This window comes from Andrographis paniculata, unplaced genomic scaffold (assembly GCF_009805555.1).
Source record: "Andrographis paniculata isolate CXL003 unplaced genomic scaffold, ASM980555v1 Contig71END, whole genome shotgun sequence".
NCBI classification, from domain to species: Eukaryota; Viridiplantae; Streptophyta; class Magnoliopsida; order Lamiales; family Acanthaceae; genus Andrographis; species Andrographis paniculata.
Genome location: NW_026137608.1, coordinates 3,323,004 through 3,395,092, shown reverse-complemented (window position 1 = coordinate 3,395,092; position 72,089 = coordinate 3,323,004). Strand labels below are relative to the sequence as shown.

Sequence of the window (72,089 nt, the reverse complement as noted above, 5' to 3'; positions counted from 1 at the left end):
CAAACATGTAGAATAAATTGTTTTCTCCATATACACAAGGGTTTGGGTATAGCTTGGAAAAATGTAAAACAACAATTCAACAAGAATTATTTACTATGGTTAGAATGCAATTATAACAGTTTACTATACTTTATATTAAGCACATTTCAATAAATATTATCTTTATATTTCTATTTGTTACCGATTATTTCAAAGAATAGTAGTAAATTTAAATTTTCATCAAATCTATGAAATGTTTTTTTGCAGATTAGGATTATATTTAAATTAGAGTAATGTTTAAATTCTATTAAAATTTTAGATATCTTAAAATAATACAAAAACTTAAAAGTGTATTCAATGGTTTTACTTTCAATCTGCTAAAATACTTTAGATCGCGGATAGTCCAATCGGAAATTAATGTCCAAATGAATGAATATGTCTTATAAAGAAAATACGTATCAAAACTAAAAATATCTACACATATGAATGAATACGTGACTAACCCGTAGGTATGACTTGACCAAATAACTAAACTTATCGTTATTAGTTTCGAATTTAATAAATAAATTTTATGCACTAATATTTTCAATAAATTTTACATATTTATGGTTTCCACTATATATTATGTTAAAAACTAGTGCAATCTTTGCATTGGAATTTATTATTTATTTCTAATTTTTCTTTGGAGTCTATTTAAATAAATTAATATTTTTATTATTTTAACTTGAGTTTGCAGGTTATATTTGGTTAGAGTCAGTTTGGGTACTTTTCAGTTTCTTCCTGGTTTGAAGGCGCACTAGGTTGCCATCAATTATCAGGTTGTAATCGTTGTTCTATTTTTCATTCAGCATAACAAATTCATAGTTTTTACTGTGTAAAAGTTTTGTGCTTCGACTGCACTATTTGTTTCATGGTATCAGAGCTAGGTTATTGTTTTTAATCAAGATGAAGGTGGCTCCATGGAAAAACTTGGTGCACATAATTTCCAATATTATGTATGGAAGCGCATTTACAAGGGAAAGATTTGTGGGAGCTTGTTTCGGGAAATGAGACAGAAATTCCTGCAGACATTCCACAAAATGCTGAGCCACAACGGAAATGGAAGATTAAATGTGGGAAAGCTCTATTTATATTATGGACATCAATCAATAAAGAGTATATTGAGCATGTCCGTGATTTGAAGTCACCACGGGAGTTGTGGGAGACGCTTGAGTCGCTGTTTAATAGGAAAAATACAGCGCGTTTACAATTTCTGGAGAATGAGCTTAATGCTACAAGTGAAGGCAATCTTTCCATTAAAGAGTATTTTTCAAAAGTCAGGTCATTGTGTTCTGAAATTTCAGAACTTGATACTGATGAGCCGCTTACGTCGTTATTTTATTCAAGGCTTGCAAAAAGAGTTCATGCCTTTTGTATCTTCCATACAAGGATGGGGAACTCAACCCTCAATTATCGAGTTGGAAAACCTTTTGTCCAGGAAGCTTTGGCAAAACAGATGGCGGGAATTAATATTTCTTCACAGTTAGGGAGTATGCTTTATGTCAAGGATCAAAGGTCACGAGGCTCATCAAAGTCTTCTCCAAGTTACAGACGACCATCAAAATCAGATGAGTAGAGTAAAAAAAATCATAAAGGCTGCTTTAGATGGGGCATTTCAAACGAGATTGTCGAGTGAAAGTTTCATGTGATCGATGTGGAAAGCCACGGCACGTTAAGGCAAATTTTCGTGTAAAAATTGGTAGAGGCAGCAGCGAATGTTGCACATGAGACCAATGAATCTCAACAACCAAAATGGGAGAATTGTTTATCTATCGAAGTAATTGAACACCATGCCTGCAGATGATGGTATTGATTATAGACATGAGTGGATTGTTGATTCTGGTTGTTTCCATCATGCGACAGGAAATAATGATCTCATTTTTTATGTACGTCCACATAAAGGGAAGAAATTCATTGTTACAGCAGATAATTCATTACATTCTGTGATGACAGAAGGCAACTTCAAAGAATGTGATTGAGGATGGAAGCATTTTACTGGAAAATGTTTATCATATTCCTGGTCTGAGAAAGAATCTTGCTTCAGTAGGTATTTTCTCTTTGGTCCACATGTTGTTCAGATTTTTTCCAATGTCAGAAGTATTGATGCCGATGTTCAGTTTACTGGAAAAAGGAAAGAATCACTATATGTTTTATCTCCTGGCGATGTATATGTTCAGAGGACTAGTAAAGCTGAAAATCCTGGACTTTGGCATGCTCGTTTGAGTCATGTTGGGTTTCAATTATTACACCAGATTTCTTCAAAGCAGCTTCTTGAAGGGGTGCCAGTTTTTAAGAAAGTTTGTGATGAGATTTCTCCGGGCTGTTAATTTGGAAAATCTCATCGGTTGCCTTTTCCACAGTCTTCTAATAGAGCATCTGATCCATTGAAATTAGTGCATGCAGATATCATGGACCAACCAACACCACTAGTTATTCTGGTTTTCGATATGTGATGGTAATCGTTGATTATTTTTCTCGATACAGCTGGGTTTATTTTTTAAAATTATCTGAAGCCTTCCTCTAAATTTGTTCAATTCAAGGATGTAGTGGAGAACAAGTTTGAGAGGTCCATTATATGTTTGCGAACGGATAATGGAATAGAATTTTTAGTAGCTGATTTCATGAATTACTGCAAGGAACATGGGATTCAACGACAAATGACTTGTCCAGACACCCCACAGTAGAATGGTGTGGTGGAGCGCAAGATAGCTCACTTGACATCTATTTCTTTGTTATGGATACATGCAAATAATCTTTCCAACGATTTTATGGGCTGCTGCTTTTAACACAGCTTGTCACGTTGCAAATCGGTTACCTCCATGGCCGGGAAAAGATTCATCTCCTTTTGAGTTGTTATACTCTTACAAACCTGATGTAAGTTATTTTTTAGTGTTTGGGTCCATTTGCTATGTTCACGTAGTAAAGCAAAAACGAACAAAACTTGATCCGAAAGCTAGATGTTGTATCTTTGTGGGTTATGATACGCATCGAAAAGGGTGGAGATGTATGGATCCTGAAACCCACAAAGTTATTGCCTCATGTGATGTTGTATCTGATGAGATCTCGCTTCATGACAATGTTGTCAGCAATAGCACTATGGATCTTAAGTTTACTCCAGACATTACTCTCAATGAAGATAACGAGTCCTCTCCAAGTTTAGAGGTTCATGAGGATAACATATCTGATGAAAATATTTCCCAGAGGATAAATGATGGCATTGAATCAGCCTCACGCAGATCTACCAGACAGAGAAAGTAGCCAGCCCATTTTTCAGATTATGAAGTTCAATTAAATCATTTTTCTGTGATATCTTGTTTTCTTAGTTCTCATCAGTATGGCGATGAGCCTTCAACTTATGATGCTGCAAAAGAAATTCCTCAATGGGAAAAAGCAATGCAATCGGAATATTCAGCCTTGATAAAGAACAACACTTGGGAGCTTGTTCCTGAGCCACGAGATGTTGCTGTAATCACCTGCAAGCGGGTCTACAAATTAAAGAAGCTGTCTGATGGTACAGTGGACAGGTTTAAAGCTCACCTTGTTGCTCGTGGTTTTTCTCAAAAGTACAATGAAGATTATCAAGAGACATTCAGTCCTGTTTCTCGGATGGTTACTGTTCGGACCATATTGTTATTAGCTGCTCATAAAGGCTGGAAAATGTGGCAATTAGATGTAAAAAATGCATTTATTTATGGTGAGCTTGATCGAGACATCTATATGCAGCAGCCCCCAGGCTTTATCTCCAAAGAATTTCCAAACTATGTTTGTCGACTTAAGAAGGCGTTGTACGGTTTGAAGCAAGCACCACGTGCCTGGTTTGGTAAGATTGCTTAATATCTTGTATTTTGTCAATTTATTCCATCTGATGCTAATCCAAGTTTATTCATCAAGAAAACGCCTACCATGTGCATTATACTTCTTTTGTACGTAGATGATATGATTATCACCGAAGATAATGAGGCTGAAATTAGCTCCCTTCAAGAAGCATTATCTGTTCGATTTGAGATGAAAAGTTTCGATGAAGCTAAATTTTTTCTTGGCTTGGAAACTCATAAGTCTGATGGATACTTTTTATCTGAAAAAGGCTATGCAACCAACTTACTGTAGCGTTTTCGCATGGATGAGTCAAAATTTACGACAACTTCTATGGACCCTTGCGTTAAGTTGGTGAAAAATGAATGGAAGCTACTTCCATATGCAACTTTTTTTCGTCAGATGGTTGGTAGTTTATTTTATTTAACTATCACTAGGCCAGATATTGCATATTCAGTTGGAGTTATCTCTCAGTTTATGGATCAACCTTGTGAAAGTCATTTGACAGCAAGTCGAAAGATTTTACGCTATGTGAAAGGTACCCTGCATTATGGTTTAATGTACAAGAGGTCTGTGTCTTTTTCTTTAAGAAGTTTTGTTGATGCAAATTGGGCTGGTGATGTCACTGATCGTCGTTCCACAACGGGTTATTGTTTTACTACTGGTTCTGCTTCAATCTCTTGGTGTAGCAAAAAGCAAAATGCAGTAGCTCTTTCTAGTTGTGAAGCAGAGTATATGACAGCCACCATGGCCACTCAAGAATGTGTGTGGCTGAAGAGACTCATCGAAGAAAATGGCTTCTCTAGTAACGATTGTGTTTCTGTCTTTTGTGATAATGAAAGTTCCATCAAGCTCGCTGAAAATCCAGTGTTTCATGTTCGTACAAAACACATTGAAGTTCATTATCATTTTGTTCGAGAGAAGGTATTAAATGGTGTTTTCGAACTCAAGAAAGTTTCAAGTGACAAGCAGATAGCTGATATATTTACCAAAGTCCTACCTACGACAAAATTTGAAGAATTCCGTGAAGCTCTTGGAGTTATTGATAGCAAGTTTGCACTAAGGCGGAGTGTTAAAAACTAGTGCAATCTTTGCATTGGAATTTATTATTTTTTCCTATTTTTTTCTTTGGAGTCTATTTAAATAAATTAATATTTTTATTATTTTAACTTTAGTTTGCAGGTTACATTTCGTTAGAGTCAGCTTGGGTACTTTTCAATTTTTTCCTGGTTTGATGGCGCACTAGGTTGCCATCAGTTATCAGCTTGTAATCATTGTTGTATTTTTCATTCAGCATAAGCAATTCATAGTTTTTACTGCGTAAAAGTTTTGTGCTTCGACTGCCCTATTTGTTTCATATTACACAATATAATTTATATTTACTTACTTTTGTTTCTTCTTTTGTCATATCAAATAAAGTAAAGCAATATTCCCTAATGGTTGTAGTCTCTACTCATTTTTTAAGATGGGATGGATACTTTTCAAGTTCAACCATAGAGCGAAGCCGCTTGCCCGTCGGCGAGACATAACACCTGCAAGAAGATTGGTTAATTATAAGAAAGTATCCCCACTTTATTGTAACAATGATCGCAGGTAAATGTTAAAGAATCGGATTCTTACACATCTACAAACTTGGTTCCTCCTTCAGCTCTAATTCTTATGAGCCGTTGCATGTTGAGAATTAAACTTCATTTAAGAAATAAAATCACCAACCTTTATTGTTTCCAATGATAGTTGGTGGGGGTTGGTGGAAGAGTAGGTGGCCTACCAATTACGCATTGAACAAAGTCTATTATGTGATTTTCTATGTTGGTAGGTAGAATTAATATTGGTATTTGTAGGTAGAGTTCATGTCCTATAAATAGTTGTAATTTGCAAATCATTTTCATCAATGAAGTGTCTTATCTTCTAGTTACTTCTCCTCTCTACCAAAAAAATCTTCTTGTGTTTTTTTTTCTCTTAGTGTTTTTCCTTCTTATTCCAACAAAGTGGTATCAGAGCCATATCGGGTTTGTGAGTAGTATGGCAACAAATTCAAATGGCCTCTCCTTCCAATTCCCTCAACTCACCAAACACAACTTTGAAAATTAGGCACTTCGTATGAAAGCCATACTTGGTGTACATAGTGTTTGGGAGAGTGTTGAAAATGGCTACATAGTTCCGGAGAACGAAGGAGCTCTCAATCAAAATGAGAGGAATGAATTAGAGAAGCTACGCAAGAAAGATCAATGTGCTCTTACAATCATCCATCAAGGTTTAGATGATGATATGTTCGAGAAGATTGCAAATGAGATCACCTTAAAAGGAGCTTGGGAGAAGTTTCAAAGATCCGTCATAGGAGTTGAAAAAGTAAAGAAGGTTCGACTCCAAACCCGAAGGAGAGAATTTGAAACACTTTTGATGAAAGAAGGTGAATCGATTCAAGACTACTTTACAAGAGTCTTGGCCGTGACGAATCAAATGAAACGGCTTGGAGAAGCCGTGCCGGATGTTCGAGTGATAAAGAAGATACTTCGCTCACTCACGAAGAAATTTTGGCATGTGGTGGTTGCAATAGAAGAATCGAAGGACTTGGAGACCATGACCATTGATGAGTTGAATGGTTCCTTACGAGCATATGAACAAAGGATGAGTAATGATGATGATGATCATGTGGAGCATGTTTTACAAACAAAATTGAGTTTGGAAGAAAGAACAAGTAGAGGCCGAGGCCGAGGACGTGGAAAATATCAATGGCATGTGCGAAATGATGGTCAAGAAGAGCAAGCACAAAAGACTCAACCTAACTACAAAGGTCGAGGACAAGGAAGAGGAAGAGGAGAAGGACGTCACACCAAAACCGGCAAATCTCATATTGAATGTTATTCTTGTCATAAGTGTGGTCGTTACACTTCGTAGTGTTGGTCAAAGAATAAAAGTGAGGTAGCAAATCTCATTGAAGAGAAGGAAGATTCGATGGAAGAATCTTTATTCTTGGCAACGAAAGATGAATCAAAGGTGGAGACAAGTGTGTGGTATCTCGATAATGGAGCGAGCAACCACATGACCGGGAACAAAAACAAATTTGTGGAGCTTGACACAAGTCACAATGTTGCGGTGAGTTTTGGATATAATACGAAAGTTGACATCAAAGGAAAAGGAACGGTGATTTTCAAGACTAAGAGTGGAGGCCACAAAATACTTTGTGATGTGTATTACGTTCCAAAATTGACTAGCAACATTCTTAGCATTGGTCAACTTTTGGAAAGAGGATACAAGATTCAAATGGAGGATCGCATACTTTGGCTTCGAGATCATGATTATAATCTTGTGGCAAAGGTGGCCATGACAAATAATCGTATGTTTTTATTGAACTTGAAGAATGATGATGCCATGTGCTTGAAGTTTTGTGCCGAGGATCCATCATGGATATGGCATATGCGGCTCGATCATTTGAACTTTGCTGGCTTGAAGGAGATGAGCAAAAAGAAGATAGTGAAAGGTCTTCCTATTATTGATCATCCGGATCAACTATGTGAAGCATGCCTACTCGGAAAGCATTGAAGAAAGAGCTTTCCAAAGCATTCGGATTCAAGAGCCACCAAGCTTCTACAATTGGTCCATTCCAACATTTGTGGCCCGATAAAGCCTCAATCATTGGGAAAAAGCTCGTATTTTATTCTATTTATTGATGATTGTAGTAGAAAGACATGGGTTTACTTTTTGAAGCAAAAAAGTGAGGTATTTAATATTTTTAAGAAACTCAAAGCATCAGAGTGATCATGAAATCAAAGCCTTGAGGACCGATCAAGGAGGTGAATTTTTGTCAAAAGAATTCACAACGTTTTGTGAGGTCCATGGCATCCGGCGACCTATGACGGCACCAAGAAATTCTCAAAAAAATTGAGTTGCTGAGAGAAATAATCGGACCATTCTCAATATGGCGAGGTCAATGTTAAAATCCAAATATATGCCAAGATATTTTTGGGGAGAAGCTATGGCATGTGCCGTATATTTTTCGAATCGAAGTCCAACCAAGAGTTTGAAGAATGCAACATCACAAGAAGTGTGGAGTGGAGTGAAGCCAAGCATGGCTCACTTGAACGTATTTGGATCCATTGCCTATGAACATGTTCACAAGCAAGAAACATCCAAACTCGATGATCGTAACAAGAAGTTAGTCTTTCTTGGCTATGATGAAAACTCAAAGGCGTATAGATTGTTTGGCCCACAAAATGAAAGGCTTGTGGTGAGCCGCGATGTGGAGTTTGATGAGCTTGGATTGTGGGATTGGAGTTCAAAAGAGAAAGGATCGTATGACTTTCTCCCATACTTTGAAGATGAAGAAGGTGCGAATATTAAGGGGGAGATCACTGCACCAACTACACCACCTTCATCACCTTCGGAGGCATCAACATCAATTGAGAGAACTGAAAGATACCGGAGTGTGGATGAACTCTACGATGTAACCAATAGCTTGGATGATTACAATTTATTGTATTTGTTGATGATTGTGGAGCCTATGTCTTTCCAATAAGCTAGAAAAGACAAGAAGTGGATTAAAGCCATGGATGAAGAGATTCGAGCCATTGAAAAAAATGACACATGGGAACTAGTACCACAACTTCTTAATCATCAAATCATTGGTGTTCAAGTGGGTGTATAAGGCAAAAAAGAATGAAAAGGGAGAAGTTGAGAGGTACGAAGCCCGGTTGGTAGCGAAAGGCTATAAGAAAAAGCATGGAGTTTATTATGAGGAAGTGTTTGCTCCGGTGGCCAGATTGGAGACAATTCGGCTACTAATCTCGCACTCGGCGCAAAATCATTGGAAGATACATCAATTGGATATTAAGTCCGCTTTTCTCAATGGATATCTTAAGGAGGATGTGTATATTGAACAACCACTCGGTTATGTTGTTCAAGATCATGAAGATAAAGTTTTGAAGTTGAAGAGGGCACTCTATGGGCTCAAGCAAGCCCCTCGAGCATGAAATAGTCATCTTGACAAATATTTGCAAGATGATGGATTTTCAAGATGCCAAATTGAGTATGCACTCTATGGAAAAGTGGAAGATGGATACGTACTATTTTTTTGTGTCTACATGGATGATCTTATCTTCATCGGAAGCAATTCGATGATGGTTGAAGATTTCAAGAAGTCCATGGCTCAAGAATTGAAATAAGTGACATGGGACTAATGTCGTATTATTTGGGAATTCAAGTAAATCAAACGGAGGAAGGGATTTTCATCTCCCAAGAAAGCTACGCAAAAGAAGTACTAAAGAAGTTCAATATGCTTGGAAGCAAACCGGTGAACATGCCTATGGAGCATGGAGCAAAGTTGTCCAAAACTAAGGATAATGAAGAATGTGTTGATTCCACCACATTCAAAAGTCTTGTTGGAAGTCTATGGTACTTGACTTGCACTAAAACAGATATTTTATTTTTGGTCAGAATTGTGAGTTGTTACATGGAAGTTCCTAGCCAAGGACATTGGATGGCAGAAAAAATGATACTTCGATATATCAAAGGTTCCCTTCGTTTTGGCTTGTTTTATTCACCTTCCAATACTTCCAAGTTGATGGGATATTGTGATAGCGATTATGGTGGAGATATTGACGATTGAAAAAGCACTACGGGATTTGTATTTTTCATGGGAAAAAAATGCAATCACTTGGTGCTCAAAGAAACAACCGATTGTTTCGCTCTCCACTTATGAATCGGAATATGTTGCTGCAACATCGTGTACCTTTCATGCTATTTGGCTTCGAAGATTGCTGAAAGAACTTCACTGCGAACAAATTGAGGCTACGAAGATCATGGTAGACAACAATTCGGCTATTGCTTTGGACACGAATCCTGTCCACCACGATCAAAGTAAATATATTGACACTCGCTTTCATTTCATTCGGGAAAGCATTGAGAAGAATGAGGTAGAGCTTCTATATGTAGAGTCGAAGAATCAAGTTGCGGATATATTTACGAAGCCATTGAAGTTTGAAGACTTTCAAAAGATGCGAGAGGCTCTTGGAGTAATAAATCAAGTTTAAGGAGGTGTGTTGAGAATTAAAATTGATTTAAGAAATAAAATCACCAACCTTTATTGTTTCCAATGATAGTTGGTGGGGGTTGGTGGAAGAGTAGGTGGCCTACCAACTACGCATTGAACAAAGTCTATTTTGTGATTTTCTATGTTGGTAGGTAGAATTAATATTGGTATTGGTAGGTGGAGTTCATGTCCTATAAATATTTGTAATTTGCAAATCATTTTCATCAATCAAGTGTCTTCTCTTCTAGTTACCTCTCCTCTCCACAAAAGAAATCTTCTTGTGTTTTTGTTTTCTCTTAGTGTTCTTTCTTCTTATTCCAACATTGCCATCCTGTAGGTGTTTTTGCAATACCGGACCTGTCAATCGCCCAAAGTCGACTGCCATCTTGATTTATGTTGGCAGGACCCTCGCATGACATCTCAGGCTTCCACTCTCGACCATCTTCACAAACGAACGGCCGTTCCATGATGTTCTCCTGAATTTCTTCATACTTCTCCTTTGTTGGGATAAGTCTTCATTTGGCTCATCAACCGGATTCCAGTAAACATCACTCAACTTTGCTCTGTTCAACTTCCAAGTAATTTTAAGTGATGGTTTCTGATTTCCTCTATCCATACGTTCCGTCAGTTCCTACAGTATGACCACCCAGTGAACTATACAAAGATATGCTCGTAGACTCCCGGAAACTTACACAATAGTGCACACGACTACTGAGGGTAATGAGCTTCGTTTACAAAGAATTTCAAACAAATCAAACTCCATTGTCATAAGTAAATGGAACATAAGCAACCGCGCATAGTTCCATGGCATGTACAAAAAGATCCCTATCAATACAGGGAAAATTCGGATTAGTTCTGGTAATTATGGTGATCCAAACAACATTTATATGTTGACCAATCGGCACGAGTAAGATGTCCAAAAGTGTTTCGAATGTTAGTTTTATAATTTTAAAGATATTTTTCATAACACATCAGCATGAACGGTCTGGGTCTTGAAATATTCATCCTGATGACTTAAAAAATAGTACCTATAAGTCATAAGCGAAAGATGTTGGATACACATCACCGACATATATATTTAGAAACGTTTCACAAAAAGCATTTTATAATAATAGAAGAGTAATAAAAATGTCAAATGGAAAGCAATTAATAACAGTTAATTGTATCAATAAGTTAAATCTACTGAGAAGCAACCAATGCGCCACAAATACTTAAACGCATATAAAAGAAAAATGGAAGCCACGGTAAAATCAGGATAGGTGCACAAATTGTGTAGTCTTTTAGATGCGACATTACATTTCTCAATTGAAAACTTTGTGCAGTGATCATCTAATTAAATGACCATTATGACTACTTAGCCCTTACTGAAAAGACAATATTGAATTTGAGAGACATTTTTTACGATCGAAAAATCATGTCTTTCATATATGAATGCATAATTAATTTATAATATCCAAAAATATAGAGTGATCAAGGATATTTCAGGTCAAGATAACCACATGCTTCATCTAGATGTAGAAATAAAAGTAAACATAATTAACCGGTGGACAAATTAGCCAAGTGCATATGGAGAATGCATGTATATATCCAAGAAAAAACTAGGTCATGCTTGTCTATGGTTTCCAATTATTATTGAAAAAATCTATTTCATAGTTCAAAATATGTTAAATATTGGAAGCGCCATATCAAACGAAAAATTTCCCATTCGAGACTCTACACTTTCATTGGATGCAATATGAGAAAACCCATGTAATAAAATGGTTTAAACATTGAATATCTAAAATCTAACTTCCATCAAACCCTAATTCATATACATGTATACACACACACGAAGGCGTCGGTGTAGGTAGGAAATATGTAAAGAACCAATTTCCTATGAAAAGCAAGAAAAACTTTTGAAAGAATAAGAGAACTGTATGAAAAATCACAGAGTTGTGAGGGGCGAAACCTAGGTGAATCCAAAAACATTTACTGATGATAGTACTACTCATCTTGTTAAAATATATTTAGAAGCAATATATTATATTTATAGTAGTTATTTTATTTAAGAGATTTGTAGGATTCTTTTCTTATTTAGATGATTTGTATGTATTATAAATATATACCAGCTTATATGATTGAAAAAGAGAATTTCAGTTTCATATTCTAATATGGTATCAGAGCCAAATTCTCTCCAGGTACATCCATGACCCGTTATATCTCATACATATTTTTTATATTTTATTGATGTATCTGCTTCTATTCACAATCATGCTCGGTAATGATATTATTTTTATATCGTCTCCGTCTTTATACTCCACTGACATAGTCTACTTTCGAATCTAATACTGTTGAGAGTCCTATATTTTACTCATTTCTATTGAGAGCGAGAGAGTCTCATTTCTGACTCTAGCTTTGTTGTGAGCGAGCGTGTCCTGTTTCCGACTCTAGTTGCGTTGTGAGCGAGCTTGTCCTGTTTCCGACTCTAGTTGCGTTGTGAGCGAGCGAGTCCTGTTTCCGACTCTAGTTGCGTTGTGAGCGAGCGAGTCCTGTTTCCGACTCTAGTTGCGTTGTGGGCGAGTGAGTCTTGTTTCCAACTCGAACGGTGTTAGAGTTCTACTTCTGACTCTGATCCACTGGACAACTACACTATTTTCAGTCAATCTTGGCGAATTCAAATTACTACGTGGAAGATCTCGGCTATATCTTTTTCGGTCACTTCTGAAAAACTCAAATTTGTTCCATCATATCTTGAGTTTGAGGACGAGTGTTAAAATATATATAGAAACAATATATTACATTTATGGTAGTTATGTTATTTAAATGTACGTATTCTTATTGTTGAGAAAGAGAATATCAATTTCATATTTTAACACCTCTAAAATCCAAATTGAGAAAAGCGAATCAGCCTAACAATTTCATCCCCAATCCACATCGAAGAACACAAACACATCTCAAAATGACATAAGATAATATTGCAAACAAAAAACGAGAGAGATATAGAGTAAGAGAGAGTGAGAGCGAAAATTACACAAGCAAATTGATAGCAACGGATCTGAGCCGACAGGGAACGACAGGGCTGTAAATCAACGAAACTACGTGTTAACACCGATCTTGAAGAACAAGCATGGAATGGAGTCTGGAGAAGTCTATGTCGGAGAAGTTCACGCAGCACTGGTAAGGAGTAAAGCTGTTTTTGTGATATTCTTAAAATATTATTTAAATGATTGTTTTGCTTCTTAAATATTATGCCAGGAAAGGAAAGGATAATATTGGAAAAGAAATATTAATACTAAGGAATGCTTAGCTGTTGACTATAGTAGAATTTATTTATAATAATTTATTATAATAAATATTATTTTTATATTTTTATTTACCAATTACTCCCTCTGTTCCAAATACAGTATCAGCTACACTGTAGACACGGTATTTTTGGAGGGATATAATTAATAATATAAATAATTATAAATTAAGATTAAGATAACTAATTAGTTTAATTAAAATTAAAAAAAATTAAAAATTTTAAAATGAGATTAAAGTGTGTAATCATTTTCCAAAAAAGGAAAGTGAAATGGTACGTGGGACGTACAGAAACGGCAACGTGGACATGGTATCTGGGACGGAGGGAGTATTTCAAAGACTAGTTGTAATGTTAAATTTTTCATTAAATCTATCAAATGTTTTTCTTTTTTTTTTTTTTTTTTTTGTATATTAGGATTATATTTAAATTTGAGTTCAATGTTTAAATTATATTAATAATTTAGATATCTTAAAATAATAGAACTAAAATTTTAAAATAAATTAAACGATTTGAACTTTCAATTCGCAAAACTACTTTAATTGCCGATCATCAATATTATGTCCATTTTAAAAAATTAATGTCCACATGAATGAATATGTATAATAAATAAAATATATCAAAATTAAAAATATCTACACGTATTAATGAAAATGTGACTGTCCCGTAGGTATAACCCGACCAAATAATTAAACTTATTGTTGTTTAGTTTCGAATTTAAGAATATATTTTACGCACTAATTTTACATGTTTTTTGTTTCCGATATATATATATATATATATTACACAATATAGTTCATATTTACCGTTTTTTTCCCCACCATTTTAGTCTTTATTTCTTAATGAAGTAATAATTAATAAATAATAATTTAAATCACAAACCTAATTAAATTCTATTAAATTAATAATATTTTAAACTTTAGAGTTTGTCTGGTTACACATCTAAGAATTGAATTTGAGGTTGTAAATAATAAAATTTTAAATTAAAATAATTATTTAATATAATTTAAATAAGTATTCACATGATATTTTTAAATATTAAATTAATTTTTTAGATAATATAAAATAAAATTGTGTTTGTTTGTATTTTTAATTTGAAATTTTTTTTTTTTGTTGGATATGAAAAGCTTGCTGGTAATATAATAATAATTTTTTTATTAAATTTAAATTTGTATAAGCGTGTGAAGAATATATATTATATTAATGTGTATATATTATATTTTTTAATAATATTAATCATAATGTGTATCAAATAAATTTTGTTCAAGTATTTGATTTAATATTTTGGGTGGACGAATCACTAAATAATGAGGTTTAATTTATATTTTATTTCTTTAGAAAAAAAATCTACAATTGAAAGAGGCACATTCCTTTAAGTATTTTTATTCTTTAGAAAAGAAAAAAAAAACTACGATTGAAAGGACACGTTCCATTCGGTAAATATTTTGGATAATAAAATATACGTCTAACAACAACGATATAAATATGAGGCTCTATGTTTTAACTTTATGAATTTGCTATAACAAAAACTTTCTTAAGAAATTATGAATCCCATAAAATTTATTATTTTTTTTTCACTAGAATCGTGTATATCCATTGAGAAATGTTAACTTTGTAAAATAGTAAACTCATACAAGAAAATTAAGGCCATTCATAATTTTCTCTTACACTTGTCTTTCACTTTATTTCGTTTATATGGAATATGTTGATTGATTATTAATATTAATACACTATTTTGGAAATTTGTAAAAGCATGAAAAAAAAACTAATATATTACAGTAGATAATAAGATGGCATTAGCTAGAGCAATGACTTCAATTTTTCTAGATGTTATAAATTAATCGTTTTATACATCAGGAGAACCAATGTCATATATTTAGTAAATGACACAAAAGCTACCATTTCCTATCATGCCCTATAAAATAATTCAACAATTCAAATAGAATTGCCTTTCATAAACTTTAGTTTTCCAAAACAAGTTGTGCTGTAGAATAATGCATTGAGCATACATGCCATATAGATAGTAATGTTACGAATTTTTTTGTATAACATTAAGGAGTAACAATTTCATTCAAAGGCCAATCAAATAAATGTGAGCCCAAATTCTATAGCTCACTGTCTCAGGCCCAATTTTACACGGTGTTGAGTTTGTGACTGTCCGATCGAGGGATTCGATCTAGGCCATCAATTTCAATCTAACCTAAGTATAAATATGTGTGATGTGTTGTAGCGCCGCCATATTCTTATTTTCTCTCTCTATCATTCTTCTTGCTTCCTATCTTGTCTTCTCCTTGTAGAATTTCTCTCATCATTTTCTTCCTGTATGTAGTGTTAGATATTGATTCTTTGTTTTAAGCGATTTTATGAGTGGTTTGGCTTTTTGTCCACTGTTAATCAAGTGAACAAGCTGTTTACTTCGAAAGGGGAGTTGTAAGCCGAAGGTTGTAAGGGGATAGAGGCCGAATAGCTGTGAGTATCTGCTTTTACAGCTTCACTTTGAATCTGGTGCATTGATATCTTAGTAGTTTCTTCCTGATTATCTTTGTCTTTTATGAAAGTAATGATATGTATCACTTATATACAACACAAAATCCATTTATTATTATTATTTTTTTTTTTTGGTTTCCTTCTGGATCACTTGTATTTGATATGAGAGAATGACTCATTTTGGGATTTAAAGCTTTATTTTTTATCATTCCCTAGGAAATTGGGCAGCATGAAAAATTAACCAGCTAAACACAAGGAAATTGCTGCAGAAATATTTTGTTTGCAAGCTAAAGTTGAATCCCTAACTAATATCATCAATAGAAAGGTGCGCTTATTTTGCTTTGATTGGCCATTGTTTCTGTAATTGCCTTTCCATGTGCATTATATATATGAATTTAGTTGCTTGCAGATGTGCAGGCTAAAAAAATGGATGTGCTTGACTTCTAGATCAGCACAGAAAAATGATAAAGTACAAAACATGAAATCAAGGGTATGTGTTGTCAATCTAACTGCATTGTGATTAGTAGATTAATATTATCTCATTATGGTAATTTGATGCTGGATGACTGGGCTTACCACCTTTAGGATATAACAATAGGTTGAAGTGTAAACTATAATGTCAATAGATTTATATCTGGAAGTCGTACAAGAAAATAGAGCAACATGTGCAGGCTTTTTTTGGAAGGTAGATAGATCGATTAGAAATTTCAAAAGTTTTGGTGTATGGGTGGAGATCACTGGTTTAAAGATAACTGCAACAGACCTGAAGCATTCATAAGATGCATGCACATGAATCAGTTGACTCAAGGTTAGTATTCCTCAATTTGTTAAATTAGAAAGGTCGTAATGGATCTTGTGTTGACTTGGCCTGACACATTTGTAGCATCTTTGGGTGTCATTGTACTATTATTTGGAACAGTGTAAAGTTTCAAATTTAAATTGTACATCTGTTTTGGCATTGGATGTGTATTTTTGTTACTTACCAGAGCTATAGGCTGATATTTTTTGTTTACATCTTATGTTTATTACTATGACACGAATCCACAACGTTCAAATGCAAGTAAAAAAAGTCAATTGCCCATGCCGGAGCGAGTTCCGGTGCCCACGCCCAAGCCGGAGCAAATTCAAGTTCCCAACCACATCTGCCGCGCTCGGAGAAGCAACTTGGCTGGTGGTCTCCTTTTAATCCTGATCCGATAGGATGGATTACCTCTTGAGTCGTTTTCTGCTTGGGATCTAGATTGAAAGGAGACCACTAGCCAAACTGCTTCTCCGAGCGCGGCAGATGTGGTTGGGAACTTGAACTTTCTCCGACTTGGGCGTAGGCACCGGAACTCGCTCCGGCATGGGCAATCGACTTTTGTTTACTTGCATTCGAATGTTGTGGATTGGTGTCCTGGTAATAAACACAAGATGTAAACAAAAATAATCAGTCTAATAGTTCTGGTAAGTAAAAACAAAAATACCATCCAGTACCAAAACAGATGTACAATTTAAGTATGAAATTTTATACTGTTCTAAATAATAGTCCAATGACACCAAAAGATGCTACAAATGTGTCAGGCCTAATCAACACAAGATCCATTACGACCTTTCTAATTTAACAAATTGAGGAACACTAACCTTGAGTCAACTGATTCATGTACATGCATTTTATGAAAATGCTTCAGGTCTGTTGCAGTTCTCTTTAGACCAGTGATCTGCACCCATACACCAAAACTTTTGAAATTTCTAATCGATTCTATCCACTTTCCAAAACATGCCTGCACATGTTGCTCTATTTTCTTATACGTCTTCTAGATCTAAATCTATTGACATTATAATTCACGCTTCAACCTATTGTTATATGGTAAATGTGGTAAGCCCAGACATCCAATATCAAATTACCATGATGAGATAATATTCGTCTCCTAATCAAATGCAGTTAGATTGACAATAGATACTGTTGATTTCAAGTTTTTTACTTTATCATTTTTCTGAGCTGATTTAGAAGTCAAAACATCCCTTTTGTTAGCCTGCACATCCGCAAACAACTAAATTCATATATACTACATGCATACAATGCACATGGAAAGACAATGACAGAAACTTTGGCCAATCAAAGAAAAATAAGTGCACCTTTCAATTGATGATATTTGTTAGGGATTCAACCTTAGCTTGCAGACAAAAAATTTCTGCAGCAATCTCCTTGTGTTTAGATTGTTGATTTTCATGCTGCCCATTTTCCAAGGGAACGATGAAACTAACGCTTTAAAATCCCAAAATGAGTCATTCTCCCATTATCAAATACAAATGATATTGAAACAAACAAACAAAAAAAATATTAGATAGATTTTGTTTTGTGTATAATTGATACAAATCATCACTATCATAAGAGGCAAAGATAATCAACTTTACCTCAATGATCCATTCTCTCAGTATCTGATGATTTTGTAGACAAGCTCCTTGGTTAATTTAGTCACTCCTCGGCTCAAATCAAATGGCATTTTGAGTGTTCACATAAGAAATCCCACCAAGATAATCCGTAGTACATCTAAATCAACTGACAACTTAATGCAATAAAATGTCCATTCCCGCTACAATGCAATGAAAAATTGTGTCATTTTGTTTTGTTTTGTTTTTTTTGTTTGGCTTTTTCTTAATCTATTGTTTCTTTTCTTACTTTTCTCTCATAAGCAATAAACAACAATGAATAGACATAACTTCCCATTCCCATAGAGACTTTAAAAAGATATAAGCTTGAAACATTTTCCTTTGACTATAGGTTGAAATAAATTTTGGCTTTAGAAAAAAGGGCATAGGTAAATATGCGGCCCATTTAACAATAAAATAAGATATTCAAGCTTAAAGGGGCTCACTAAGTGATTAGCGTTTAGGTATGAAATATATTAGTCCAAATGGTTCATCCTAATGCCCTTATCATATTAAGCGCATAGACTCCTACGAAATCAAATTCGACAAGTTCTAAAAAACCAAGTCTAGAGCAACAATCACACACAAGAAGAAATATATAACATTTAAAATGAATGCTCAAATCTCAAATACGGTAAAAACATTTCATGCTTGGCTACTTATTTTCTACTTCATCAGCAAGTCATCTAATGAAAACTTATCATCTTGAAAGAAATATACACAGGTCTTTAGCACACAAGTCATTCATCCAATTGGGCAACCAATGAATATTCCCACCCCCCCCCCTCACACCCATTATGCGCATTGTCCTCAATGTAAAGGCATCGCAAAAAATGAAAAGTGCAAGGGACAGTGGACTTTCCTTAATCGGGGAGGGGGGGAATGCGAGGGCGCTATGAATAGGTAGGAGAGGCAACAATCAATCATAGTCATCTCCAAATAGCTTCTTAATGATGATGTGGTTGTCTCTAATGTTCTTTTGCAACTTCTGAATCTCATTCTTGCAATTTTCCAACTCAGCGTCAAGTGTGGCAAATCGTGCTTCCATTGGGTTTGTGTAAGAACCTGCAAGATTAGAACAAGAAGGAGATTCTTTCAGGGTAAAGAGAATGCCTGCATTAGTCAATTCCTTAGGTAAGGCTCCCATTCGGTAGAGAGTGCCGGCATCGAGAGTGGTTATCTCACAAGCTACATGGAGAGAAAGTAGATCAAGTGAATCAGGGGCAGCAGAATCAATGATACCAAGATTAATAGCCAAACGAGTAATATGTGAACCTAAAGGAACATGCCTATTTTTCGTATGCACAACAGTAGAGAGCTGCGACGCAACCCATTATGCGAAATTAACTTTCATTTTTTTTGTCATGCACCAAAGAAAGAAAAGTTCTGCCTTATTGACCACATTGGATGTGTCTTTACGACCCAAAAAACTATATGCAATGAGAGAGTGAATATATTGCAAAGCCGGACTCCTAAAATAAGAGAACTTTGACATTTTCAGATTGTAAGGGGCAGTGTTAGAAGTTAAATCATGCCATACCTCATTCAAATCCGAGAGAAAATCAAGATGGAATATGATCACGCTCTCCACAAAGCTCTTTTTGGCGACATCGTGTTTGGAGTACATACCCAAAGCAATACCAAAATCTGCAATAAACATTTTAAACTCGGTACCAAGTAAACAAAAGCGTACCACATCGGAGAATTCACAGTAAACTATGTAGGGACAGTGAAAACAAAATTAGAGTAGAATTCTAAAGTTAGCTCAGTCAATGCCGGTACATCAATTCGTAGAAATTCCGACCAACCAAAAAACTCAAAATAGTCAATGACATCAAGAATCAAGTTCAATTTCACTAACAAGACGATACCCAATTTCTTGCAAGGAATGATTTTTTTAATGGGAGAATTGACAAATTCAAATCTTTTGATATCCTCAATATTATCAAATGAAAAATGACCTCCGATGAACTTATCCGGCACCATGTGAACTTTCTTACCGCATAGGAGTCGTGACGAGGGCTTCAAAATCTTCGGCAAACTGGAGAGGGACACTTGAATCGTAGGTCGGATAGAGGTGGATTTCTTCCGTGGCGCCATAACCTGCAAAATAGAAGAGGAAGGGGACATTTACTTTTAGTCGGTACAGTTATGTTTCCGTACCAGAACATTTCCGAATGAGATCCGATGCTTCCCCTCAATTCTGCCCTTGAACGAGGATCGTTTCCAGTAGGTTTAGTATCAAGAATGGGACCTTCTCCTTTGTGGATCTATTCGTCCTTCACCCATGCAAATTCATCGTGGATGGTGAGCTTTAGGAAATCTATAAGGTACCGGGAAAGCTCCGGCGCCAACCTGTGGAATACCGTTTGGATCTCTTCCCGGATCTGATCCTGTAAAATGCTAGCCGGAATTGTCACCATTCTTTCCATACCTTCCGGAGCAGTAGAGTACTCATCTTGTGAGATCTTTTGGAAACATGTAGCGCTGAATTTTTGTTGACGACTCCTTTTTCTTTCGACATGGAGGTGCTGTCCGGAGATAGTATTTTGTGATTCCTTAATTGCTTGAAATGCGAGACTCGTCGGAGTCCCACTGGGTGTGCAAATCTGTTATCGCTGAAATTCATCAATGACGGCCTAACGGATTTAGGCTAGAGCTGGCAATGGGTCGATTAGTGTCGGGTTCGTGTCGAGTTGAATACTTTAAACGGGTTAAATTACTCAACCCTAACCCGACCCGTTTATGGTCGTGTCGGGTTTGTGTTGACCCGTTTATTATCGTGTCGGGTTCAGGTTGACTCGTGTTGACCGGTATACATAATTAAGTCGAATTTCTTGATTCAAATTAAATAATTTTTTGTTATGTTGTCATGTTATGTTAGTTTTTATTGGTTTGAGCATAAATTAGGTTGAATTATTTAAAATTGAACTTAGTTTAAATTAATTTATGAGAAATTATTAAATTATGATTATTTTACATATATAATAAATATATTAATCAATATTAATATATTATAATCGGGTTGTCCTGTCGGGTTCGAGTTGAGAGCCTCAATCCTAACCCGACCCGTTTACTATCGTGTCGGGTTCGTGTCAACCCGTATACATAATCGGGTTGAAATCTTTGACCCAAACCCAATTATTTCGTGCTGGGTCGTGTCGAGTTGTCGTGTGGGGTCAGTTTTTGCCAGCTCTAATTTAGGCCAGTCAAAATCGAAGAGAATTGGGTTCTCCGGTCTACTCAAGAAAGTATCCGGGCTTGGTCTCGCAACAAAAGTTAAAGATTGTAATTGTCCGGGGAAATTAAACTATTAAATTTTAAAAATCGGAAGAAAGCAGCGGAAACAAAAAGGAATGAAATGAATAATTGAAAAAATAATATGAATTTAAGAACAAAAATAAGAAAAAAGCAAACAAAAAAGCAAAGTAGATAAAAACTGGATCGTGTGAATTGTTTTTTTTTTTTTTTTTTTTTTTATGGATCCTCCTTCATATCCTCACTTTCCCTATTTTTGTTTCATCATTTTCTCCAATTTCCTATTTTTTGTTTAGGAAATTTTTTTTACTCCCACCCCATTATATCTCTCATCCATATTAAAATATTGTCTTTACCCATACATAAATTGGGGCTGGATTGGAGTTGTTTGAGCCGGCTCATTACTCTTTGAAGCTGGGCTGCCAATCACCTCCGGAAACTCAAAATATGTGAGAGTAAGAACTATATATTTAGTAAATTCAACAAAAGATATCTATTTACTATCATGTCTTATAAAATAATTCAACATTTCAAATACAATCACCTTTCATAAACTTGAGTTTTCCAAAACTAGTTGTGTTATAGAATGATGCATTGAACATATACATGCCATATAAATAGCAATGTTACGAATTTTGCCATTTGAGATGGAGGAGTGACTATTTGATTGAAAACTCATTTAAATAAATGTGGGCCCAAATTCTATAACTCACTTTATCAGGTCCAGTCCTACACGGTGTTGATTTGTGACCGTACGATCTAGGGATTCTATCTAGACCGTCAATTCCGATCTAACCTAAGTATAAATATGTGTGATGTGTTGTAGCGCGGCCTTAAGCTTTAGATACATTTTCTCTCTTTATCACTCTCCTGTCCGGCAATCTTGTCTTCTCCTCGTAGAATTTCTCTCATCTTTTTCTTGATCTATGTAGTGTTAGATATTGATTCTTGACGTCTACTCTTGTGAGGTTTTGAGAGTCACCGTCGATTTTCGAAAGTGAAACAAGTTGTTCTATGTTTGTCTTCATCGTTGGTGAGTACATCCTTTTTTAAAGCAATTTTATAAGTGGATTAAGTTTTTTCCATTGTTAATCGAGTGAACAAGGTGTTTACTTCGAAAGGGGAGTTGCAAGTCGATGGTTGTAAAGGATATAGTCCGAAGAGCTGTGAGTATGTATTTTTCTGGCTTTAGTTTGAATCCGGTGCATTGATATCTCAATAGTTTGGGGGCGTAAGCGTTTATACATAGTTTACTTAAAGTATTTTGTGTTTGCGACCAAAGCCTTTATTTGTTTGGATTCATTTTTGTTCGCTTGATTTTTTTTTCCCTTGATTAAATTAATAAATAGATTCTAAAATATTTACTAGTAATATAAATATTTTCTTTCTAAAAAAATTGTATTTCAAACATGGAAAATATCAATTAGCAATCGTATCTTAATTTTTCCTTGTTTCTCATGACCACATATTTACTTTATATTATTCTTATAAATGTTTTAGTAACAAAAAAGTTAATAAAAACTATAACGACTAATTTTTCAATTTTGTGTTTCAGGTGTTACCTCTATTGTTGTTTCTATAAGTACTTCATCAAATACATCGCACTCATCTTTCTTTTTCAAGAAGTTTACTACTTCTAAAATTATGACGTATGTGTTCTTCATTCTCTAAACTATATTCCAGAATATTTGTTCTTCAATCTTAGCATTAGGGAAGCATATTAGTGGTTTTTCTTGTTCTATCCTTAAAATGATGTTTTTATATTTTTGGGGACTTTCTTTTTTAAAATTCTGCATTTTGTTTTCTTTTGGGTTTATTTCATCTTCGATCTCGGATTTCTGAACCTATTAATAATATTAGCTTGGCATGATTTTATTTTATTTTTTTGTTATGTTTCTTCAACTTAAACAACAAAATTTTCTGGTTGAGTTCCAAAATGTGTCGTACCTTGCCATACATATATAAATATATATTTTTTGTAATTCAAAAGGATATGAGTAGAATGACCCAGCTATGGCCTTTCAGTTTGTTATCCTTGGTGGGATTTCTTAAAGTAACCAAAGGTGCTTGTCGAACAAAATTATCTGATCCCCAGAGAACGGGTCACTGAGGTAATGTGTATTATCCTTGCCTCTTATTACAGTAATGATTTGTATCACTTATATGCAATACCAGATCTATTTATTATTTATTTTTTTTTTTTTTTTGTTTCCTTCCTTATTACTTGTATCTGAAACTGAGAGAATGAGTTTTGTGGTTCAAACCTTTTGTTTCGTTATTTCCTTAGAAAATGGGCAGCATACAAAAAAACTAGCTAAACACAAGGAGACTGCTGTAGAAATTCATTGTCTACAAGCTAAGGTTGAATCCCTGACTAATATCATCAATCGAAAGGTGCACTTATTTTGCTTTGATTGGCCATTGTTTCTGTCATTGCCTTTCCATGTGCATTAGTATATATGCACTTACTTGCTTGCACATGTGTGCAGGAAAACAAAAGAGATGCATGTTTTCACTTCTAGATCAGCTCAGACAAATGAAAAAGTAAAAAACCTGAAATTAAAGGTATGTGTTCTCTGCCTAACTGCACTTTGATTAGGAGACAAATCTTATTTCATTATGCTAACTTGATACTGGAAGTTTGGCCTTACTATGTTTAGCATATAACAGTAGTTTGTAGCGGGAATTATAATGTCAATAGATTTAGATCAGAAAGATGTATAAGAAAATAGAGCAACATGCGCAGGCTTGTTTTGAAAGGTTGATAGAATTGATTACAAATTTCAAAGTTTTGATGTGTGGGTGCAGATTACTTGTCTAAAGAGAACTGCAGCAGACCTGAAGTTTCGTTTCTGCGAAGAATTTGATGGACTTAGAGAATGGCTCGTTGAGGTAAAGTTGATTACTATTACATAAACCATTTGCATCACTTATACAGAATATTACAAGATTTATTAAAAGCTACACACATTGTCTTTTTCGTTCTTTCAGTTCCGTCTCGACTGTTTTTTCTTTACTCAGTTTTCTTTTGTCATAGATTGTCACAAAGAGAAGATGCTGCTGTAGATTCAATGGAGTTTCCCAGAAATCAACACATGCTGATCTCAATAATTTTGTCGGAGATAAATGAGAAATATTTCTTGCACCCCAATATTGGGTAGGCTTTTTCTTTTTTTTTTTTTTTTTGATGACGTGGAACCAGCAGCCGCTACTCGAAAGTGCGCACTGGGTAAAACTCCGGCCGAACCTAATACCTACAAACCAGACCCGATGGAAAAGTCACACTGGGCACCATGTGTGGCAAATGACCTGAGGTGTCACCGGTTCAAACCCCTGACACCTCAAGTCATCCCTCACGGGACTTTTGATTTCATTTTGTTTGGGTTTGGGTTTGCAGTACATGGCTTCGAAGATGAATAGAATTCTTGGGTTCGAGAAATCTTCTCCAGATGCCAATGTTGTGTTTATTTAAGAATAAAATAATTAGAGATTAATGGAGTGTAATAGCCCAAGAGTTGAAATGAGATGAGGTAGGAAGAATGTGAGTTAAGCTTACTTGCTCTACATAATTTTAGGACGGGTGACCATGTAAAGTCCCTTGGGATCCATGTGAGTTATGAGAAAGCGCTTTGAAATGACTTGTATTTGACTTGTCGGCCTCCCAGCAGAACGAATCAAACTTAATTATGTATGTATTTCTTTGTTTAATTTCTGCAACATTTTTTTTGGGTACTAATCTTTGTTTGTTAATATTCAAGTACTATAAAATGTTGATTTCTTTATTTGTTTATTATTAGTATTTTAATTTATGATTGAATTCCATATGATAAAAATTGGAAAAAGATTTGTTGGTTGTGTTTTGGTATCTTTATATGTGTGATTTTTTTTTATAATAAAATCTTGAACTAAAATGATTATTTGATATGATAATTTAAATTAAAAATATATATATATTTTTATGTAATATATTAAAGAGTATTTGAATTGTATTAGAAGAAAATAATGGAATGAAAGTCCGGTAGTTTTAATAAGATATATTGTATGTGTGTATATCTGTATACAAGCAATATCACTCCTATGTTATATGTGTTGGATAATTTTTCAATTTTTTGTTCTTTTTATATATTGTGTATGCATGATAAATATATGTTTACAAAATAATATGGTGGGAATGAGTTAGTAAGTGAATATAACAATATTATTCAAACCAATAAAAATTTCAAATTAACTTTTATAATTTACGACTAGTAAAAAATGTGAGAAATTAACCAAAACATGAAAAAGGGTAATAATTAACCAAGTAAAAACTTATTTTTTTTCCAATAAGAAAATACAACCAATAATGTTTTGATTGGACTATGTCATCCTGAAATGTAAAATGGTAAAGGGCCTTCAAAGCAACACTACAATCAAAGGACATCGACAACATAACGATAGTGAATCAAAAAAAAAAAAAAAAAAAATGAATGAGAGGAATCGATACTTCGGCTCTTGGAGAGAATGCTCGTTTAAAATATTTAAGAAATTATGTCTATTTATAGTTCATTCAATCCCATCTGAAAAAAACAAATATATATATATATATATAGTTATGGTTTAGAATAACTAAATAAATAAGAAAGAATTCATTAAATCGGATAAAATAATACTATCTCCGTCTCCCAGGGTCTCACTTATTTTTTCTATGCTTGATCTTTAAATATTAATTATTATATTAAAATGTAGTACAAATTTAAAAAAAATAAAAAATACTTCCATGAGTCTTATAATACTTCTACACTTGTACAAAGATGTAAAAAATAAATATGACCTTAGAAGAGAATTGGGAGTATTAATCATCCTTCTCTTGCTAATGAGGTCACCCTTGTCGTACTAATTATATGTGTTAATTATTATTATTATTATTATTATTATTATAATTATAATTATTATTATTATTATATACTGTATATGTTATTTATATAATGTTGAAAAAAAAAAAAATGCTTCCAACTTCTTATTTTTTTCTGTCCAATAAACAAATATTAATGTTATATTATTTACTTGTCCGCTATAAATGTTATACTTTCTTTTTTATTCATTTCTTAAAAATAATGTTCCTGTAATTCAATGTACTTTTCATAATAATATTCAATAAATTTTCTTAAAAAATAATAAGTAATATGTGTATTTTGTCTTTCCATTTAACGCAATTATTTTTACATAAATATTATAATTTTTTAAACTTCATGCAAAAAAGTAACAATTACGTTACTCCGGATGGAAATCATATTAATTTATGATATATTAATATTTGTGTTGTATACGAAAAATCCGTATTCGAGTCTCTCGACAGTTTGATGAAGATGGTCGCAGTTTTGTCTAGGAGTTCCCTAAGGTACTCTAGAGATCTCTTAGGTGATCGTTTCGTGCTTGCAAAATTTAGGATCAGCAGTGAATCCGCCGATTAAAATTGGAAGAAAATGATTTAAAAATGGATTTCCATTAAACTAGAAAGGAAAGTTACAAATGAAATTGAACAAAAGCTGTAAAGAAAGCGGATAAAATGTGGAGAAAAGATAAAACACTCAGAAACATAAAATGCTAAAAAGATTAATATAATAGCTGGAAATGGATTGATCGGGGACCTCTTCTTTGTCCTTGGTCGACAGCTTATATAGCTCCAAAAGTGGTTGCTCCTTAATTGCATCTTGATAACTCATCATTACAGGTCTTCATTTAATTATGAAACCGTCGAAAACTTTCACTTTGCCAAGAATTCATGGTGGATAACACCAGCTCTCTTGATATACTCTGCATAACTCCCAAGTCCCTTATAATAATTAGCTCTATGTATCACCAAAACATCCATGACTCTTGAATAGTTCCACTTAAATGAAGAGCTCCACTGCCCCCAACTTCTTCAATGATTGGTTTTACTTCCATTGATTCCATGTAAAAACCAAAAATATCCAACTCAATGAATACCACCATATAACTCATGTGGCCATCACTTCCATTAATTTTTCGCAACACTCTGGATTTTTCAGAGAGCTTCGGATTTTTTTTGCAGTAGGTTGAGCTTATTCCACTGACCAGATTCTGGGCTGCTTACTTGCTTCCTGAAACTCCGCTGATTTGAGCCTCTTTCCAATTGGACTTTTCATCACTCATTCTTGAGTCTTGTTCAATTTAGGCTTTTCCTTTTGCTTCCTTTAGCTATGCATCCATTTCGGCTCGGATCCGCTATTTAACTACTATTTTTCCGCCTTGATTCATCTGAGATTCTTCTAAAATCTTGCGGATTTCTCGGTATAACAGATGCCTCCAAAAATGTTTGGATGGTTTGACTTCCAAAAACATCCAACATTTTTGTAATATAGTTTTCTTCCAATCAATTCATTGGATCACCCTCTAGCGGCGGAATGGATAGCCAAAAAAAAGCCTCTTTGAGAGCAAGATATCTTCTCAATCATTGCGGACTGATGCTCGCATTTTTTCACCGCTTCGAGGGAGTAGCTATTTTGTGCCTACACTTAATTTCATCTGTTGCTCTCACATGCACTTCCTTTTTTATTTTGGAAAATAGCTTTGGATTGAATCATATTGGCGGAGATTACGATGTCTATGGACACTCGAACCAACGAGTAAATGACTATTCGTGATTCCATAATAGAATCAATTCCATACTGGTTCCAAATTTAATTATTGGAAAATTTTATGGTAAAACTTCGCTTGAAACAATGGGGTAGAAAGCAACATGCTGCTTGAAGGACAAAATCCATTGTGGATTTTTCGATCTACCATTTTCACTTTATCTAGGAATGAGGATGCTCTTGGCTCGACATTGTTTGTTGTGTTACACTTGAACCCTGCTTTTTGTTGGGTTGGAAATAGTCCACGGTGGAGCTCGAGCCGAAAGGATTAATTCATTTATGGGGGATAAGTATCTAGGATTAAATGCCAATCAATCAATTTGAACACACTTTTAATTACCTTTGTACTCTTCAAAAGCCCTAGATCTCTCTTGAAGACACTTTCCTAATTGTGGGCGTTGATGATGAAGGATAATGACAGAGAAATGCGAGAAAGAGGCGTCCTCGGGCCACGAAAAACATGATTCGCAGTCGACGCAACTGATTCCAGTGTAGGGCAACTGGATGTGGAGGTGGTGGACGGTCGATTGGTAGAGGCAGCAGCTTGGCGGCACAAGGACAAAGGAGAGGTGGAAGGATAAACGGGTTAGGCTGTGGGTTATCATGACCTATCTGTTAAGACGGGGATCCGGGCTTTCAACCTAAAACTAATTGATTGTAAGCGGAGTAGCCGTTCCCCTTATAAGGTAGGGGAGTCCCAATATTATATTCAATGTGGGATGTTCAACACTACCGATTCGACAATCCAATATAGGTATTACTTTCTCCTCGAATTAAATATTTTTATTATTCTTATCGAACTCGGACAAAATTTTATTCAATTTTCAAAATCTTCCCTAGAAAATATGGTAGTGATTTTATGTTCGAATCCAAATTATCTTCCTAGAACTATTTATACTACTGTTGCCTCATGTTTCAATACAAAGTGAGTATTTGTTGTTGCTGTTTGTTGAGAATTGTCATTTCAACTGAAATCTTAATGCAAGAGTAGGGAAATCAGTTGGTCGAATCATTTAGTGTCCGTTATGATTCAAAATAATTAGTGGGCATTAACAAGAAAAGAAAGTGGCTCGCTGTTATGGGGGGTTTATATTTGTTTTTTATGATATCATTAAGTTGCTTTTATAATCAATTATGTAGTAACGTTTGAATGGTAGTTTAAATATGGTGTATTTGGTATTCTTGTCGAGAAGTGAGAATCGTTTGAAAAATTGTTCTGTTTTTCTATTCCTGCGCCAACATTTAGAATGTTGCTGGTAGCGATGAATGTCAAGAAATTATGGTATTTGACTAAATGGTTGAATTGACATTGAGTTTTCTGGAGAGGGCTTTCAGTTTGTTTGAGTTGTTGGATTGGATAACGACCCAACTGATCACCTTTGATTTGGACTAATAACCGCTTGACCTCAAATATGATTTGAGATTTTGATAAAGTTTGTATTTGTGTTACCTTAGAACAAATTGTGGAAAAACCATAAAAGCTAGCATTTTCGAACTTTTTTCTGGCAATATCAATATTGCTATAAGATACAAGGCTCTTTTAGATGCATACATTTTTATATTCAGAGTTCAACAATCATTATATGAATTCTTTCTTTACTTTTTGCATCTCACTCATGTCTTTCAATCTTGCAAACATATATATATATATAGATATACCTGTCAAAAAAACCACAAAATAACCCCCAAAAATTAGTAGCACGTACACCCTCCAAGAAGATGGATTCTGCATCTGAAAAGCAAGAAGAAGCCATGGCTTCCGCATCTCAAAAACAAGAAACTTCCATGGCTTCCGCATCTGAAAAAAAGCAAGCAGCCACAGCTCCATCAAGTGTCAAAGAAAAAGACGTAGACATGGATTCAGCATCTGGAAGGCCAGAAGATCCTTTGAAACCGGAACCGCCGATCACTGATTCTGCATCTGATATATCAGAAGTAGCCACGGATTCTGCACCCCAAGCGCACGAAGTAATCCACATTAGCTCGGCATCCGACGAGGATAAAGAAGTCGAAATTTGTCCGCCACCGCGTTCGCAAGATGTAATCACGCCTGATCAATCTGTAAGTTCTCTATCTTCCATTCTTCGTTAATGATCTAATAGGTCAAGTCGAGTTTCTTGATCTGATTATATGCTAATTCATATAAACTCAATTGATTTCTGCAGCAGACAGACAATCTTGTTGTGGAACTTGGGAATCAAGATTCCGGCGGTTCTTTTAGTGATGACGAGCCTCTGCCTGAACCCGATTTGGGGCCAGCTTCACAGCCTGAAGCAACTCAACAAGAGAAGTTTCATGTCACAGCCATTCCCGAGTACCCGGAGGTCAGTAGAACACAACCTCACCCTACCATAGCAGTTCTTGTTACGCTCACAGCGCCGTCAATGTCGCAATTTCCGAATTCTCTAAAGCGTTTGCCTCTCGACCTTGTCGTCGTGCTGGATATAAGTAAGAGCGAGGACGAGTCAAGATTGGAGCACATGAAAAATGCACTTCTGTTTATCGTCGAAAGCATGACCAGTTGGGACAGGCTTTCGATTGTTTCGGAAGCTACTCGGCTTACACCTTTGCGTCGAATGCATCAGCCTGGAAAGGAAACGGCGAAAACAGCTATTCGAGCTCTATTTTCCATTGAAGCCTCGACCGGAATTCAGGAAACTCTGTTGAAGGGCGCCCGAGTACTTGATGAGAGACGTTTTACGAATCCGACTGCAAGTATTATACTGCTGTCCGACAGGGGAGCCGGTCACAGTACGGAGCCTGAATCCACGACAAAAACGAAAAGCCAAACTGCCATCCTACTGAATCTATTGCCAGAGTCTATTTATCCAGACACTCGATGGACTTCCGACCTCGATTCATTTCCTGTCCATTCATTCGGCATCGGCCCATGCCACGATCCCAGTGTGCTGCACGCAGTATCTTCGGCTTCACTCGGCACTTACTCGTACGTGAAGTCGTACGACATTCTGCAAGACGCGGTCGCATGCTGCATTGCGGGTCTCACGAGCGTCACGGTTCAGAACGTTCATATAACACTCGCGCAAATGGTGGATGTCGTCAAGATTAGATCGATCGAGTCTGGGCTACACGCGAGCAGAGTTTCGCAGGCAGGAGACACAGGTGAAATCATAATAGGCGAGATGTACGCCGAGGAGGTCAAAGAGTTTCGTGTAGAGATATCTCTTCCTCGGCTCACAATCCTCGGCAAGAGAGGCGCCACGAAGAGGACTCGTATGGGTATAATGTGGTCGTACTCTGACGCCGTGTGGGAAGTGCACGAAAAGTGTCTTTCTTTTGAGGTACAGAGGCCAATCGATGTATCCCCGGAAGGCAGTACACAATGTGAAGAGATTTTGCAGAACAAAGCGCGCCTGTTCGGCGCAGAAAGCATTAGGAAGGTGAGATTGATGGCAGATCATCCCGGCGAGCTCTATAATGCTCGGAATTTTCTGTTAGAAAAGCTAGCAGAAATGTCGCAAAAAATCGAATCAGGCCATGGCCCGAGCGTGTGGATTTATGGCGAGATGTGTGAGGTGGCGAAGCTATTGGGAAGTCTGCAATTGTACGAGAGATTCGGACAAGCTTATGCTCTATCGAATGTGAGCTCCCATGACAATCAAAGGGCCACAACAAGAGGCTGCAATGTGCCGGGAGTCGTCGCTATCAGTTACCCTGCTTACGCCACACCTCATATGGTTCGGTCTGTGAATTCTTCGAGGTCGCAGCGACATAAGCTTTGGGAAAATATTAGGAACATATTCTAATGATCGAAGAAGCTTCATCCCATTCATGGCTACCATGTAGCCTTCCTTGGTGAATATGATGGGCAGTTTAGCGTGTTCTTGATTCTTTACAACTTTCTTCTTCGGTGTTTGGAGTCTGTTAGGATTTTTGTTACTAAAAAGTGTGTTGACAATGGGGAAAATGATGTTAAAAAACACTTTAGAATAAGAAAAGAATTGCAAGATTTTGATAATAAAACTCAAAACGTGAAAAAGTCACATAAAATAAGAAATCTAGTAGATGAATCGAATAGTTAAAATCGTACTTTAGTGGATGTGTTGTATAAAATTCATATATTCTTAATCTTACGACAGTTTGATAAAATCGATTGGAAAATGTCAAAGGTTCCAAGGTCACTCTAGAAAGCCTAGGTGATATTTTGTGTATGTGAAAATAGAATTTAGTGGAAAAATTCATTGATAAGAAAACAAAAAAAAATGACTTAGAAATAGAAAATCATTAAAATTAAAAAGGAAAGCACAAGCTTGTTGAAAGGATAGTTGTTAAGAAAATGGATAAATGTGGAGAAAATGTAAAATATTGAATTGTAAAATATTGAAAAAATAATGATAAAATGCTGAAAATATTGTGTTGGTTGGGGCCTTCCTCATCCTCATCTTCTCATTTATAGCTTTACTTGGGGGTTGAATGTGTTTGATTGGGGTTTTGAATTTTGGATTAGAATTTGAATAGTAAAATATTACATCAACTACTATTTATATCACATTTAACAATTATTTAGATTCAATCTTTTACTATACAGAAAACAAAATCCAAAAACTAAACCTACAAACAAACACACACTAAAAACGCTTGGTGAACTGAATTTTCAAAGCGAAATAACTTTTGAAAAGGGTTTTTTACAATAAAAATAAGGTCTACACTGTGTTGTTATTTAGTACTCTTTTCATCTTACATCTTGTGTTCATATTACCATTTTCGTACGTCTCACATGTTATGTTACCTTTTTTTTTTTGGAAAAAAATTACCCAATTTACTCGCATTTTAAAGTTTTTATTTATAATCATGTCATTAATTAATGAGGCATCAGCACCTGATCCATCTCGATAATTATTTGTACTATACTGTAATTACTTTACTATCGTATCTACAATAATCCGGACATAAAATTTGGGACGGAGATAGTATATGATAAGTAAGTTACATAAAATGATAAATTATGCTTATTTTTTGTTGATGTTGTTATACATAACAAATTTATGGATGAGAAACATATTATTTAAAAGTAAAAGATGAATAAAATTTAAAGATATTTCAATAAAAACATTTTAAAGTTTGAATTTTTTTGAATTCTCTATTAAATATCGAACACTTCAGTTTACACTCTCATATCAACTGTACAAACAAAACCTCTCCAAAAAGGCTGTATATTCACGAGAACAACACCAAGAAACATTCATGCTGCTAACATACCGCACGTCCCATCCCTATTATACATCTCATTTGTTCTTCCAAACCATCACTATGCCGTGTTGATAGTGTAGTGTTGTGTTCGGTTATGTAATAATTAGGGATGTGTTACTTGTAAGATTTATTTTAAGTTGAAATTGTTGTCTGATGTGATATAAATATGTATTGATGTAATGTTTTGAATGTAAAATTTAATTTAAATTATAATAATAAGTGTTTGATTTGATATTTGTAAAAAAAAAAAATTGAAATAGTAAAACAAAAATCAAATTCCAGGGCTGCCACTGGTTCATGTCCGGCCCCAAAATTTTAGGCTATTATAAGGGCTTATTTTACCTAAAAAAATATATTTATATATAAAACAAAGTTTATAAATATATGTACAACATAAAAATTTATATTAAAATTTACATGGTATTATTTAAATATATTTTAATATGATATTTTATATATATATATATAAAACAAAAAATAGTATTTCCTTCGTCCATTTCAAACGTTTACATATACTTATTTTCGTCCGTGTTCAATTCAAGAATTTATATTATTTTTTTTAGTAAATATGGACCCTGATATTTTTTAATCCGTTTGCTAAAAAGTAAATATAAATATTAAAATTAGACTGAGAAAGTATATTTTTGTTAACAATAGAACCAAACAAACTCAAAAAAAATTAAACTGTAAAAAAAACAATACAAAATACTCTCTATTTTTAACATTTATATTTATTTTTGCACGTCAGATTTAAAAATATTAATACTTTACAATATTAGATAAATATAATAATATAAAGACCAAAATATCTTTACTTTTAAATAAAAGTGTATAATAAATTAAGAATAAGATAATAAATAAGTATTAAAAAAAACATTATTAATTAGTGATAGATACACAGTTATAAAAAGGTTAAACATTTCTATTGGGTGGACAAAAATATAAATTTATAAGGTTGTTTCGCAAATAGCTTTTTGAGGAGCTTTAAGCTTATTGAACAGCTTTTAGTTGTTTGACCAGTCAAAAAGCTAATTTAGGTGTTTGGTAAATTAGCTTTTTGAAGAGTTTTTAGCTCATTGAACAGCTTTTAGCTGTTTGACCAGTCAAAAAGCTAATTTAGGTGTTTAGAAAATTAGCTTTTTGAAAAAGCTTTTTTACCCAAAAAAAACTAATTTCTGAAAAGCCTAACTTAGCGTTTTGAAATAGTTTTTTCTGTAAAAAAAAAATTTTATTGCTGGTATGCCCTTAAAAATTTATTATACATTTTACACAAATAAATATATTTTGATTATTTATTAATTATATTAGAATATTTTACTATATTATAATTTTACTTTTATAAATTTAAAATAATTAATTTTTATATAAAAATTATTTTAATTGTAAAATATATAAATTTATTAAAATCAACATAAAATAAAAAAATATAAATATTAATAATTTATTTTTTTATTAAAATTACATTATATAAATTTTATACTAAAAATAAATTAAATTTATTGAAAATTATAAATATAATGAACTAATCGATAACTAACATAATAAATATATACACGAAAAAATTATTATTTTATATTTTACATCATTTTTAATAAAAAAAACTATTTATATATTTTAATAAAAATATATTATTTTTTAAATCTAAATGTAATAAAAATAATACTTTTATAACACTTTTACAAGTTTCAATAATTAATAACAAAAAATTTTAAATATTAACTCAAAAGAATATAATTGAATATATTAGAAACAAGAATAAAACAGAAATGTCCTGTATAAACAGCTAATATCAAACAGTTAATATCAAACAGTTGTTTTACCAAAAATTTTAATACAAACAGCTAATCGAGCTCATTGAATCAGCTAACAGCTATCAGCTAATTAAATCAGTTAACAGCTAACCGTTATCAGTTAATTGCCAAAGACGGCCCATCCTCCTTAGAAATGGACTAAGGGAATATTAGTTTTTATATTAATCATATATATAAATATATTAAATAAGTAATTTTTTTTTTTTTTTTTTTTGTCCAGAACTCATTGAAACTTAGAACGGTGTGTCGTGCAACTTACTAGCTAAGCAAAACATTACAAGATTCGCCATGCTGCAGGAATCGTCGGATTGAAAATCTATATTACATTACACGATGTTCAAATATTAGTTGATCAAATATTTACACAGTAGGAACACACACGCGCTTACTTCACTCAAAATGTCTCCGTCTATCTTCAATCGCATTCCGACAGAAGATTACTGATCTTCCTAAGCTCTTTCAGCGCGGCCGTAGCCGTCGCCGTGACCTGTCCTTTTCCGACAAGACCATTCTTGGATAAGTTTTCCATCGATCCTATCTGCACCCAATCCTGCTGGTAGAACACAGACTCAATCACCTGTAAATTCGAACGATTACTTTCGATTCAGTGCTCCTCGAAATATAAGGCAAACATATATATATATATATATGTATTACGGCACCTGGATGTTCTCGAGCATAGAGTTGCCGAGATTCTTGAAGCCACCCATCAAATTGGCGTCGCCTTTGTCAGCAGCGCGAGTATTGTCACCAGCATCAAATGAAACATCATCATCACCAACATTAAGCCGATTAATTGCCTCGTCGACGCCACGACTTTCCTCTGCAGACGACGTTCCTTCGCTACCATTCCTTCCCATCTTCAACATCCATTGAAACACACCAAGAAAAGGTTTCTTCTCCTTTACAGTGGCTGTTGCTTGTTTAACAATCGAGCTTTTCTCCATTGAATCGGGTTTCCTAGCCTCGCAAGACTCGGCATCCTTTTCATTCGTTGATGCAACACTGCAACTACTACTTCTTCCCGATTCATTTTCTTTGTCAGGCTCGTCTGTAGTAACAGTCGGGACTGAAGAAACAAGGTCTTCATTGCCTCCGGAGCCAGTAGAAATGCTTTCCTCGATCTCATTTAAGGTATCTACATTAACCTCAATTTCATCGGATATTGCATCTTCTTTGTCTTCATAGTCATCTTCATCTGCACCGAGCTGTCGCGCCAGGTCCTTCAACAAGCTTCTCTGCACACCCGGTCTCCGAAAATTGGCTCTCTTAATCTGCTTAGAAGGCAAGGGATCGGATTCAGTTCTGTAGAGACATGTTTCAGGTTTCTCGGACCAACCATTTTGACGGTTTGGAATGCTCTCGGTCTCGGGCTCCTTGTGTAGAAATCTCCATTTCTGTTCCCAATAGCTATTCGGCACTGCACATGGAACGCTACCTGGAGAACTCAGATCGATTGAAAGACTATGTGCTCTTGCAACGGACGAATTCCTTCTACTGCCCATCTGGAATGGCATCGGTTTCGGATTTGAGAATGCCAGAGATTGCAATGATCTTGCCTTTTCTAACAGGCTTCGAACCTCTACGTCACAGGGAAAATTCAGCAGTCTCTGGAGACAGGTAGTCGCATTCTCGGTGGCGAACAATGAAGACCTCAAACTGTGCATCATCGCAACTGCAAACGCAACTATAAATGTGCCCCGAGGTGACTCCAGAATTCCATAACTGGACTCGGATCCGACTTCTTTGATAGACTTTGCATTTTTGTAAGCAAAAATTTCATCCCAGATTGCCAGAAGGTCTTCTAGAGTAAATTCACGGCCAAACAGTACCCGTAGCCAACGAAGTGCAAAATACTGGGGCTCGACTCCGAGTTCAACAAGGTGACTGTGAAGAGAGGAATCTACAATGGAAAGTAAATGGTAAAGAGCAGCAGAAGCTTCAATTACCGGGGGGAATCCGAGGTGAGAATTCCCAGGCAAAGATGGGGCGAAAAGCTCTGCCATGGAAACAGCCCCTCCAGCTCCAGTCATTAAGGCATCGAACATACAATAAGCATCGTGTTCCATGAATTTTTCTGATATTACGATGCCGAGCTCACCTTCGGCTCCATAGGCGTCACTTAGTGATACAATCATTTGTACCTCAGGATCAAGCTGGCCGATGCTGTTGGCTTTTGACAGGCTGTTTTCGAATACATCGCTTCCATTCGAAGTTCCTGAGAATTTCTTGAAATCGAACTTGTATGGCAAGTCATTTTCGTGGAACGAAAAGCCATCGAATTTATCAGAACCATATCTGTTGTAAGTTTTCCTCAATTCTGACAGGCGTTGCACGTCGAATTGAAGAACGTATAACAGGGGAGCCAATAGTTCATGCATACCTGCATCAAAAAATAGGAAAGTGAAATTAAAATACAGCTCCCTCTTTTGACCTAGGCACTGAAAAGGATTTTGGCTTCGGATGTACTATTGTAAGAACAGGATTGGAGTTGACGAAGGTGACTCACGAACAATAAATACATACCCTGTCTGTAGCCGTGCTCCGGGTGTCTAAGGCACCATAGTTGTAAGATTCGTCTCAACATGCCTTGGCATCTATTTGTCTGGAAAAAACTGCTTCTTTCAGGGTACAGCCGCGTCAAATCTTGATCGACCATTCTCTCCAGCTCGGCATTTCTAAAGAACTGTCCCCACATACTATCTGCATGAATATGAAGACAAATAACACTTGAGAACTACTGCAAAATCGATTACGCAAACTTAGAAAATACAAGGATCTTTTTTACAGCTTTCTAATTTGAACACATTTATATGTAGATCATAAATGGTGGCAACTCGAGCATTTCTCCAATATCATATTTAATGATGCATCACTTAAAAGTTTTGGGACATAGGAAAACTTAGAAATCGCACCCGGGTTTTGGGAGAGTGGATTGTCCATGACATTGTCGGGTGAATGAGCTCTATCTTTGGACACATGTGGATCGACGAGAAGATGTCTTCTTAAGGCAGCATACCTGTATAAAATCTTGATACTTAACATTTTATAAAGATAAGGAGGACAAAACCGTAACCTCAATCAATGGTGAAATCTATAAACCTTATAAGATTCAGATCAAGACTTCAATCGAAGATAAACTCTAACATAAATTTGGAAATGGACAAGTGATCAACATATGTAGTTTCTGATTGAATCCAAATCAATCACCACCATTACAGAAACATTATCTGTGATAAAATGATGTAAGAGATAACAATTGAATCTCAGAACATAAGGGGATATGATGGGGACGAACAAGCACAGAACAAAATCAGTGTTCTTTGCTAGGGATTTAGAGCCTCTTTAAGTGAAAACAAAGATTTCAATAGTTTTTACCTTCTCCGAGAATCGGCGGTCACGTGGCGGAGATCGTCGACGGATGCCGGAGGAGACGGCGGCAATATCTCCATCTGTATGCGCCATTGGAGGCCCCTGAGTTCTCCTAAGCCGCGTGGGCACGACGCCGTTTCAAGCATTTGCGGATACGCCGTCGTTTTATAAAAACCCTCTCCTCTCTCTCTCCTGAATTCAGGTAGAGAAATAGAACCCCAACATTTGAGATCAATTTAGCTAGGTCGCGAATTTGTCTGAAAGCACTTCAATGGAGTTATATATAGAAAACTGATCTAAAAAATCCTAGAGATAGAAACAGAACATGAAACGAAACCTACACGGTCTGAATATGTTGCGATCGATAAAAAAATTCAGCGTACTGCTCAGATTCCGATTTCCGACCAAGACAGAGACAAGTTGTCTGCCGGATAGACGCGAGGCGAGAGAGAGGAAACCAGGAGTTGGGTTGGTTGATCGAATTTCAAGGAATATGCCTCTGGATTAAGAAAGATTCTTCTTCGGGTGCTTTCGTTGTTCCGTATTGGTGTTGGTATGCTGATCTAATCAGTGTCGCCATTTTGTCTTGCAGATAAGATCGAGTGGCTCCCTCTCTGCTCGACCACTGTTGATGTAGATAGATAGAAGATGAAGTGAATCTGGATTGTTGATTTGATGCACACACAGCACAGATAGCAAGCACTCCGTTGATTTTTATTCGTTTTAACAATTCTTTATAAATGTTTAACAGGGTCAACCACGAAAAGGGTAATGAATTAAACGAATCAAGCTTCTCTCCCAATCAAGCTTCTCTCCCAGTTTCTAGAGTAAATATCATTTCTAGTCTCATTCAAATTTAATTTTTTTTATTTTTGGTCCGATATCAAAATAATTACTAAAAACCGGTCCCACCCAAAAAATTACTTATCATTTCTAATTACACCATTCAAATTTTAACGGTTCCAGCTAACGTGGCTGTTACGGATGCTGACTCGGCCCAAACACGGTCATGTTGCACAAAACACGCCCGTGTTTAAAATATACATCATCTGACCAAAATTGAGAATCCAACATGGGCGTGTTTCTATGAGACACGGCCGTGTGTTTAAGGTTGCAGGACACACCAGGCTCGGAACACAAGCGTGTTCAAATAACACAGGCCCGTGTTGTATCGTTGAAAAATCCCGCCGATTATAATTAGTTTTACATGGCCGTGTTTGTAAAGAAATACGGCCGTGTTAGACCTTGTTTTTAACAAAAACCCTAACCCCACATGTCCCCCATTTCAAATCCATTTATTTTAATTCTCTCTCATTTCTTCCGCATTTCAGCCCCACTTCTCCAACCTATCAACCCCACTTTTCATATATTATAGGCGAAATTGTCCATAACTCCCTTGTGGTTTCGAAACTCAGCGTAAATTCTCCCTCTACTTTAAAAATTGCGTGACGTCCCTTTATACTTTAAAGAATGTTGCATGAAACCACTTTGTGGTTTCGAAATTCAGCATAAATCCCCATTTTACTTTAAAAAATTGCATGACGCTCACTTATACTTTAAAAAATATTGCATAAAACCCCCCGGCCATGCAAAACATATAGATAGGAAATCATCTTCTTATCACACGAGGAAAATTTCATAGCGGTGGAGTTTCATGCAACGTTTTTTAAAGTATAAGGGGTACCATGCAATTTTTAAAGTACAAGGAGATTTTACGCTGAATTTTGAAACCACAGAGGAGTTATAAGCAATTTTACCTATATTATATTTTATCTCTTTGAAGTGTAAAATATTCTTGTGGAATCTATTGTGAAGGAAATTTTTAATTAATTTTTTTTTTAAAATTTATTGTCTTTTATGGTATAAAAAATAATAATATGTATAGCTTGTATATTCTAGTGATTAATGGATTATATTGTATGATAAATTGAATATTATAGAAATAAGTTTTCTATAATGTATTGTTTTATAATTAATGCATAAATTTTTATATTTTATAAGTAGTGTATTCAATATGTGTTATATCCTCACTTGTTTTGTAGGAGAAAATTCATTATCATAAAAATGAGTTATGATAAAGGAAAATGTGTCAAAGAAATATATGATGAAGATATAAATTTAGATTGCAATGAAATTCGAGAAGAAGATTAGTGGAATAAAATGCTTAATGAATCGGATTTTGAGGATTTTGATTATATGATGGAAGAACAAGATTCGGAGGATGATAGGATTGATCAGTTATTGTTCGAGAGTAATGTGGATATGAATGAGTTTAATGAAAATCAAAGTGTCGTAGTGCACCAAAAAAGATTTAACCATGTTTGTTGACTCCGATGTTGATGAGATGGAGTTGTATGCCATTTATGATACAACGTCAAAGTATGATCCCACATTTAGTCTTGGAATGATTTTTAGCTCTAAAAACGAATTTAAGGAAGCGGTTCAGAATCGCGCTATCAAGACAATGAGAAGTTTGAAATTTGTCAAGAATGATAATGTCCGATGTGCCGTTGAGAACTGCAATTGGAAAATTAATGCGTTAAAGGTGAATGATCAAGCATCTTTTCAACTAAGGACATATAATTGCAATCATGATTGTATGTGCGACTTGAATGTGAATAATGTGAAGTCGACATGGCTTGCAAGGAAGTATGTGTCGTTGTTTTGATCAGATCCTAAACAACGTATAAAAGGGTTTAGGACAGACGTCACATAAGACATTAGATGCAATATATACCAACAGCAAGCATACAGAGCGCTAAAATAGGCACTGAAGGCAATTGAAGGTGATGCTGAAGAGCAATATCAAAAGTTATGGGACTATGCTGAAACTTTACGACAGTCTAATCCTGGGTCAACTGTTTTATGCAATTGGAAGGCGAATTTTTTAATGGACGACGCAGATTTAGCAAGTATTACATATGTTTGAAATCACTTGTGCGTGGGTTTCAGTATGTATGTCGACCTATCATTGAGGTGGATGGTTGTCACCTAAAAGGTCCTTGACAATGCATTATTTTGATTGTTATTGGAATTGATCTGAACAATGAGTTGTTTCCTTTGGCATATGCTGTTGTCGGGAGTGAAACATGCGAAGCTTGAGAATGGTTTTTCACTCTTTTAAGGGAGGATTTGAACATAGAACACGAGGGTTATACTTCTATATCTGACAAACAAAAAGGTCTTGTTTAGGACATGGAAAAGATTTTTCCTCAATGCGAAAAAAGATTTTGTGTTCGACATTGTATGGAAATATGAAAACAGTTGGATTTAAGGGTCTTGCATATAAAAGATTGATTTGGATGGTTGCCGACGCAAGTACTGTCTCTGACTTTGAGGAGGTGATGAAGAAGATTCAAGAGTTAGATCCGAAATGTATTGATTGGCTTGCCGACAAGCCACCGTCTCAGTGGTCAAGATCACATTTTGCTACATTTTCGAAATGTGATATGATCTTGAACAATTTATGTGGATCATTCAATAGTATAATATTAGATGCAAGAGAAATGTCGATATTGCCGATGTTGGAGTGGATTATAAGATATTTATTAACCCAGCTTCAAAAGCGAAGGGAGACGGCGCATAGAAAATGAGGGGATATGCACTTTTGCTCGAAGATAGTAAAAATTATGGAAAAAAAATCCAAGCGGCTTCTTCTTGTGCACCCGTTAAAGTTAATGATTGGTGTTATGAGATTTATTGTTCGGATGGGAATCAATTTGTTGTTGACATTTAAAAAAATCCTGCAGTTGTAGAAAATGAGAGTTATGTGGGATCCCATGTCGCCATGCAATGAGTGCTATATATGGACAACAGTTAAATCCGGAGGATTTTGTTGACGAAATATACAGTGTTGAGACATTCAATAAAGTGTATTCGTATTCTATTGGCGCAATGGATGGTCAAAAAATATGGCCAAAAACTGAATCGCCTCCACCACTTCCCCCAAATGTTAAACGAGCTGCTGGAAGGCCTAAGAAGGCGAGGAGACCGACCCCAATGAAGTAATAGAGAAAGGTCAATCAAGGGGAAAAAAGGTTAGTGAGAGTATTTTACCAAGACAAAAAGTCAGAAGAACTTGCAAATTTTGTGGGCTTGTTGGACATACTTTGAAGGGTTGCCAAAAGAGAATAGCAAGTTTGATCGAATCAAATTCCACGGCGGACGGAATGCAACTTACTGAGGAGTTGTCGCAGAGATGCAATATTCCAGCACAAAGTCAAAGTATCTCAACTCAACAAATTCAACAAGCTGAGACTCCTACAATACAATCTTCCACTGCAAAGTTAACGGTACGCAACTTATGTGGTGTGTTGATATATTGGTACACATATTTATTTTTTGATTACAATAAACTTTTACCGTTTGTATGAAACATGTGAGAAAAAGAACTTTTGGAATTGGTGCAACGACTGAAGGCGGAACATCGATTACAAAATTTTTATTAATATAAATATTTCTTAACAAACAAATTTGAGAAAATAAACACAGCACCCAAACTATGAAAAATTTTATGGACAGAATAATGTCATGTATTGGTTAAGAAGAATAAGCTGGTTTTAGGCGATGGCCGATCGATTGAAAAACATGTAGCATGGTCGGTCATCCTCTTCTTCAACACATCAGCCAATTTAGGGAGCATGTAGTTAAAAAGAGTAGGTTGGTTATTGGGTGATAGCCGATCAATTGAAAAACATGTAGTCTCGTCGGCCATCCTCTTCCAACGCATCGGCCAATTTAGAAGAGCACTTAAAATACATGTAGCCTATTAATGTGCGGGTTGGATGACAATTGACCGATCAATAATGCCTAAAATTCACTAACAAACATCTGCCCAAGATTCAAAATTCATGATCCACTATAATACCGTGTTCAAAAACATCCAAAAAGGGATGTATTTTGAGGTTAAACATGGGTGCGTTACGTAAAAATATGCTCGTGTCGAACACGGCCACTAAAACAGTGGTATTTTAAGGTTCTAGGTATGTATCTTTAAACATGGGAATATTTTTCTTGAACACGCCTGTGTTTGGTTCGGGTAGGACGGTGAATGAGCTGTAGGTTTTAACACGGCCGTATTTTTTGTTACACGGCCATATTCGATCCAACTTAAATTATGGTCTAGAATCCATAACAACCATATCAGAAGAAATTTGAAAGTGATACTAAAAATGATGAGTTCTTTACTGCTTGAATTAATTTTGATATATTTTTTTAGTGAGACCAAATTACAAAAATTTGGTTTGAATGATACTAATATTGATATTTACTCTAAAATGTATAACAAGAGTCTAAATAAGAGCATAATATTATATAATTTGTATTATTTATTATTTATTAATATAATTAAACTTGAAATTGAGTAAAAAAAAATAAAATTAATTAATCTTGTAAATCGGATCTATGTGAGGTCAAGTTTGGATTTCCATCTTAATTGTTACATTCTAGGTTATTAAGTAAGTTTGAAAGCAACGGAATCCTCTGGTTTCTAAAAAATCCTGAACACTCAAATCCAAACCTAAAAACGAATTAGATTGAACAAATTTGTATAACCGATCGAATTCACTTTCGACACCTCTAGTTATAATTATGAACGTCGTAACTCAAATTTAAGATATTCTTTAAGTATCAAACATAACTTCAACCATACTCAATCTAATAATACTCTTCCTTAATGCATAAATATTTTCGATTTATAATGTGAGTTGATATATTTTCAAAACATGAAACACAAAAAGGAACATGTAACATTTCGGTGAATAACTCTTCGATACTAATATTTATGGCGTCGCAATGGCAAAAATTTACACTATTACATAAAATCAGCATGCCGGGGCCGCAAGCTTGCACTTCTGAGGAAGTTGCTTGGCGAGTTTGGGGTCGACGCCAAACGGAGGTGGATTTGGACTATTTAAGAACTTGCAAAAGCACTTTAGATCGGCGCTGGAAAGCGTCTTGCAGCAGTCGGGCGATGGTGGGGCCGGATTTGGTCCCTTCGCTGCCGGTAGACATGTCATAAGCTGACTTAGAGATACACCGCAAACCTTTAACTGATTTTCGTCTGCCGTCGACGTTGCTGCCACCGCTGTAAGGATCACCAGGAACGATGCCATCGCGAATGCAATCTTCAGGCGCGACTCCATTTTTAAGTATTCCTCAATTGTTTTGTAATTGGATTATATTTTCTTTGTTTTGTGAAACTTGTTGCATTTGTATGGGTATTTATAGATGATTTTACTTCTAAAAAAAGAATGATGAATTCATGAAATAGTATTTCATGTAATAATATTTTTGATATATAAGATTATTGAAATATGATTCATTGAATAACGTTTTTATGAAATAATATTTCTGATATATGAAATACACTACCATAAAATTAGGCTATAGTTGTCTTATAGTTTTTAAAAACTTACAACTTGTCATGCCAACTTAGCTATCTACTCTAAAGTATTATTTTTTATATTAATTGAATACATATAAATATAGGTGTGGAATAAAAATACCAAAAAATATGCTTTATTTCATATCATATAAAAAATACCTATTACCATAATTTTGGTATATCATAATTTTTAGTACAGTAGATACATTATCGTAAATTATCAATATGCTAATGGTACTAAATTTTGCATAACATAGCATATTGTTATCATACTGAAATTTAATATATGCCACGAGTTCGGTATATAAGATGATAGCAATATATTTCAACATTTGGTATATTTTAATATTAAGTATATATGGAATATCAAATAAAATAAACTAATGAAATATTAGGATTAAATGAAAATAACTAAAAATATTAATATATTTATATTGTTATCTTAACTCATGATAATTTTTAATATTTTGATTTATTTATTATTTTATAGTATACCAGTCATTTTACGATATACTGGTATATCATAAAATCGATACGATATATAGAAAAATCAATATGATATTGTATATATATTTTATACTATAATTCTAGGTATATAGAAAATTGCAGTATGGTAACGGTGATACTCCGGAGTTGAGCCGTTGCTTGGCCAACTCCCGTGTGTGGATGAGCCGATATTAGGCTATCCAAAAGTTAATTAGAGGTTAAATTGATTAAATAGACTACTCATGTCAACAATGTGCACATTCTTTTTCGGGAGCCCTACTGAAAGAACTTTAGAGTTAAGCGTGTTTGCTCTAGAGTAATTTAAAAATGGGTGATCCCCTATGAAGTCTCCTAGGGTGCGCCTAGGGTGCGCGTGAGTGAAAACAGCAGTTGGCGATCTTTGGAGTGCGGCGATCATTGGAGTGCAACGTGGACGTTGCATTCTAAAGTGTGGGAAGATGTGATACCCCTGAAGTTGGATCGTTGCTTGGCCAACTCTCGTGTGTAGATGAGCTGGTATTAAGCCATCTAAAAGTTGATTAGAGGTTAAATAAATTGAATAGACTATGCATGTCAACAATGTACACATTCATTTTCGGAAGCTCTACTAAAAGAACTCTAGAGTTAAACGTGTCTGCTTTAGAGTAATTTGAGAGTGGGTGAACCCTTAGGAAGTCTCTCAGGCTGCGTGTAAGTGAGGACATAAGCGTGCTGGAAGGCTTCACTCAGCTTTATCTCCTCGGTTTGGATCTCATGCAAAATCAGTTGAAATGCATCAAGCTGTTTCGTAACGTTTTTTTCATCCACCATTTTGAAATTCAAAAACCATCCCATAATAAATTTATTTTCACCAGCATCCTCAATTATGTACTTCTTCTCCAACGTGTCCACAACTGCTTAGTCGTTAATGCATGCCGATAGACACCGTACAGGGAGTCGCTTAAGTCATTCAGTACATAATTTTTCCACATAAAAGCTGGCATTTTCAGGTTTTCAAAATTTGTGTTTTTTGTTCTTCCAATGATCTTTTTGGCACAACATGTGCAGCCTCCGTTAGCCAATCTATAAGATTCAATGTGATAAGATAAAACAGCATCTTCTGCTGCCATATTTTAAAATTATGCCCGTTGAATTTTTCTGATTTTTCGGCTGTCGCAGCAACAGTCTGCCTGAAATTTGTGGCAATAGGCTACATTACGTAGTCCGCAACAACAACAGTTGTATACCCTCCAAGTCGTCTGGTTGTTGTATGGCAGACGCAACGAGACCCTGCGTCCATATGTTGCGACGAGGCCGGATAACAACAGGCTATCTCACATAGGTATCAACAAGATCCCGTTTTTTTTCCCAGCAACAGGCTGGTTGGAGGTCATAGCAACAGGTTGCGCCCCCTCCATCGCGGCCTTGAAGGTCTGTTCATACGTTGCCTTCGCAGCCATTTCGGCAACAGCACTCATGTCTGTCTCACACGCTTCAAGTCTGGCAGCAGCAACTTCAGTAGCCTCACCGGTTATGCGGAGTAGCTGAGATCGTGGAACAGAGAGACGAGAGTGTGAGACTCGTTGGAGTTAACCTCCTCGTTCTCCTCCCCATCTGCACCAATTTGAATATCATCATTCAAATTTCGGTCACCTCCATCGCGCACATCGTTGATCATTCCTTCGTCATCAGGTACTTTCTGGGCAGCTGCAATTTGATCATGAATCTGGGAAATTTCGTCAGTCGTCTCAGATTTTCACCCGAATTTGCTTCAAGATTGTTGTAGTTTTGAAGAAAATCCGAGATCTGACAAATTCGAAATTACAAATCTTATATCACAAAAATCCAAGCTTCGAGTTGCACGCGATCTCCTTGAAGCAAATTTTGTCCGTCACTGATTGCTTCCCATGATAGAACATATCAAATGGGAGTCTTTAATTCCACAATGAACCAAACCAGAAAATTTTTTAAGATTTTTTGTTAAAGAATTCTGAAAGTGTTGCACGCGATCTCCTTGAAGCTAATTCGGCCTATCACGGATTGCTTCCCATGATAGAACAAATCGAATATGAATCTTTAATCCCACAACAAATCTAACTAAAAAAATTGAAGATATTTTTGTTAAAGAATTTTGAGAGTGTGAATTTTTAGGAAAGTTTTTTAACTGAGAACAAAGCGAAGGAGAATAATTTAAAATATTGGAAATATTTTGGTTATTTTTGCCGCAACTTAAAATAGTCAAGAAAAAAATTTCATGACAATTTTTGTGACGAAATAGTCAAAAGACACGGAATAGAAATATCTTGGACATTTTCGTTACCTAAGTCGTTACTTTAAATAGTCATGGAAAATTTTTTGTAACTTTTTATGCAAATATTACTTACGGAATAGTCAAAACAAAAAGTTGTGACATAAATTTGTCACGAAACTACTTTCGGTGACTTTTAATTGTCACGGATTAAAATTTGCGACAAATTTCCGCAATTATCAACCTTTTTTCTAGTAGTGATATTATGTGTATTTATGCATAATCTCCCTGAAATATTATTTGTAAATATCAAACTTTGCATTGTATTTTTATATAGCGGTGACACGTCTAATATATCGAAAATTTTGCATCATATTGTAAATACCGATATGAGAAAAATATTGCAATGATACCTAGAATAACAGTATAAAAAATATATATACTAATATCATACTATACCGATTTTTCTTTATATCATATTGATTTTTTAATATACCGGTATATTGTAAAATCACTTATATACTTTAAAACAAAAAATAATTCAAAATATTAAAAATGATCATGATTTAAGATAACAATATAATTATATTAATATTTTTATTTAATCTTAATATTTCATTATATTATTTAATTTGGTATTCTGATCCGATATATACTTAATATCAAAATATACCAAATATTGAAATATATCGTATCATGTTATATATACCGAACTTTTGGTATATATTTAATTTCGGTATGATAACGATATGCTATGGTATACAAAATAACTCTATACAATTAGCATATTAAAAATTTACGATATTGTATTTACCGTACTAAAAATTATGATATATAATAAATATGGTATTATTGGTATTTTTTATATGATATGAAGTAAAGCATATTTTTGATATTTTTTTCACCCATATATATATATGTATTCATATATATAGTGTTATTGGTTCCAACTTAATAATATATGTATGATAAAAACGGTGGTGTGTTTATTTGATTTTTTTTTTTTTTTTTGCTAACATAAAAAATAAAAAATCATAGATTAAAAAAGATACAGCCCACGTAGATTTTTCTTTTATATATATATATATATAAGCAGTAATTTATTTTCTTAAATATAGTTTTTTTATATAATTTTAATCAGTGTCTTGACAAAGAAAGATTGCATTATATACTACTTGTTTTATTTTTTAAATATTTTATACAAGATTAATCCATATATGTTTAAAAATAATGAGATAGTTGTTAAACTCTATTGTTCTTGTCGAAAGAAAAATAAGCATGAAAATTTTTAGTATATAGTGTTTGTCTTAACAAATGAGTATAATTTTCACATCAATGAACTTTTAATTCAATATATTAAAGATTATGGATTATTGATTGATGGCAATTAAGTTGGATAACAATCTATTTTTACTTATATTCATTTACTTTTTTTTCCTTAAATGTAATTTAATTATTGATTCTTTATGTTTTCTATGTATAATACTACATCCTCAAATTTTTAAAAATAATTTTATCATATTTATTTATTTGTGAGAAGAATCTTCATTTTCTGTCCGATGATATATTTTTGTACAATTCAATTATCTCAATCGCTAATAATGTATATATATATATGAAATACATGTATATATGACATGAGGCATCGGAGGTTTAAACCAATGATCTTATGTTCATATGTTCAACCCCTACACTACTAGGTCATCTCTTACGGAGGTGAAATGACTATTCTTTTTTGTCAAAAATGTGATTTTTCATTGTTGTGGTACTATTGACCGAAGAGAGTTTTCGGCTGATTCAATAAAGTAGTTGTATTTTTATACCTAGCTTTTAAAAATATTTATGGATATTTATCCATTGATATATTTTTTTTAAATATAAAAAATAATATATAATCATGTCATTAATTAATTGATTATTAATTATGTAATATAATTATGTCATATTTAGGCATCACAAAAAGATGTTAAATTTTTTAATTCAGCACCTATTCATCTCCTAAAAAAATACTCATAATACAGTTATAAAAATAAAAATAAAAATACCCATCCTAAGAAAATACTCATAATACAGTTGTAAAAATAAAAATAAAGATACCCATCATACCATATTTTTGGTATATCACAATTTTTAGTATGGTAGATACACTACCATAAATTTACAATATGCTAATCGTACCCAATTTGGCAAACCATAGCATACCGGTATAAAATTTAATATATAACAAAGGTTCAGTATATTTTGATATTAAGTATATATTTCAAGATTTGGTATATTATAATAAAATATTAATATTAAATAAAAATATTGATTTATTGATATTTTTATTTTCAATTATGATCATTTTTAATATTTTAAATTATTTTATATTTTACAGCATACTAATAATTTTATTTACGATGTACCAGTATATCAAAAAATCAATATATATACAAAAATTAGTATGATATTGGTATATATATTTTTTATATCGTTATTCTAGGTATACTGAAAATAGATATACCAAATGATTCAGTACGGTATCATTGCAATATTTTTCTCATATGGGTATTTACAGTATGATGCAAAATTTTCGATATATTAGACGTGCCACCGCTATATAAAAATACAATGCAAAGTTTGATATTTACAAATAATATTTCAGGGAGATTATGCATAAATACACATAATATTTCATATATCAGAAATATTATTTCATAAAAACGTTATTCAATGAATCATATTTCAATAATCTTATATATCAAAAATATTATTACATGAAATACTATTTCACGAATTCATCATTATTTTTTTAGAAGTAAAATCATCTATAAATACCCATACAAATGCAACAAGTTTCACAAAACAAAGAAAATATAATCCAATTACAAAACAATTGAGGAATACTTAAAAATGGAGTCACGCCTGAAGATTGCATTCGCCATGGCATCGTTCCTGGTGATCCTTACAGCGGTGGCAGCAACGTCGACGGCAGACGAAAATCAGTTAAAGGTTTGCGGTGTATCTCTAAGTCAGCTTATGACATGTCTACCGGCAGCGAAGGGACCAAATCCGGCGCCACCATCGCCCGACTGCTGCAAGACGCTCTCAAGCGCGGATCTAAAGTGCTTTTGCAAGTTCTTAAATAGTCCAAATCCGCCTCCGTTTGGCGTCGACCCCAAACTCGCCAAGCAACTTCCTCAGAAGTGCAAGCTCGCGGCGCCGGCGTGCTGATTTTATGTAATAGTGTAAATTGCCAGTGCGACGGCACAAATATTAGTATCGAAGAGTTATTCACCGAAATGCTACATGTTCCTTTTTGTGTTTTATGTTTGGAAAATATATGAACTCAAATTAAATCGAAAATATTTATGCATTAAGGAAGAGTATTATTAGATTGAGTTTGAAGAGAAGGCATTGAGTATGGTTGAACTTATGTTTGATAATTAAATAATATCTTAAATTTGAGTTACGTCGAAAGTGAATTCGATCTAATACACAAATTTGTTCAATATAAATATTTTTCATGTTTTGATTTGAGTTTTTTGAATTTTTGAGAAACCAGATCGACATGAACCAATAAAAACAAAAAAGTTAAATTGGATTACGTTGCTTTTCAAATTTACTTGATAACCTAAAATGTAAAAATCAAGATGAAAATCCAAACTTGACCTGATATAAGTTTGATTTACAATATTAATTAATACTTCCCCCTTCCAGCCACCGTGTCCCCCGATAATATTAATTGAATACATATAAATATAGGTGTGGAATAAAAATACCAAAAAATATGCTTTATTTCATATCATATAAAAAATACCTATTACCATAATTTTGGTATATCATAATTTTTAGTACAGTAGATACATTATCGTAAATTATCAATATGCTAATGGTACTAAATTTTGCATAACATAGCATATTGTTATCATACTGAAATTTAATATATACCACGAGTTCGGTATATAAGATGATAGCAATATATTTCAACATTTGGTATATTTTAATATTAAGTATATATGGAATATCAAATAAAATAAACTAATGAAATATTAGAATTAAATGAAAATAACTAAAAATATTAATATATTTATATTGTTATTTTAACTCATGATAATTTTTAATATTTTGATTTATTTTTTATTTTATAATATACCAGTCATTTTACGATATACTGGTATATCATAAAATCGATATGATATATAGAAAAATCAATATGATATTGTATATATATTTTATACTATAATTCTAGGTATATAGAAAATTGCCGTATGGTAACGGTGATACTCCGGAGTTGAGCCGCTGCTTGGCCAACTCCCGTGTGGATGAGCCGATATTAGGCTATCCAAAAGTTAATTAGAGGTTAAATGAATTAAATAGACTACTCATGTCAACAGTGTGCACATTCTTTTTCGGGAGCCCTACTGAAAGAATTTTAGAGTTAAGCGTGTTTGCTCTAGAGTAATTTAAAGATGGGTGAACCCCTATGAAGTCTCCTAGGGTGCGCCTAGGGTGCGCGTGAGTGAAGACAGCAGTTGGCGATCTTTGGAATGCGGCGATCCTTGGAGTGCAACGTGGACGTTGCATTCTAAAGTGTGGGAAGATGTGATACCCCTGAAGTTGGACCGTTGCTTGGCCAACTCTCGTGTGTAGATGAGCTGGTATTAAGCCATCCAAAAGTTGATTAGAGGTTAAATAAATTGAATAGACTATGCATGTCAACAATGTACACATTCATTTTCGGAAGCTCTACTAAAAGAACTCTGGAGTTAAACGTGTCTGCTTTAGAGTAATTTGAGAGTGGGTGAACCCTTAGGAAGTCTCTCAGGCTGCGTGTAAGTGAGGACATAAGCGTGCTGGAAGGCTTCACTCAGCTTTACCTCCTCGGTCTGGATCTCATGCAAAATCAGTTGAAATGCATCAAGCTGTTTCGTAACGTTTTTTTCATCTACCATTTTGAAATTCAAAAACCGTCCCATAATAAATTTATTTTCACCAGCATCCTCAATTATGTACTTCTTCTCCAACGTGTCCACAACTGCTTAGTCGTTAATGCATGCCGATAGACACCGTACAGGGAGTCGCTTAAGTCATTCAGTACATAATTTTTCCACATAAAAGCTGGCATTTTCAGGTTTTCAAAATTTGTGTTTTTTGTTCTTCCAATGATCTTTTTGGCACAACAGGTGCAACCTCCATTAGCCAATCTATAAGATTCAATATGATAAGATAAAACAGCATCTTCTGCTGCCATATTTTAAAATTATGCCCGTTGAATTTTTCTGATTTTCCGGCTGTCGCAGCAACATTCTGCCTGAAATTTGTGGCAATAGGCTACATTACGTAGTCCGCAACAACAACAGTTGTATACCCTCCAAGTCGTCTGGTTGTTGTCTGGCAGATGCAACGAGACCCTGCGTCCATATGTTGCGACGAGGCCAAATAACAACAGGCTATCTCACAAAGGTATCAACAAGATCCCGTTTTTTTTTTCAAGCAACAGGCTGGTTAGAGGTCATAGCAACAGGTTGCGCCCCCTCCATCGCGGCCTTGAAGGTCTGTTCATACGTTGCCTTCGCAGCCTTTTCGGCAACAGCACTCCTGTCTGCCTCACACGCTTCAAGTCTGGCAGCAGCAACTTCAGTAGCCTCACCGGTTATGCGGAGTAGCTGAGATCGTGGAACTGAGAGACGGGAGTGTGAGACTCGTTGGAGTTAACCTCCTCATTCTCCTCCCCATCTGCACCAATTTGAATATCATCATTCAAATTTCGGTCACCTCCATCGCGCACATCGTTGATCATTCCTTCGTCATCAGGTACTTTCTGGGCAGCTGCAATTTGATCATGAATCTGGGAAGTTTCGTCAGTTGTCTCAGATTTTCACCCGAATTTGCTTCAAGATTGTTGTAGTTTTGAAGAAAATCTGAGATCTGACAAATTCGAAATTACAAATCTTATATCACAAAAATCCAAGCCTCGAGTTGCACGCGATCTCCTTGAAGCAAATTTTGTCCGGCACTGATTGCTTCCCATGATAGAACATATCAAATAGGAGTCTTTAATTCCACAATGAACCAAACCAGAAAATTTTTTAAGATTTTTTGTTAAAGAATTCTGAAAGTGTTGCACGCGATCTCCTTGAAGCCAATTCGGCCTATCACGGATTGCTTCCCATGATAGAACAAATCGAATATGAATCTTTAATCCCACAACAAATCTAACTAAAAAAATTGAATATATTTTTGTTAAAGAATTTTGAGAGTGTGAATTTTTAGGAAAGTTTTTTAACTGAGAACAAAACGAAGGAGAGAAAAAAAATAAGAGAGGCAAAATTGATTCACACGTAGGATATTTTGGTAAGTTGTGTATATTATTTATTAGAAAGAATGTTAAATTATAATAAGCCATAAAACTCGTAATTTCCCTCCAAATGTTGCAATTTGTTGCAATAGTCTAACTTTATCCGGAGTAATTTAATTCATTTTATTCAGTCAAAATTAATTAATCAAATAAAATACAAAATTAAATTAAATTAATTTTAATTCGATTGGGCTTAACCCACGGCCATAAAAACCCAGGGCTTATCTTTGATTATTTAATATAATCAAGCTCAAGGTTATGTGAAACTCAAACTCAAAGTCCAAGCCTTATCTAATCCAATTCAATCTCAATTAATCCATTTATAATAAATGAGACCATACTACATTTAAGAGAGTTCAAATTTCTTTGGTTTTTCTGGGTCGAATTGGAAACAAAAATCCCAAAAAAAACAACTTTCGAGATAACTGCAATTTTCAACATAACAAGCAAAAGTGAAGGAGCTACACCCGGGAGGACACATTAACTTAAACATTTATTAATTTATTTCTATTTCTTTGTTGTATTAAGAAAAAAAAAAAAAAAGGTAAGAGGGCAACAATAGTTTGTAAATCAAGTCAATTGAAATATATATATATATATTGTTATAAAATATATAACAAAATATAACTATAATAATATATAATATATATGTATATATATATGAGTGTATGTATATAATTTATAGAGATGAGAAGAGAGAGAGCCGATAGAGAGACAAAGTAAAATGAAATCAAAATCACATCCATTTATTACACAAGATTTTGGGCTTATTTATAGATCATTTACAAAATCATTAGTCATCAAAATTGGGTGATTCATCAACATAAATAGATGACACCTATCATTATATATGATGTGTCATAACACTCCCCCTTAGGTGTCATTAACTGCAATGAATACACCTCGTTAAAACCTTACTAGGAAAAAATCCAACGGGACGAAAATCCTAGTTAAGGAAAAAGAGTACGTCATTCATGCATTAGAAATACTTCCCTTGCTATGGACATCACTTGAAATATTGCTCCCCCTGATGTGGACATCATTTGAAATCTTGCAACCGATGCATCCCGATGGTCTTCACTAATTTCTCGAACGTTGCGGTCGGTAAAGCCTTGGTCAACAAGTCTGCTAAATTTTGGTCTGATCGAATCTGCTGCACATTTATTTCACCATTTTTCTGGAGATCATGAGTAAAGAAAAACTTTGGTGAAATATGTTTCGTTCTTTCTCCCTTGATATATCCTTCTTTCAGTTGCGCTATACAAGCTGCATTATCTTCGTACAGAATAGTGGGAGGATTATCATTTTCAAATTTCAAACCACAATTCTGTAAAATGTGATGAATCATTAATCTTAGCCAAATACACTCTCTACTGGCTTCATGGATTGCTATTATTTCTGCATGATTTGAAGATGTGGCGGTTAATGTTTGTTTAGTGGATCTCCAAGATACCACTGTATCGCCACAAGTAAACATATGGCCAGTCTGAGACTTGGCTTTATGCGGATCAGAAAGATACCCAGCATCTGCATATCCAATCAATTCATGTCGAGATCCTTTTGGATATAATAGACCAAGATCAATAGATCCTTGGAGATAATGGAAAATATATTTGATTCCTTTCCAATGTCGTTATGTTGGCATTGCACTAAACCTGGCCAATAAATTTACAGCAAACGCTATATCTAGTCTAGTACTGTTAGCCAGATACATTAGTGCACCAATAGCACTTAAATATGGTACTTCAGGACCAAGTGCTTCCTCATTCTCCTCTTTTGGTCTAAAAAGATTTTTAATAGGATCGAGAGTTCTAACGACCATTGGAGTACTTGTGCTTTATCAATTGCAAATCGTTTCAATACCTTCTGGGTATATGCAGATTGATGTATCAAAATCCCATTTTCTATATGTTCAATTTGTAGACCAAGACAAAATTTTGTTTTCCCGAAATCTTTAATTTCAAACTCCCTTTTCAAATATTCAATAGCTTCTTGGATCTCTTCAGGGGTTCCAATTAAATTCAAGTCATCCACATAGACAGCTATTATTACAAAATTTCTCCCATTTTTCTTTATAAAAATACACGGACAAATAGAATCATTGGCATATCATTCTTTCAATAATGATTCACTGAGACGATTATACCACATGCGATCAGATTGTTTGAGCCCATACAAAGACTTTTGTAACTTAATAGAATAACATTCTTTTGGTTTTGATTTATATGCATCAGGCATACTAAATCCTTCAGGAATTTTTTTCATGTAAATATCACTATCCAATGAGCCATATAAATATTCAGTTACAACGTCCATCAGACGCATATCCAAATTTTCATGTACTGCCAAACTGACAAGATATCGAAATGTTATTCCATCCATTACTGGAGAATATGTTTCATTAAAATCAACTCCAGGTCTTTGTGAAAAACCTTGGGCAACAAGTCTTGCTTTATATCTAGCAATTTCATTATTCTCATTTCGCTTTCGAACAAATACCCATTTATAGCCAACAGGCTTAATACCTTCAGGTGTTTGAACAATGGGTCCAAAAACTTTTCGTTTTTCCAGTGAATTTAATTCAGACTGGATCGCATCTTTCCATTTTGGCCAATCTATTCTTTTCCGACAGTCATCAACTGATCTAGGTTCTGGATCCTCGTCATTTTCCATTAGATCAAGTGCTACATTATATGCAAAAACATTATCCATAATTGTATCACTTCGGTTCCAATGCTTTCCAGTAGTAACATAATTTATTGAATTTTCAATAATATCATTCTCTTCAGAAGAAATTCTATTATGATTAACATCCTCATCAGGATCAATTTCTCTAGAAATCTGATCCATGTTACTACATGTTTCTTGAGGGTTTTGATTAACATTCAAATCATCAACCATTTCATTTGTTCCTCTTTTCTTTTGAGGATTTTTATCTTTGGAACCTACAGGTCTGCCATGCTTTAAGCATACATTTGATTCATTAGCACTTTGTATTTTGTCTCCAGGAATAACAATTTTAGCAGGTACATTTTCAGCAGCTATATAAGATCTAGTGACCCTGCTGGCGTCACAAAAAGCATCAGGCAACTGATTTGCTATTCGCTGCAAATGTAAAATTCTTTGTACCTCTAATTCACTTTGACTTGTACGAGGATCAAGAAAACTGAATGGTATTTTCCAAGTAATTTCTTTTTTCAGTTGATCAGTTTCTCCCCCTAATATCGGGAAATGCGACTCGTCAAAATGACAATCAGCAAAACGAGCCGTAAATGAATCACCAGTTAATGGTTCAAGATATTTAATGATAGATGGTGATTCGTACCCGACATATATCCCCAATCTCCGTTGGGGGCCCATTTTTGTACGTTTGGGCGGTGCAATTGGCACATAAACCGCGCACCTAAAAGTTCTCAAATATGAAATATTGGGCTTTTCATTGTACACTAATTGTACTGGGGAGTAGTTATGATAGCTTGTCGGTCTTAATTTTATCAGTGTTGTTGCATGCATAATTGCATATCCCCAAGCAGATACGGGAAGTTTGGATTTCATTAGCATAGGTCTTGCAATTAATTGCAGCCTTTTTATAAGTGATTCAGCTATACCATTTTGAGTATGTACATGAGGTACAGGATGTTCAATGTCAATTCCAATAGACATGCAATAATCATCAAATGTTTTGGATGAAAATTCACCAGCATTATCAAGACGAATTTTCTTTATTGGGTGATCTGGAAACTGAGCTCGTAATCTAATTATTTAAGCAAGCAACCTCGCAAATGCCAAATTGCGGGTAGATAATAAACACACATGCAACCATCTAGTAGATGCATCGATAAGTACCATAAAATATCGAAATGGTCCGCATGGTGGATCTATAGGTCCACATATATCGCCCTGAATTCGTTCTAAAAATGAAAGGGATTCAGTTCCCACTTTTGCCGGTGATGGTCTAGTTATTAACTTCCCTTTTGAACAAGCAACACATATAAACTCATTTGTATTTAATACTCTTTGATCTTTCAAGTTATGGCCCTTGGTATTCTCAATAATTCGTCTCATCATAGTATTACCAGGATGCCCAAACCGGTCATGCCAAATCATAAAATCTGTAGACTTCTGGTCTACCAGATATGTTTCAACCACATTAATCTTTGTGCAATATAATCCGGAAGACAATGAAGGCAATTTTTCTAATATATATTTATGTCCATCAATGAATTTTGTAATCAACAAAAATTCATTATTTGCCACACTTGATGTCTCAATATGATATCCATTTCTGCGAATATCATTAAAACTCAACAAATTTCTTTGAGATTTACTAGAATATAGTGCATTTTGGATATCACGTTTTACTCCTTCGGGGAGAAATATTATCGCTCTTCCAGAGCCCTCAATTAACTTTGCACAACCACTTATGGTATTCACCTCAATTTTTCCCAACTTCAGGTTGGTGAAATATTTCTTATATTTCAAAATGGTGTGCGTTGATGTACTATCAATGAGACATGAACTGTCTTCCATATTATTCATTATAACGTGCTCAACATTCATATTTCTTCTTCTGGTAGAAATGTAAGAATAAATATATCAAAAATTTGGAGAAAATACATAGCTGTCATATCATTACAAAATGTAGGGAGCAAAAACTACATGTGTTACAAAAATATATACACATTTCTATATGCATTTATATCGCATTTCCAGGATTTTCATAGTACCCATCTTCAGGGTGTACTAGAAAATCAGATACATCTAGCTGTGGATTATCATTACATTTATCACCCCCACTTCCACTAGCAACATTCTCTGAAAAATTAATTTATGGGGGATTGACATTTTCCGGTGCTTTGACTTCTTCAGGCACTTTGTCTTTCTGTTTCAGGGAATTTTGGTACAACTCAACAAAATAAGAATTGGAACGACAATTTTTGAACCAATGCCCTGTCATTCCGCAACGATAACACTTATCCTCGTTTTTCTTTGAACTCTGACCAATATTGTTCTGAGGCCGTTTCATAGGCCTATTTGATTCCTGGTCATCAAAATATCCCTGACGGTAATAAACAAACCTGCCACGACCTCGTCCACGGTCGGCTCCACGTCCACGACTCATTCCACGTCCATAACCAAATCCACGTCCACGACTAAATCCACGTCCATTGCCTTGTCCGCGACCTCGTCCGCGGTAGAATCTAGGCATATAACTCGCACCAGTTGGCCTCGATTCGTGATTTTTTAACAATAATTCGTTTTTCTGTTCAGCAACAAGCAGACAAGTAATAAGATCACAATATTTATTAAAACCCCTTTCTCGATATTGTTGCTGTAAAACTATATTAGAGGCATGAAACGTGGTAAATGTTTTTTCCAACATATCCCTATCAGAAATATTTTCTCCACAAAATCTTAACTGGGACGTGATTTTGAACATCATGGAATTATAATCAGCAACTGTTTTAAAATCTTGCAAACGCAAGTGTTGCCATGCATGTTTCGCTTTCGGTAATATAACAGATTTCAAGTGTCCAAATCGATCTTTTAAATTTGTCCATAATTCAAATGGATCTTTCACCATTAAATATTCCATTTTTAGGGCTTCGTCAATATGATGACACAAGAAAATCATTGCCTTTGCACGTTCTTGATTTGTGCATTCATTTTCACTAATTATTGTTTTCGAAAGCCCCATGGATTCGAGGTGCATTTCGACATCCATTACCCACGGCATATAATTATTTCCAGTAATTGCCAGTGGGGGAAATTCAAACTTTGCTATATTAGACATTTTTAAAAGAAAATAAATACTTACCAGAAATTTCGCAACCTTCCGAGTAATATAACAAAAACAACAACAAAAATACGCTATCTTTATATGCACTTCCTCGGCAAAGCCTCGTGCTGATAACGTGTTATAAAATATATAACAAAATATAATTATAATAATAATATATAATATATATGTATGTATATATGAGTATATGTATATAATTTATAGAGATGAGAATAGAGAGAGACAGCCGATAGTGAGACAAAGTAAAATGAAATCAAAATCACACCAATTTATTACACAAGATTTTGGGCTTATTTATAAACTATTTACAAAATCATTAGTCATCAAAATTGGGTGATTCATCAACATAAATAAATGACACCTATCATTATATATGATGTGTCATAATATATATATATATATACATTCTAAGCAAATCTTCCATATTCTTCTGAAAAAATGTCAATAAAATTTGAACAGAAAATCTTGCTATTACATACTACCATGTCACACCAACTGAACCGTCCCAAACCAAGATAGCCAATTGTTAGTTTCCCAATTATAATTAGTATTAATTTATTACAATTTTTCTTTTCATTTTCATTGGAATACACATTGCTTTTATTTTTTTATTACTTTTTTATGATATGAGAACTCCGGTTAAGGGCGTGTTTGGCAATTAGCTGATAATTGTTAGCTGATTCAATTAGCTGGTTTGACTAGCTGATTCGATTAGCTGTTTGTATTAAAGTGTTTGGTAAAACAACCGTTTGATATTAGCTGTTTATACGTAAAATGACAATTGATGACATTTCTATTTTATTCTTGTTTATAATATATTCAATTATGTTTTTTTGAGTTTAGAATATCTAAAATTTTTTGTCATTAGTTATTGAAAATTGTAAAAGTGTTATAAAAGTATTTATTTTTATTACAGTTAGATTTAAAAAATATTATATTTCTATTAAAATATATAAATATTTTTTTTATTGAAAATGATGTAAAATATAAAATAATAAATTTTTCCTAATATATTTATTATGTTAGTTCTCGATTAGTTCATTATATTTATAATTTTCAATAAATTTAATTTATTTAATTTATTTTTAGTATAAAATTTATATAATGTAATTTTAATAAAAAAAATTATTAATATTTATATTTTTTATTTTATGTTGATTTTAATAAATTTATATATTTTACAATTAAAATAATAATATTATTTTATATAAAAATTAATTATTTTAAATTTATAAAAGTAAAACTATAATAAAATAAAATATTCTAATATAATTAATAAATAATCAAAATATATTTATTTGTGTAAAATGTATAATAAATTTTTAAGGGCATGAATAAAAATTTTTTACAGAAAAGCTATTTCAAAACGCTGGGTAAGTTAGCTTTTCAGAAATTAGTTTTTTGAGTCCAAAAAGCTAATTTACCAAACACCTAAATTAGCTTTTTGACTGGTCAAACAGCTAAAAGCTAAAGCTGTTCAATAAGCTAAAAGCTCTTAATAAGCTAAAAGCTATTTTTTTATGATGTGAGAACTCTGATTAAACTCCGATCAAATATAATACTCTGCAAAATAAATCCGACAGAGAAGCCACACTAATCGAACTGTACGTGACAAATTACCTGGTACTTTAGGGGTTTTTGACCTCTATCCGCTAATATATCATCTGTTTTGACATCAGTGACTTTTAAAATATTACATGAGCGAATTAGGCTTGGATGGTGCCTCCCTTGTACCAAGCCCATCCTCGCTGCCATCATTTTTTGACATGTATAATTAGGCTGCTGTGCTTTGAATTTTTTTTTTTTTTTTTTTTTTTTTGTTATTATTGATTTAAAAATATATATAGATATATACAGTGGCGGACTTAGGATTATATTCGAGGGGGGCTAATATTGAAACTTATAAAATAATACTTCATTCGTCCCAAAATTATAGTTTGAGTTGTGTTTTACACAAGATTTAAGGAATATTACTATTATATTGGTAATGGATAAAAAGTACGGATAAAAGATTTGTTTCGCCCTTGTGAGTGTATTAAGGTAAAAAGTAATGACAATTGTGTAATAATAATAAAAGAGTAAAGGTAGTTTTATAGTGATATGGTTATTTATGGAAATGAGACTATTGTTTTAGGACAAACAAAAATGGTAAACAAGACTATTGTATTGAGACGGAGGGAGTATATTTTATTTATAAATATTTATTTGTTATCCGAAAAAATTATCATTCTGATTATTATATTTTGAAGAAAATAAATACAAATAACGAACTACAACAATAATAATAGTTATACACTGTATTATAAATATTTCTTTTTGTATTCCGACAAAATATACAATTTTTTAATATTTTTTTTATTTATTCATTTTTTCTATATTGCATATATTTAAATAAAAAAATACATAAATTTAAATAAGTAAAAAATAAATAAAAAAAATATTGGGGTGGGGAGGGGGCTGCAGCTCACCCTTGCCCCCACCTCCCCTGGATATATATATGAATAGAAGACCTCTGGTTCTTTTTTTTTCAAAAATATTCCATAATTAATTTATATATCCGGCAACAAAACGACGGGTATCTCCTGGATTGTCGATAGAATAGGCTTCCAAATCCGGCACTTAGCAGCCTTGTGCATCTCAATCAACGCCGCGACATCATCAACTTTCCGGCCGTCAGGAAAGTTGATCAAATGCCGGCGACTACCAGAGTTGGAATTTCCTTGGACAATTCTCGATCGGCACGGCTTGCAATTCCGTGCTATTGCCGCCAACTTCCTTGCCACAGGGGCAAAGTCTTCCGGCGACTTATTGCCGCTGAACAGCGAACATGGCAGCATAAAATACACTTGGCCGCACTCCAAAACTGCGTCCATCTTAAGAAGGTTCGAGAAGCCGGTGATCAGCTGAGTTTGTGTGAATAAAAAGTGTAGCTTTCCGGTGACCTGCGCCACCGTCACCGGATGCTCCAAGTAATCGACGCGCCCGTTCAAATGTATTATTCGGACGATCTTCGACGGCTCCTCGGAGTCCGGTGGGAATCTTTTACACGAAAAACTGCTGCCCATTGAGCAAAAGCTGTAATGAGAAATGGAAGGGCTGTATGGTATGTACTTAAAAAGGAGATTAGAAGAAGTCGTCCTTAGACTTGTTTTAGCCTTCGAAAATTATCGTTACGGCCAATCAATGAATTTTATTGTTTTAATTTAATTAGGAGTGTGTGGAGATTAATTAATTAATTAATTAGTGAAGTTGCAGGTCAGAAGTCAGAAAAGAAAACATTAATTTCTCTATCGGTTGATTTCTGGGCATCATATGTATTCCTTAACCGAACTTTCTCCCAAATTTAATATTTTTCGATTTAATTCAAAGTACCGTCATTTTTGTCTGTTTTAGTTTTTTTTATTTAAAAAAAAATAATTATACACTGATATTAGAATACTTTTAAATTTTATTTAAATTACAAATATATTGTTACATATACAATTAATTTATACATAAAAAAAAATAAAGAACGAAAATATAAATTTTTTTACATATTTCGACTAGTTAATAAAATATTACTCACTCCGTCCCACATACCGTGTCTGCTAAACTGTAGATAAGGTATTTTAAGAGAGATATAATTAATAGATAATTAAGAATATATTAGTGAAAATAAGTATCTTATAATATAAATAATTATAAATTAAGATTAGATAACTAATTAATTAGTTTAATTAAAATTAAAAAGTTTAAAATGAGATTAAAGTGTATAATCATTTTTAAAAAATAAAATGACATAGTATGTGGGACGGACAGAAACGGCAACGTGAACATAGCATGTGGGACGGAGGCAATATTAATTATTAATCTAATAAAAAAATATCCAAAAAAACTCATTTGACTTAGGAAGGAGGCACTATTATTATTATTATTATTATTATTATTATTATTATTATTATTGATTGGTGGAGAAATTGCAGTGAACCTTAAAGTCAACCTATTACTATCGCTATCCTGTATTTAGGGTACAAGCGGACTAATGTCCGCTCGCACAGTGCCTGATGAGAACTGAAGAACCTAAATTGACAGGTCTGCTCACGTAATTCGTTCGTCACCGGACGTGATCATAGTTTATACGACACGACACGGCCGTGTTGGTGTGTGCAAGGACAGCGATGTATGAATGACAAAATAATGACTGATTTAGCACAGATTTGTTGGAAGACCATTCAGGAACAGCACAGGTCTCGTGCCCGAGACTACGAATGTCAATGGGCGGGATCGAAACGGATTTTGCAAACCTCAGACCCGACCCATTAAAAAATATTAAGCTTTAGGATCTACCACGCCCCCTTTAGCCTGGCCCCAAGACTCCATTGTCCTAAACACTCCGAGTTCGAGGCAAATTTGGCAAATTTGTTTTTTTAAAAAAATATATATAATATAATTTTTAACAAAGTAAGTGTTAAAATAAAAAATTATTTTAAAAAATAAGAATAATCAAATGTTGCCGGTGATTCACAATGATGGCGATCAACACAGGCTAGGCAAAATTTTAATTTCAAAAGCAAAAACAATCAAATGTTAGTGAAGGTCAGAAGTGATGGCGGTCGAATAGGCGATGTCAATAGTCTAGATTGTAAAGAGGATTAAAGAAATAAACGTAAACACAAATTTGATTTAGGAATTAGGATTCCATATTATATTTAGAAAATTTCAAATAAATTTTTAATATAATTTATATTATATAAATACTCCCTCGTTTTTATTGACGCGGAGTTTAAGAAAATTTGATTTATATAATTAGGGTGTATTTGTTTGGGGGATTGGATTGGATTTATATTATTCATCCAATTTTTTTTTCCAAAAAATATCAAATCAAACACCTATTTTTTATTTTTTATATTATACTAAAAATCAATTTTACATTCAAAACATCTATTTATATCACATCATACAACTATTCAAATTCAAAATTTTTATTATTCAAATCCCAACTCAAAATCCAAACCCCCAAACAAACACACCCTTAATTAGTGTGATTAGTTAATATAATATATGTAATAAAGTGTTATTTTAACTATTTTTATTTGATGAAATATTGAAATAAAAGTTGAAATATTATTTTATTTTATTTTATTTTATTTCATTCAAATTTAATTTTTTATTTACTAAAATTGTTTTATTTTAAAAAATATTATTATATTGATTGTAAATTATGCAATTAGATTAAAAAAAAGTTAATTGTAATAATTTAAATATAAAAATAACTGCCGTAATACTAAAATTTTTAATATAAACAAAACATCAAATTTTTCGAATTTGATTGTTGGTAGGGATAGTTCGATATTACATATTAAAATTTATAACTCATATTTTATATATCGTACCAAAATTTTTAGTATGCTATTTTATCGTAATGAGATATTGTGCTAATAATTTGGTATATCGAATTTATAAATGAAAAAAATACTGAATTACAGAAATAACACATATCGTACCAAAAAAGAACGAAATGTCAAATTTCAGTATGCCGAACTTTTTTTAGTATGGTATCGATATTTTTTTTAATATACCAAAAAAATTCGGTGTGATATACAATATGGTTTGGTATTATCTGAATACAGTATCGAGTCATTTCTAATTGAATTACATGTATGGTATTAGAATATAATATTTTACGCTGAAATATAAAATTTAAAATAATTTTACAATTTTAATAATATATTAGAAAATTAATTATTTTAGTATCAATATACTAAATTATTGACATAGGCCGATATATCAAATATTAAAATATCAAAATATATTGATATTTCCGGTATATATATTATACCAACCATGCTAAAAGTATATGCAATTGTCGTACTGAAATTGTTCGGTACGGTATCATACCATATAATAATTTACGATATACAATAATTTTGACACTTTAGTATTTTTTTTTCTTACGGTATCTGTATTATTTGAGCAAATTGATATTTTTCACTCTTAATAATAGTGATAAATGAATTTTTTTAATGAAATATAAAAATCAAATTCTAAATCAAATCTCATTATGAACTAATTTTCAATCGTAAAATATCAAATCAAATATTTTTTATATTATATTAAAAATTAATTAAAAATTCTAGACATCACATAAACACTTATTTATATCATATTGAATATTTATTAATTTTTATTATTCTACCCCTACTTTGGTGTGTTTGTTTCGGGGTTTGGATTTTGAATTGAGATTTGAATAGTAAAAATTTTTGAATTTGAATAGTTGTATGATGTGATATAAATGTGATATTTTGAATGTAAAATTGATTTTTAGTATTATATAAAAAATGAAAAATAGGTGTTTGATTTGATGTTTTTAGCGGAAAAAAATTGGATGAATAGTTGGATTTAAATCCAATCCTCCAAGCAAACACAAACAAACAATAAAAGTTAGGAGTATTGATAATTGAATAAAATATAGTTAAATTTGTAATTGTAATTAGTATTTACTAATTATTACTATATTAGGAAATGTGACTAAGCAAAAAAAAGAAAGGTGAACTATTTTCCCGGGACGAATGAAGTATATATTAATTTTAATAATTATTAAAATATTCGGGTTTCGATCCGGGTCCTGGATGAAACAGGATTTTAGTAAAACTCGTAATCCGCCCCGAAACCACCAAAATTAAAAACTTAAAGTCCAAACTCACCCCGAATCATATTTGTTAGATCCGAACCCGCCCCATTAAGAACGAGTCTGGGGCGGGTCTGGGCTAACCCGCTTCATTTGACATCCCTAACCGAAACTTTGTTTCTTTTCAGTTTGGATTATATCTAAATATTTTGAGTTTTTAATTAAAATATTTTATTTATTCCTCAAATTTATTTTTATTTTATTTATTTGTCGCTAAATTTAATTTATTACTAATTTTGGTATAGTTAATATTTAATTATTATCTTTCATTTATTACTTATTTACAACAAATTACAATAAATATTATTAACCTTATTACATTTTCTCTTTTAATTTACTTTAATTTTTAACCAAATTTTTAAAAATACCTCCAACAATTTTTTAAATTTTTATCACCTTTTAATAAAATATTTATTTATGTTAATTTTTGTGTGGACCTGGACTAATTTTAATGAATATAGAGTGTTATATTTAATATTCTATTGATCTGGTAAAATAAGTTCTCTTCTTTCTCACTACAATTTAATATATAGATTTTAGGTGTGTTTGTTTGGTGGTTTTCTACCAAATCTATTATTCATAAAAAATTTTACCCCCTAAAATATATCAAATATTTATTTTTTATTTTTTACTTCTTTTGTCTCTTATCTATCTATTCATTTGCTTTTTGCACATAATTTTAGAAATATTAATATTATATTGGAGTATAGTATGAATAAAGTAAAGAAAACTAAAATAACTTTATTAGTATTGTATGATATAAAGTTAATGACAATTGTGTAATATATTATACCTTGTAAGGATATTTTTAATGTTAGTAGAAAATACAGTTAAAAAAAAATTGATACTTTCTTGTGAAATAGGACAAAATAGAAAAATAGATTGATTGTTAAGGGACGAAGAAAATATATTATATTAAAAATCATACATTCAAAATATGATATCAACATCTATTTATATCATGCAACTATTTCAATTAAAAATATTTACTATTCAAATCTAAACTCAAAATTCAAACACTCAAACAAATACATCCAATATAATCTTTGTAATCTTTGTAATATTTTATTATTTAATTTTTTTTTTTTTATTTCGTGAAATACTATTAAAATAAAATTTAAATAATTTTATTTATTGTTTATTTTGAATATTTTTGTTTTAAAAATAATTTAAAAAAAAATAATTGTTCTCCATTGTAAATCAATACAGTTATTAGATAACATTAAATTAAATAAATTAGTCTTATCCGGAACTATACAGGGGTTGTTATTAAATAGTATTTAATTAGTCAATCAAATTTATGCTATTATCATTTTTATTCATTATAAAAATTTATATGTAATTCATTTATAATAAATAACTTGAGTTTGTTCATTTAATATTTTTGTATTACAATCGCTATAAATATTATTCGAAATACAATGTATACTTATTAAAATAATATATAAAATGTATATTTTATTTCCTCATTAAAACTTAATAATTCAATATAAAATATTATTTTTATTTACTTACAGTTTAATGAACAAGAGTTTTCCATTATCAACAAAATTCTTCATACCTAATAAAAATATATTTATTCAAAAAAAGAAAGTGAATAATATATTTGTCATTGCTATTTCTATTTATTTGATTATGTTTTATCAATTATTTAATCAATTTTTAATATTTTTCTATTTATTCTATTATTCTTATCAATAATTTAATATTCATTTTTCACTAAATAATAAAATATGGAGTAATTATTATTTAATCCACTAAAAAAATGATATTTTTCAATATTTCGAGATAAATAAACTATATTATAACAATTATTAAAGTCAATTTTGGTCATAATTTTTCCCATAAATGTTTTTTTTTCTTTTTTACAAATATAATTATATATTTTAATCACATTTTAAAGTTCATAATTTATAGTTTTTTATTTTAATTAAATTATTTATTCACGTTAATCTTAATATATAATTATTTTTATTAAATTTTATAATTATTTTCACTAATATATTTTTAAGTATTTATTAATTACACAGTACATAAAACTCTGTGTTAAGCTAAATATGACAAATTACCTAGGATGGAGGAAATAGTTGTTATTAAGTGTGGCCTCACATCCAAAATTTATTATTATTATTATTATTATTTTATAGATATATTTTCATTATGCATTCCATTTTTTATTTGATAAAATTACTAATTCTAAACATAATTAAAAATAATAATTAATTTAATTAAATTCATAATATATAAAATTATACATTATATATATAACAAATATAAATCAATTTAATTGTTTGAGAATATATACTTCATCTGTCATATAAATTTATATTCGCTTTTCTTTTTTGTCATTTATTTAAAAATATATTTTTTGCGTCATTTAAAAATATTTTTATTCTTACTCTCTTCATTCCAACTCAACGTATTATTTTCTACTATTTTCTTTCATCCGACTCAAAATGATATATTCTTGTATTATAGTAAAAATAATTAATATACAAATGTCAATACCCCTAACTTTTATAAAAATATTTTTATCATTTGTACTTATAAGGAGAAAAAAATACTAAAATCATCTTATACACTTCACTTACCAATAAAATATAATTATTATTTAATACACTAAAAAAAGCAAAGAGATATTTTTCACAATTTCGAGATAAATAAATTATATTATAGTAATGGTTAAAGTCAATTTCGAGTCATACTTTCAAATATATAGCATATATAATACTACCTCTGTCCAGCTCGAATGGTCTTATTTACTTTTTTGTGTTGATATTGGAATATTAATTATTATATCAAAATGTAGAAATTAAGAAAAAATTGAAAAAAAATACTTTGCTTAGTGTTTTATATTACTAATTGAAGGACATGTGTACCAAAAAATTATATAAATATAAAAATATTTTAAATGTTAAGTACAATAACACAAAAGATAAATATAACCCTTAGAAGAGGAGCTAGTAATAATTATTAGTTAGTATGGATCCACATCCATAATTTATTATTATTATTATTATGTTATATTAGTATTAGATTATACTCCAAAACAAATGATATCCTCCTTTCTATTTCAACGGTTTTATTTTTCTTTTTTTGTCTCGTCTTACTTGAATTGATACGTTTTTATTTTTAGTAAAATTTATTAAATATATTTATACTTAACAAATATAAATTAATTTAATTAATTTAATAACATATAAAATAATACATATATTTCTTTTTCTATTTCTCTCCCCCACAAACAAATATTTTTATCTACATTTAAAACTTTTACTTTTTTATAAAATTAATTTTATCTTAATTATAAACAAATAAATATATTTTTTTGTTTATTTTTATTATTTAAAATTTTAATATCTATAAAATGAATCAATATTGTATATATTTTATTAAGATATAATATTTAAAATATTTAAACACGTATTCTATATTTATTTTAATCATATATATTCAAACTAACAATAATATTACTTATATAAAAATATATTAAAGTAGTATCATAACTAAATATTATTAACTAATTAAATTCATTTATCTTAAATACCGTGTCCCAAATCAAATGAGCCATCTGATTTGAGCCGGAGTGAGTATTTTTTATTATAATATCTTCTATTTTATTTGAAATTTTTCTATATTTGTTAAATATTCTAATTAAAAATATAATTAATAAATATATAAAAATCAACACAATTAATTTTATAACATATAAGATTACACATTATGTATATATTTAATAAATATAAATCAATTTAATTAATTTGATAAAGTCATCTAAATTTGTATTTATTTATTTTTTATCTCACTTAAAAATTTTTTTTTTTCTTTTATATGTCACATAGAAATAATTCATTTTTTTTTTATTCTCTCAAATACCCTAACTTTTACAAAATATTTTATTCTTTGTACTTAAAAAATAAAAATCTCAAAATTATGTCATACAGTTTCATCAACTAATAAAATATAATTATAATTTAATTCTTATTAAAGTCAATTTAATTGATAATTTCAACGGTACCATAATTTATAATAATAATTACATTAAATATAGGCCCACAATAAAAATTGAAAAAATAAAGCAGCTGAATTAAAATAAAATTGAAAAATCAAGCGTTATTTATTATTTATTATTATTCGTGGTCCCGCAACTAAAATTAAAATAATAATAATAATAATAATCGAGTTTTGCCAATCAAATTTCGCCAGGTGGCAAAACCCTTTACATTATTAGAAATTATAGATTTCTTAGTCTAAACACAATTAATATAATAAAAACAAGACACAACTATAAAAATATTCCACAAAATATTTCCCTCTATAAATATTAGTCCATCCTTGTTTGAACTATAATCCTATTTATGTTGATACTATATTTAAAAAATAATATTATTATATTGGTAATAGTAAAAAAGATGAGTAAAATATTTTTTTTCTTACTGCTATGAATGTATGTATTAGTATAAAAAAAAAAAGGAATTTATGTAATAGTAATGAAAAAGTAAAAATAATTTTATGGTGATATAGATATTTATGAAAATAAAATTATTATTTTAAAATAAATCAAATGATAAATAAAACTATTATATTGGTATTACTGACTAAAAGTAAATAAGGAAGGTAAAAGTATAATTTAAATTTGGTTGTTTGTAGTAATAAATGTGATAAAAGAGTTTTAAATTATTTACTTTTGCGGGATGCTAAAGTTGTTCTCAATAAGAATATACTCAATCCATCCAACTAAACAATATATATTTATTTTTGGCGCGTAATTTAAAAAATTACATTATTTTAATTATATTAAGTGGTTAAAAATAGTGAAAATAATTTTGCATTTGTTTTGTGATGTAAATATAATAATGTGATGGTAAAATAGGGTGTGTTTGTTTGGAGGATTGGATTTAAATTTAACTATTCATCTAATTTTTTCTCCCCAAAAACATCAAATTAAACACCTATTTTTCATTTTTTATATTATAATAAAAATCAATTTTACATTCAAAACATCACATCAACACCTATTTATATCACATCATACAACTATTCAAATTCAATATTTTTACTATTCAAATCCCAATCCAAAATTCAAACCCCCAAAATTTCTCACAAAGTTAGACAAGCCTGAAGAAGCCGGCTATACCATAGAAAAACAAGCATCTTCCGCGGCGGCCCAAAATGAAGCAGAAATATTTGCGGATCAACATCATGGTAAAGAAATTGCGGCGGAACCAAATCCATTTCAAAGATCATCCAACTCTTTTTATTCATATATCTTATCTTGAAAAATACATCAAAAGGGCACTCAAAAGTGAATTTGAAAGGGAGTTCAAGACCGACGCACACTTACGCTAACTTTTACATTACAAGGATTAACGCGCTTAAAATTCCAACGGACTATCAACCACCAAATTTTCAACAATTTGATGGCAAAGACAACCCAAAGTAACATATAGCGCACTTTTTCGAGACATGCAGCGATGTTGGAACATATGGAGATCTCATAGTCAAACAATTTGTACGGTCACTAAAGGAAAACGTCTTCGACTGGTACATCGACTTAGAGGTTGATTCCATCAACAGTTGAGAGCAACTAGATTACGAATTCTTGAACCGGTTCTACAACACAAAAAAGAAAAAAACCGTCAACATGATCAAACTCACAAACAATCGTCAATGGAAAGATGAATTGGTAATTGACTATATCAACCTCTTGAGAAGTCTAAGCCTCAACTGTAAAGATTGTCTTTCTGAGGCCTCTGACATAAAAATGTGTTTTTGAGGAATGCAGTGGGACTTGAAATACATTCTACAAGGGATCTGACCCATACTTTTGAAGAACTCAACACTCGCGCTCATGATGTCTAG

General features: G+C 32.8%; 5 protein-coding genes across 8 annotated transcripts; 2 read left to right on the top strand and 3 right to left on the bottom strand.

The window, feature by feature from the left end:
• Positions 1-19,124: 19,124 nt before the first annotated feature.
• LOC127265050 (uncharacterized) lies at positions 19,125-20,165 on the bottom strand. 2 transcript variants are annotated; one of them, XM_051294713.1, is made up of 3 exons: positions 20,036-20,165; positions 19,576-19,682; positions 19,125-19,223 (listed from the first exon to the last, which is right to left on the bottom strand). In XM_051294713.1, exons 1-3 carry the CDS (start codon positions 20,163-20,165, stop codon positions 19,212-19,214), a joined length of 249 nt encoding a protein of 82 aa, XP_051150670.1. In that variant the 3' UTR covers positions 19,125-19,211. The 2 variants fall into 2 exon arrangements, with proteins under 2 accessions (XP_051150670.1, XP_051150669.1); XM_051294712.1 differs by lacking the exon at positions 19,125-19,223 and having other exon boundaries at positions 19,369-19,682.
• Positions 20,166-29,647: 9,482 nt separating this feature from the next.
• On the top strand, positions 29,648-31,695 carry LOC127264817 (E3 ubiquitin-protein ligase WAV3-like). Its single transcript, XM_051294362.1, has 2 exons — positions 29,648-29,989; positions 30,094-31,695. The coding sequence occupies exons 1-2, from the start codon at positions 29,648-29,650 to the stop codon at positions 31,693-31,695; spliced, it is 1,944 nt and encodes a 647-aa protein (XP_051150319.1).
• Positions 31,696-35,176: 3,481 nt separating this feature from the next.
• On the bottom strand, positions 35,177-39,001 carry LOC127264884 (uncharacterized). Of its 3 annotated transcripts, none has more exons than XM_051294450.1 (6): positions 38,664-39,001; positions 38,329-38,588; positions 37,866-37,969; positions 37,477-37,653; positions 35,613-37,333; positions 35,177-35,527 (listed from the first exon to the last, which is right to left on the bottom strand). In XM_051294450.1, the coding sequence occupies exons 2-6, from the start codon at positions 38,466-38,468 to the stop codon at positions 35,366-35,368; spliced, it is 2,304 nt and encodes a 767-aa protein (XP_051150407.1). In that variant the 5' UTR covers positions 38,469-38,588; positions 38,664-39,001; the 3' UTR covers positions 35,177-35,365. The 3 variants fall into 3 exon arrangements, with proteins under 3 accessions (XP_051150407.1, XP_051150408.1, XP_051150409.1); XM_051294451.1 differs by having other exon boundaries at positions 38,329-38,514; XM_051294452.1 differs by having other exon boundaries at positions 38,329-38,579; positions 38,666-39,001.
• Positions 39,002-44,144: 5,143 nt separating this feature from the next.
• Positions 44,145-44,465, bottom strand: LOC127264815 (putative lipid-transfer protein DIR1). Its single transcript, XM_051294361.1, has one exon. The coding sequence runs from the start codon at positions 44,463-44,465 to the stop codon at positions 44,145-44,147; it is 321 nt and encodes a 106-aa protein (XP_051150318.1).
• Positions 44,466-50,312: 5,847 nt separating this feature from the next.
• LOC127264814 (putative lipid-transfer protein DIR1) lies at positions 50,313-50,633 on the top strand. The gene has a single exon (XM_051294360.1). It carries the CDS (start codon positions 50,313-50,315, stop codon positions 50,631-50,633), a length of 321 nt encoding a protein of 106 aa, XP_051150317.1.
• The last annotated feature ends 21,456 nt before the right edge of the window (positions 50,634-72,089 follow it).

What these genes read in the sequence shown, in the direction of transcription:
- LOC127264815 (XM_051294361.1), bottom strand. Translation starts at nt 44,465, where the DNA reads ATGGAGTCGCGCCTGAAGATTGCATTCGCGATGGCATCGTTCCTGGTG.
- LOC127265050 (XM_051294712.1), bottom strand. Translation starts at nt 20,165, where the DNA reads ATGTCCCCTTCCTCTTCTATTTTGCAGGTTATGGCGCCACGGAAGAAA. An exon ending in CTCGTCACGACTCCTATGCG is followed by an intron (nt 19,683 to 20,035) that starts GTAAGAAAGTTC and finishes TGTTTATTGCAG; the next exon opens with ATTTTGGTATTGCTTTGGGT.
- LOC127264817 (XM_051294362.1), top strand. Translation starts at nt 29,648, where the DNA reads ATGGATTCTGCATCTGAAAAGCAAGAAGAAGCCATGGCTTCCGCATCT. An exon ending in TAATCACGCCTGATCAATCT is followed by an intron (nt 29,990 to 30,093) that starts GTAAGTTCTCTA and finishes TGATTTCTGCAG; the next exon opens with CAGACAGACAATCTTGTTGT.
- LOC127264814 (XM_051294360.1), top strand. Translation starts at nt 50,313, where the DNA reads ATGGAGTCACGCCTGAAGATTGCATTCGCCATGGCATCGTTCCTGGTG.
- LOC127264884 (XM_051294450.1), bottom strand. Translation starts at nt 38,468, where the DNA reads ATGCTTGAAACGGCGTCGTGCCCACGCGGCTTAGGAGAACTCAGGGGC. An exon ending in TCCACTCTCCCAAAACCCGG is followed by an intron (nt 37,654 to 37,865) that starts GTGCGATTTCTA and finishes ATATTCATGCAG; the next exon opens with ATAGTATGTGGGGACAGTTC. An exon ending in CTATGCTCGAGAACATCCAG is followed by an intron (nt 35,528 to 35,612) that starts GTGCCGTAATAC and finishes TCGAATTTACAG; the next exon opens with GTGATTGAGTCTGTGTTCTA.